This window comes from Parasteatoda tepidariorum, chromosome 8, assembly GCF_043381705.1.
Source record: "Parasteatoda tepidariorum isolate YZ-2023 chromosome 8, CAS_Ptep_4.0, whole genome shotgun sequence".
NCBI classification, from domain to species: domain Eukaryota; kingdom Metazoa; phylum Arthropoda; class Arachnida; order Araneae; family Theridiidae; genus Parasteatoda; species Parasteatoda tepidariorum.
Window position 1 is genome coordinate 54,963,225 of NC_092211.1, and position 72,089 is coordinate 55,035,313.

At 28.6% G+C, this 72,089-nt stretch overlaps 2 protein-coding genes and 1 long non-coding RNA gene across 3 annotated transcripts in view; all 3 read right to left on the reverse strand.

Moving 5' to 3' along the window:
• Positions 1 to 2,697: 2,697 nt before the first annotated feature.
• Positions 2,698 to 9,746, reverse strand: LOC122269352 (uncharacterized). Its single transcript, XR_006225138.2, has 4 exons — positions 9,643 to 9,746; positions 7,353 to 7,390; positions 4,755 to 4,806; positions 2,698 to 2,765 (listed from the first exon to the last, which is right to left on the reverse strand). It is a non-coding gene; the product is annotated as an uncharacterized lncRNA (long non-coding RNA).
• A 3,416-nt stretch (positions 9,747 to 13,162) lies between these two features.
• On the reverse strand, positions 13,163 to 35,368 carry LOC107450772 (neprilysin-21). The gene is made up of 13 exons (XM_043042560.2): positions 35,228 to 35,368; positions 33,280 to 33,392; positions 31,218 to 31,256; positions 31,030 to 31,095; positions 29,808 to 29,960; positions 27,818 to 27,898; positions 27,159 to 27,370; positions 24,604 to 24,768; positions 22,843 to 23,034; positions 20,649 to 20,785; positions 17,262 to 17,502; positions 14,184 to 14,282; positions 13,163 to 13,210 (listed from the first exon to the last, which is right to left on the reverse strand). The coding sequence occupies exons 2-13, from the start codon at positions 33,389 to 33,391 to the stop codon at positions 13,163 to 13,165; spliced, it is 1,545 nt and encodes a 514-aa protein (XP_042898494.1). The 5' UTR covers position 33,392; positions 35,228 to 35,368.
• Positions 35,369 to 44,503: 9,135 nt separating this feature from the next.
• LOC107450777 (homeobox protein Nkx-6.2) overlaps positions 44,504 to 72,089 on the reverse strand; it is a 39,590-nt gene continuing 12,004 nt past the window's right edge. The window contains exons 2-3 of the mRNA XM_016066675.3: positions 52,320 to 52,489; positions 44,504 to 47,991 (exon numbers count right to left, since the gene is read on the reverse strand). Coding sequence (XP_015922161.1) covers positions 47,755 to 47,991; positions 52,320 to 52,489 — 407 coding nt within the window. The 3' untranslated portion in view covers positions 44,504 to 47,754. The remainder of the gene's footprint in view (positions 47,992 to 52,319; positions 52,490 to 72,089) is intronic.

Here is a 72,089-nt window from a genome sequence, read left to right on the forward strand (position 1 = left end):
TCAGTTGTCATCGTATTGGGTAATGTGTACAATGTGCAAAAATGCTGCACAATGATGACATTACGTATATTGCCGCATATTACATATAGATTATATAGGATAAAATAAAACGTCATTAATAACGTTTAACTGATATCAGTGATCATTTTTTACATTGGAAAACTTGAAGAAAAGTATTAATTCATAGGAAGAGGGTGATTTTTAAAATTCCTTAAGTTCGCTGAAAGTTAATTGATAGCGCCGGTTGTCAATAACTGCTAAATAATGGATACAGCCCTAAGTGGTTAGCCAATGGACAACTAGTCAAATTTTCCTTTTGTGACATAGCTAAGTTAACCGATCATAAGGCCAAAGCGTCCCCATAAAGTTCTCTTTTTTTGTTACAAATATAAACAAAATCGACTGTGAACAACTCCTCTTAGAAGAAAGAAGGCCTCAGCATGGATCAATTTAGTAGTCCGATGTAACAAACATAAATAGCGCAGTGGATGAAAAATAAGAAAGATGTCACTACGATCGGGCAACTAAGCTGAGCAATGGTGGTAAACACGAAAGATGTCATTACGTTTGGACTACTAAAGGATCAAATTTCTTGTTTATGGTGACCCGTGCTGAGGCCTTCTCTTTCCTAGTAGGTATTACTCTGANAATTAAGAAAATTAATAAATAATTTAAATTAAGAAAATTAATAAATAATTTAAATTAAGAAAATTAATAAATAATTTAAATTAAGAAAATTAATAAATAATTTAAATTAAGAAAATTAATAAATAATTTAAATTAAGAAAATTAATAAATAATTTAAATTAAGAAAATTAATAAATAATTTAAATTAAGAAAATTAATAAATAATTTAAATTAAGAAAATTAATAAATAATTTAAATTAAGAAAATTAATAAATAATTTAAATTAAGAAAATTAATAAATAATTTAAATTAAGAAAATTAATAAATAATTTAAATTAAGAAAATTAATAAATAATTTAAATTAAGAAAATTAATAAATAATTTAAATTAAGAAAATTAATAAATAATTTAAATTAAGAAAATTAATAAATAATTTAAATTAAGAAAATTAATAAATAATTTAAATTAAGAAAATTAATAAATAATTTAAATTAAGAAAATTAATAAATAATTTAAATTAAGAAAATTAATAAATAATTTAAATTAAGAAAATTAATAAATAATTTAAATTAAGAAAATTAATAAATAATTTAAATTAAGAAAATTAATAAATAATTTAAATTAAGAAAATTAATAAATAATTTAAATTAAGAAAATTAATAAATAATTTAAATTAAGAAAATTAATAAATAATTTAAATTAAGAAAATTAATAAATAATTTAAATTAAGAAAATTAATAAATAATTTAAATTAAGAAAATTAATAAATAATTTAAATTAAGAAAATTAATAAATAATTTAAATTAAGAAAATTAATAAATAATTTAAATTAAGAAAATTAATAAATAATTTAAATTAAGAAAATTAATAAATAATTTAAATTAAGAAAATTAATAAATAATTTAAATTAAGAAAATTAATAAATAATTTAAATTAAGAAAATTAATAAATAATTTAAATTAAGAAAATTAATAAATAATTTAAATTAAGAAAATTAATAAATAATTTAAATTAAGAAAATTAATAAATAATTTAAATTAAGAAAATTAATAAATAATTTAAATTAAGAAAATTAATAAATAATTTAAATTAAGAAAATTAATAAATAATTTAAATTAAGAAAATTAATAAATAATTTAAATTAAGAAAATTAATAAATAATTTAAATTAAGAAAATTAATAAATAATTTAAATTAAGAAAATTAATAAATAATTTAAATTAAGAAAATTAATAAATAATTTAAATTAAGAAAATTAATAAATAATTTAAATTAAGAAAATTAATAAATAATTTAAATTAAGAAAATTAATAAATAATTTAAATTAAGAAAATTAATAAATAATTTAAATTAGAGAAATTAAAAAATTATCAATGGAAAAAATTTCCAGTTTTTCTTTAAAATTCCCTGATTTTTCCAGGTGTTTATCCAAATTTCCCTGATATTTCCAGGTTTTTTCCAGTATAAAAAAATTCCCTAAATTCCCTGATAATTCCAGGTTTTCAAGGTTTTCCAGGTGGGTGGCCACCCTGTCCTTAAGAGACTTTATTAAGAGATATTTAATAAAGATATTTTAAAATTTTTTTTCTCAACATATAACGTGTCGAATAATTGTGAGTTTTGTGCAATCTCTTTTTCTTTTTTTTCTCACGGAAAGTAGGAGTTTTAAATTTTTGGACTTTTAAATTAAAACCATGAAAAATTAAAAAAATTTTTTTTCCCAACTCCTCTAAACTTTTAAGTTTGTTTTAAAATATGAATCATTTTAAAAAGAAATTACACCCAATTCATCGTTAGATAGATTTTAAATGGCATTTGTCACCTAAAGTTCTCCATTCGCTTTTTTGATCAATCCTTTTAGACCTGGTTTTTAATGTTTTAATAAATTACTATAAAATTCGCCATTATTTTTTGAAATAGACGATTAAGATTTATTGTTTTGGGATCAATATTACTATTGCAATATAAAAAGAATGCGATAGTGAGATTGGTCATATGAGATGGGGTGTTAATGGTCTTAAGACGTACAATATGTTTCAAAAAGCATAGGATGTTGAATATTACTTACCGAGTACCATAGATATTCCATGCCCAATTTCATGCAAAATTATATATCCTACGGAACCTAAATTCAGCACGCTGATAAAAAAGAGATAAATTTTAAGTGTGAAATATTTTTTTAAGATTTTTAGGATCAACTACACAATAAAAAACATTAAACTTAACAACTTTAGATTATTTTCTGTACGAAAAAATAATAGCTAAATTACTGTCCAGCTTTCACGCGAATTCCTTCCTAGTGCAAATCTACGGTTTTCATCTACTATGGAACGAATAAAATCGTTTCCCATTGGAAATAATAGAAAAAAAATATATAAAATTCTCCCTACCTACATGAAAAAGAAGAGATTGACACCACAGCCTTATCCTCGTAGCCATGGTAACAGTCGGCACGCGAATCGGGTGCCTGAAGGAGTTCTCGGCATAGCTATGTAGTACTTGGAAGTTCGTTAATATATGGCTGCTTGTTTTACTTCCTTTTTATATGGTATACTTGTAAACATCGTAAGTTTGAATAGCTGAATTCTTCCTGAGAATACTTATTTAACTTAGGAAAGACTTGTTTGATACGTTCCCGTTATATGGTGGTATAGTTTTGATTATCATGCGAGACTATTCCTTGTTAACATATGATTGTTAACATTGTTTTGAGTTGAAGGTTCCAAGTGACATTTTACTGGATTGAAGAAAATTAGCATTAAAGTTTTTATGTTATCCTTTTTCTTTCTTCGTAATTTCACAAAAAAATTGTGTTTTTTGTACATTTATAATAGTTTAACATATTTGTGAAGGTATAGCACAAAGATAACATATTTGTGGAGGTATGGCTCATTTGTAAAGGTATAACGCACTGAAGGTAGCACAATTGTGAAGGTGTAGCTGTTTTGATTAGAAAACATTTCGAATGTTTCTTCAAGAATGCATCAGCATGCATTATGATTTTTATTCCATACGTACAAAAGAGATATTTTAAGAATTTAACTTTTTATGGGAAAAAAAGCAGGATGTGAGAGGAAATAAAGATTTTGTTTGGCTCTTTTGTCCGTAAGTTGTCAATTAGTAAATTCTATAAGCCTTAAAACTCTCAGTTGAACTATTCGTGTCTCAGAGTACGAAATCTTGGTGTCTTAATATGCTGCCAAAAAAAAAAAATTCTATGAATTTGAGTATTATGTTTTTAGCCAAATTCTCTTAAAATCTTCCTCCAACCAATTCTGAATTTTTTGAAAGAGGACTAGGTCCATTAAAAAAACGAAAGTGATTAAAAATCAAAGCAAATTTAAAATGGTAAAGAAAGCTTAAAATTTCTAATTATTTATGTGAATTATATACCCAATAAATAAATCTTATGAAAGTTTTTTTAAATATTTCAGGGAAATGCAAAATAATTCTTTTAAGTTCCCCTTATTCGCTTGCCATATTTAATTCAATTAAACCCCATACTCCTAGTCCGAACCTGAGGTTAAAAAAAATCTTGTTTTGTGGTATAAGTGAGTGGTTACTTTTAACGCAACAAAATAATAAATTCAAAAATATAGAAAAAAAATCAAAATGGAAAATGAATCTTGCATCAATTAATTTTAACTAACAATCAATGAAGTAAACCAATCACATAAGAATTGATTGATATTATGTTTACAGAAGTTTATAGGGACTTTAACTTTACAAGTTTGGAGTAATGAAACGTATAAATTTATGAGGAAAATATCTTAAATATAAGTAAAGATTTATAAACAAGCGTTTTTTTTAAACACACTCAGTATCAAAATATATCTAAAACTTTACTAAAATATAGTTAACTTTTGGTATACAAATTAACAAAAACTTACAATATTGCTAAAATCAGCGCTCGAAATTTACTCAGTAAAATAGCTTTAAAAAAACCCCGAAAAAGGCAATTGGTCATTTGATCTTATAACAAATAAATTTTCTGCATTAATCAAAACCCACGTCATAATACATAAAAATCCATCATCTGGTCAAATGGCTTTTAAAATTTAAAGTTTTTGTTTCGCGAACTATAAATTTAATAATGAAATTACGGAAATGATAGAAAGAATTTCTTACCTTGGTCTATTAAAGTGATAGGCTGGTGGATTAAGAATTCCATATCTAAGAACTGAATACATAGATTGTAAATAATAAGAACTCATTAAATAGTTGTTGTTTTGATTATTTTTATTATTATTTAACTATTGTTATTCATTGAATAACTTTTGTGAACAAAGAATCTTTTAATTTACAGCAAAGATTTAACATCAAATAGCTTTATACTTAAGAGGAACATATAAAATTTTGCTTTTGCTGCTGATGACAAAAGATTAAAGAACAAAGGATTAAAAAAAAGAATAGATTTTAATCTGGTATTTGTCATGTTACGTAACTCGTTACTATTTCTGTAATCTGGCCATTTACTACTATGTGACAACACTTTGCCACTTGTTAGACAATATTAAGGCAGAGGAGTGAGCTTCTTCCTGTTTTGAAGTGGCGCCATCTGTAGCCTAGAATTTGTCTACTGATGCACACATACGACATAACCCGTTTCACAGGGAGGACACATTCACGCACTATCCATCCATCCATCTGCAGATCATTATTTTGACCCGATCCCGAGCACGATCATTCTCCGATCCAGTACCCCTAAAGGTATTGATTTGTTGTGAGAACTTGAAGGACGTCGTGACCCCGATAGATTCAGCGTTAACCATCCACCATTTTGCACACGGGGAATCTTTGAACGATCAAACAGTAGACCCATTGAACATGGGCCTACCGCCCGTTCAAACAGGCAATCCAGGTCATAAAACATCAAAAGCCAAAAAATTCAAAAAGCAACAGATTTCTTTCAAATCTAGCCAAATTTTCTGTTCATTTCCGAATGTTCATTGTTCTAAAAAATCATCTGCTTTTAAATATATATCAAGAATGATAACTTTTCCTACATCTTTTTATCAACGAAGTTCTCGTTACATTGTCAACTAATTTGATAGATATCATCATTACCAACATCGCATTCTGTATCCGTTTTCCCAACAGACAAGATCTACAAGCCTCAGCAGTGCAGCCGGAGACATGACCACGAACCAAAACATGCCTACACTGCTTGCCTACTGACCATCAAAACCAACTGTACTCCGTTGCGAGTTAAGAAAAGACGATTGCGGTATAGGATTTAAGTAATCATCCGCGACAGCATATAGTTTCATTTTATTTCGTTATCAAATTATACAAATTCGCGTTCAAAGCAATATAAAAGGCTTTTAAAAATTAAACACGTCAAACAGAAATTTAATTCGTGCTATCTTTTATGATATATATCATAGAACTATTAAAAAAGGTTATAGTTTTGCAGTCTTACTGGCGACGCATTTGGTTAAATAAGGGGAACATTCGTTATTGAAAAAGAAACAACTATATGACATTACAAGAGCACTGGGTTTGATTGGACTGTTAAAAATGGCGCGACTTATGCTGACGTGCCATTAGCAAATCAGAATTTCACTTTCCTTTCGCTATAGAAGAAAATCGTCTGTAAGAAGCAATATTTATATTCCTTCATCACTTTCTTTAATTGCGAACAGAAGGGAATATTTTTATTACAACTCTTAGATTTCATTTTTATTAATTCTTATTACTTGCTCATTGTTTATTCATCAAGTTTAGTTTTCCTCATTTCGCACAATTTAAAAAAGCAAGCAAAAAGAAAGCTGTGCAACGTCGTATCGAGAGTTAGCGATGTTGATATTCGTTCGCACTAGGAGCTTGGCCTACATTTGGCAGGCACTCAGATGCAAACTGGCTCTCTCTATAGGAATAATGTTTTTTTTTTTTAAAAACTTGCAACAGAGTATAGTTGGATTCTAAATACATCAAACACTCTTCGATAATGAATTCAATGCTTGAAACATTTAGATTCTCACCAAAAACACTAGTTTTGAATGATGTAAAGTCATAATGAAGACAATAAAGATTTAGATGTAACTAGGAGGCTTCGCCCCCTGCTCGCTGGCGCTCGCCAACCCTCGGAACTGCTTTCGCAGTTCATTTCGGATTGCTTTGCAATCCGATGCTCGCTTTACTCGCTCTTTGGATACGTTCTTAACGTTTAGCTTTTGTATACTTTTTGGAACACAGAAGTTCCGAAAACTTTTCACTGTAGAAAATTCTAAACCTGTGCATTTCAATATTAATTTGAAATTGCAAACAGTTCACATATTTTTCTTAATCACACTATTCTAAATTTCAGTTGTTGAGAAAAGTAACTGTTGTAAGTTTTGTTTTAAAGTCTTTCCTACCAGAGAGCTAAAACCATGTGTTGTAAAACAATATACGAAATAGTACTAAACGCCGGATGTAAAGCATCGGCTTCGATGAAGATAATTTTGTGAGAATATTTTTGATAATTCGGTGAGAATTCACCCGATTAGCCATATGATGCTCACTACGTGCTCTTGCTCGCCGAAGCCTATCAATTAAAATGTATTAGCGCTTTATATAATATAGATTAGCCATATGATGCTCACTACGTGCTCTTGCGCGCCGAAGCCTATCAATTAAAAATAAAAACTGTTGCCAACGCGAGAAAAGAAATATCATCGGTTTTATTGATACATACGTACGTATTAGCGTTTTATATAATAAGATAGATATGATTTTACTTACCAATATGTCGTCCAAAAACAGCATTTACAACAAACATGCTGAAAGATAACGTTATAGTGATCAGTAAAAATTTTCAGATAAAATCTTGCCCGAAATAAAATAAATTTCTCTCAATATTATACTAAATTATACGCATATCCTTAAGAAAATTTTTACGCTTAACCTATAAAATAACTTATCCTCCAGATGACCCACTAGTGCTTAAGAAAATGGTGTAATATTTATTAAAAATGTATTACAGTGAAGCCTCTCGGGAGCGACTACTTTCTGTTCCGCAGTAAAATGGTCGTTAATGAAGGTTGCTCGTTCTTAGGGGTTATTTCCCTTAACCTCAAAACCTTACTGATGGTTCATGATTTTTCGCATACGATTTAAATTTTCGTTCCTGTCATTTTCTTTGCGCGGAAGTGACACTTGTGTTGACCTCATGTAATCCGGATCGATGAATGACATTTAGCTACAATAAAGATGATCCCTACTGATATGTAAAAACAAATTTACCAATTATAAAAGGGATAGAACAATTTTAAATGAATAAACAATTAAGCTTTTTTGTTTACGTTTTCATATAATTTTATATCATAAAAATTAGTTAGCTTTAAAAGATGAGAATTTGTTTGTTTAAGTGATTAGTTTTCTCTGAAATATTTTTTTTCTCATTTAACTTTCAACTCTAAAAATAAATCATTAATAGCATCGTCATTAGTGCACTCTGATTGCATCATGAGATTGTAGATCTCTTTCAAAGATCGTTAAAAAAAGCTCTCCAAATAAGAACCTCACAAATATTTTGAATATAATTTACTCTATTTATTTGTTTTGTTATTTTTTTATTTTGATATTTGGTGCTGAGGTTTGCCCGGTCGCTGGATGAGGTTTTGTTAGTCTCTCCTAAACATAAAGTCAATGTAAAAATTCCTTGCCCCCAAAAGGGATTGTAAGAAGAAAGAAGAGGAGGTCGCTACACAAAGGTGGTCTTTCTTGGAGGTTTCACAGCACATGATTTGTATAACTTTAATTTTAGCAAGGTTTTTGAAATTATGAATTACTCTTTGTAAAGGCACGTGAAGTATTTTTCCAACTGTAATAATTTTTAAATACTTATAAGAAGCTATTTTAATACCTATGATTTGAACAGCAATCTGATGGTAACTTCAAAGAAAAAATTAATAAAAGGCTTTGTTTGCATAAAAGTAGTTACAGTAAGGGTACGTGGGATCAGGAAAAGAGTCCAACACACAGGAGTTATTTTTTCTTGTATATTATGCGATCGTGCATTGGACCATTTCTCGTTGAAGTTGCACAGGCAGAATTTATAAATTTAGTAATTTATAAGAACAGAAGTGGCCGGGATAGAATGGTTGGCAAGGGGTTCAAATCTAGCCGGCTGAAGGCTCCCCGTGTAGTAAATGGTGACTGGTACACGTTAAATATTTTGGGACAAAAAGTCCTCCATTATCTCTTAACAAATTGTACCATTTGGGGTACTGGATTCGAGATTGATTGTTCTCTGGTTCAGGTCAAAATTACGACATGTGGATGGATGTATGAATGGATCCGCGCAATAAACGGGAGTGACGTTTTAGTGTGGAAGGAGTCGAAATCTTGGTCATAGATGGCGCCACTATATAACAAGAACAATCGCACTCCCTTGCTTTAATGCCCTACGACAACGACAACATAGGAACAGAAGTACAAGCTAAAGACCACTTCTTTAGAGATGATAAAATTTTGTAAATCTCACTGAAAAAATGGTCTTTAAAATTGAATTAATTTTAAGTGATAAACTAAATGAACTATTCCTTATAAAACAGTCTTTCCTAAAATTATTTAAATATTATATTAATAGAAAAAAAAATGGTCCTATGAAGGGTTTAGGACAATCATTAAAGAATACCTTGTTTTTGAATACTAAATGGTATTTAAAATAGGACATCATGGGGCAACTCTGTTTCGGTCAGACACAAAGAAAATCGTCAAACTGTTATTGACGGTATTTCTATGTATTTATGTCAATTTACGATTCTTTTTTCCAATTATTTTTAATTGTCAGCTTCGGATATTTTATTTTCTCTTTTTTCTTGTGCAAGAAGTTGAAAATTATATTTTCAATTAATTTTTTTAAAAGTCTTTTTAAAATAAATTTTTTTAAATATCTTTTTTGTAAATTAATTTTAAAAGATTTTGAATCAAATTTGACTAATTTTTATAAAAAATTCAGTTTAAAGTATAAATGATTTTTTTTCTTGGAAAAATAATTTAAACTTTGTTTTTAATGTGAAGAACTTACCTATCGTCATTAAATCTGTAAAAATTGGATGATAAAGTATGCTTCAGCTTGACCTTCTGGTATTCTAAAATGTTCCAGAAAAAATTGTCTTTGGAGGGTTCGAACTAAAAGTATATAATTTCTTTTAAAAGTTGCAAGCATAGATTAAATAATCATAGAGAGTTTTGAATCAAATGGATTAGACCTTACAGTATGAAGCTTAAAATGAAACAATAAGAAATTCTGAATTTAAAAAGGAATTCCACATTTTAACTAACAATCCAGTTTTTACGTAAACGCATAACTAAAGAAAATAATTGCTGATACTATACGTTTCTTAATCATCATCTAAAGACGGTGATTACATTTGCTGTTAAATAATATACTAAAATAATATATTAAAGTAATATATTAAAATAATATATTAAAGTAATATATTAAAATAATATATTAAAATAACATATTAAAATAATATATTAAAGCGATATATAAGTATAAATTTTCTGAAAACTTATCAAAATAAAATTTACTAAGAACTGCTCATAGAACTCTCAAATTTATGATTAGGGGTTATTTTTGCCAAAGAGAATAAAAAAGCAGTACACGAAGATTCAAATTACTCCGATTTCAAATTATATATAACTTGGCGAAAAAAATTGTTCGAACGGGTATGTATTTCCTCAATGAAAAGTGAACATACGCGATAGCACTTGAAACACAGAAGTGACAGCAGCATCATTCTCCAAGTTTATAAATAAGGTGAGAAAAGTGCACAACAGATTGCGTAAGATTTACAAATCAGTTCACATGAGAGTATTTAAAATGAATGTAATGTTGAGATAAAAAGGAAAAATCAGTGTTTTTGTGTGGCAGAGAGTAATGCGAGCGGCTGAGAGTAAAGTGAGAGTAATGCGAACATTTTTCATCAAATGGTGTTGATTATGACGAGCACTGTCTGAAACAAACGACAATGAACAAATCATGTAAAAGTTTTCGTTATTTCCGCAGATCAATAACAAATCTGAATAGTCCCAGAGCAAGCCAAGATATCCAGTTAATCTATCGTTTCTGTTAATGAACTTATTCTGCATCTTTTTTTGCACAACTTTACATAACTTTACAACTTTATATCTATCCGATTTGCAAATGCTCTCACGCGAACAGGTTAATCAGTTTGCATGCAGTTTGCATCTTTTTTTGCACAACTTTACATAACCTTACAACTTTATATCTATCCGATTTGCAAATGCTCTCACGCGAACAGGTTAATCAGTTTGCATGCAGTTTGCATCAGTTTGCATCTTTTTTTTGCACAACTTTATATAACTTTACAACTTTATATCTATCCGATTTGCAAATGCTCTCACGCGAACAGGTTAATCAGTTTGCATGCAGTTTGCATAATTTTGCATCTTTTTTGCGCAACTTTACATAACTTTACAACTTTATATCTATCCGATTTGCAAATGCTCTCACGCGAACAGGTTAATCAGTTTGCATGCAACCTATGGTGCATTCCTTTTACCTTCCTTTATGATCTTAAATCTTTTATGGTTCTATGCATTTCGGACGCTATTGCAAGTGTCCATTCTTTATTTCAGCAACCCTTATAATTCAAATAGACATGTTGTTTTTTTAAAAATTAAACCTTTTAGAACATGGAAATTTTGGCGAGATCTTTTTCCACTTTCATGAAATTCCTTAACTTCAATAAATAATTAAAAGGCGCAGCAAGGAAAATTTAATTTTTTTCTTTCTATTATTGGATTTATGAAGTCCACTGCGTAAACCAGTTGTTTTATTCGTAAATTTAATTAGGTGATAAACACCAATTTAAGATTCTGGACTTAAATTAGGATTGCACAAAGCCCTATCATTCTTAACTTATGCATATTTTTCAGGTTTTATTTTTTACTCTAAAAGCGTTTTAAATCCAGATAGTGCTTATGAACTGCATTAGGCGCTAGAAAGAGACAAATGAGTATTAATAGGAACTGGCATCCAAACTTATTTTCATGATTTAAAATTCACTCTAGGTCTGATAGAACTCAATAGTGGTTTGTCAGATGTTAAAAATTCCTTCTCTTAATTTATAACATTAACTTAAAGCTATTAATGTAGAATATAAGAAATGTATTGACTAATATTTTAAAATATCTATGCAAAAATCGGTGATTATAGAACAACTGTATGAGGATATACTGTAAGTTTTTTAGCGCAATTGTTAATTCGAATTCTTTTAAATTTAAATATTTTTTTAATTGAAAGGAAAAAAAAAGCTAAATTATGTTACTTTGTAGCTTTGGTGGAAAATAAACTTGATATTTATTTATTACTTAAGGTTAAAAAAAATTAAAAAGAAAATTGTTTTTAGATTATTGACTTTATTTTTAACGAGTCGTAATACGAGGGTTGTAAATTAAATAGTGGCAACTTAACCTTGAAACTCACAAAAGGGCGTTTCTCAAAAAGTATTTATCTTGTTGGTTTAATTTCTATATCACGTAAAGCTGGCTTATTTTTTTGAAAGTATTTATCTTGTTGGTTTAATTTCTATATCACGTAAAGCTGGCTTATTTTTTTGAAAGTATTTATCTTGTTGGTTTAATTTCTATATCACGTAAAGCTGGNTCAAAATAGTACTGGAATTACTGATGTTTGAACCCTTACTAATTTAACATTAAAAGTAGTTACCAGGAATCAATAAAAATTAATAGTTTTTTGTATTAAACTGCTCACTTTAGTTCTTTAAAAAAAAACTACTACGGCTACGATAGTTTCTTTACTCGTAACACATTATATCTTACCAGTTTCATATTTTTTGGGAGGGTTTAAGGGACAAAACCTCCACCAAAATTAAACATTTCCTGGTTGACAAATTATTGTACGGTAAGTAGGATGTAAATATAAAAAAGTTTAAAGTTATGTTTAAAATATAAATAAATGTTTAAATATACATATGTAACACACATGTATCTGACGCCACTGTATCTGACATGTAACTATGCAACTGTATCTGACTGCTGGGCATATTTATAAAAACTTTAACTTATCATTTTAAATTGTTTAGTTTCATATTCTTTTATTTTAGGCAAAAATCAACATCCAGTCACTAGACCCAGCATCTCTTCAAATGAATATAGAAATTTTAAAACATTTAATAGAATCATGCACAAACAAGGAAGAAGTACCACTCTCATCTCAGTCTCTCACCAATGTAAGTTTATGATATGTAGTTGTTTCTCTCTAATGTTATTAATACAATCTTTCTTTAACACAGCTACTAAGTCTATGGAATTTTCAATAGACTGCTAGATTTTTTTCAGTTTTCTCCAATTTTTTTGATGTAATCAAGATTATCCTGGTTTTTTGTTAAAATAAACTTCTTAAAGGAAGTTCCTGCAAAAAATATTTGCCCAAATGAAAGCTTACTTATTATATTACTTGCTTGGGAATTTAAATTTGCAATGCAATAATGATTTTATTGATAGAATAACAAATATTTTTTGTATTGAAATAAAATTTAGTGGGACAAATTAATTTATATAAGAGCAGTGTTGTGTATCTCCATTTTGTCAAGTATTTTATGCTGAAGAGGAGATGCAAAAAATTTTTAAAAAGAATTTTACCTGAATTCAATATTCGCTTTCAATTTATGAGGATGTCGCAAAACTTGATCCACCACTTATAATGACCACCTTCTTAATACCCACTTATAATGACCACCTAATTAATTGTACAATTTATTTAAAACAATATATATATATATATATATATTCCTTTGATTTTGCAACTTAGCCGCCTGAATTAATTAAAATATCTTAGGTAGTTGTCTTCTTAACTTATGCAAAATTTAGTATCTATATTAATTTCTAGTGTTAGTATCTTTGTATCTTTTAATTTTATTGTTACTGATACACTTGTACATGAGTAAGTATAATTAATATTTAAAGTCCACTTTCAATCAATATCATTAATTATCAAGGAATAGGGACAATAATTATCAGATTAGAAAAGAATCCTAGAAAAGGCCAGGACCCACTCCGAGCTGTCGCGTCAGTAATAATGGATTATATCTCTTAAAACAAAACCTTAGCTGCATGACAGTAGATTGGTCTCCTACCAGCATAAAGATGATGAGTTAGTTGGGTTAACAAGTCTTAGTTTGAAAACTATCAATACCGGGACGGGTTGTTTACGAAGTATAAGTAAAGTATCTAAAAATCCGATCATTGAAGGAAAAGTTATGCAAAAAGGAAAGTTTGTTATTTTGAGATTGTAATAATTTTTAGACAAAAAAAAATTGTTTTGGAGCATACAATGACTGTTAATAAGCAGAGAAAAACGAAGAAAATTAAGAAAAATAATAAGTTTTATTAAATTTACTTATATTATTTTAACTTATTTTTTGAGTTCTATATACTTACAGCTTATGCGCAATAAATAAAACTTATTATTTATCTCACTTTTTTTCGTTTTCTCTCTTCTTTTAATCCCTTTTGAGCTATATTTTAACTTTAATCTTTTTAATGTGGAAATTTAAAATGGTGTATTTTGTTTACCAGTTCATGAAATGCTCGTTTTGTTGAATTATCAATCCATTCTTGCTCTACAGTATAATTTCCTGCTTTAATTAGGAAGTTTTTAAACATATCATTTATCTGAAATAAGGAAGAAAATGTATTCTTAAAACTAATATCAGTAAAGTAAATTTAAAAAACAACATTTCAAAGTAAGAAAAAAATTTTTTTTTTTCACTTGAGTATAATTTCAATAATTTATGTAGTTTCAAAAATGCTCTAATAACTAGCCAAATTATTATAATAATTTTTCTCCTCTATTTTAATGATGTTGCAGAATTAAAATTTCCTAATTTTTCAAACATGCTTAATTTATATTCTTCTGTTTTATGACCTTTCATTAATATTTGGTACGACCATTTTTGCCTGAATTAAGGCAGTGATTTGACGTGTTATGAAATGTATTTTATTTATACTCTCCATGTTTTGTATTATTACAAAAATAAAATAAAACAAAATCTTCAATCAGAATTTACTGGTTTTTTCTTCAGAACAAAATTCATTTTATCAAACAGTAATCAATACTTAACCACCTCAATATAATATTTTGACTAAATCTTTATTGTTCAAACACTTTTATAAAATTCTGGTTCTATTATAAAGTTTCAGATATTTTCTGAGCGTGTAGCATATCCTTTAACAATAAGTCACGAATTTTATTTCGTAGGAGATATTGTTCACAAATTCAAATGAGAGAACAGTACTTATAGTCTTTGTAATAGCATGATAAGGTGTAACCACGTATTTAATTAAAACAAAGTAAATAAATAAATACATTCATATATGAATGAATGCATTCATTCATCTGTATGAAATAGACTAATTTTTAATCAATCCCCACATTACAACTATTATTTTTAACTGAATTTGATGCATAGATGTGTGTCAAATTAAGTAATGCAACATTCAAGACTAAGAAATAAAAGTTGCAATTGTGTGTTTGAGCAAATTATAAGGAACAGTTAAGTACCTAATAAATGGTTTGAGAATTAATGGTCTATTAATAAGTACATCCTCTATTAATAGTGCTATAAATATACACTTTTCCATGATTCGTAAATTAAACGCAAATTTTGGGGAAATAGGTAAAATCAATGCGCTTTATACGTAAATTTTACGTAATATGGAAAAAATGAAAAAAAAAAGCTTTGGTATATTTTGCGTAATATTAACGGAATGGATTTTATCAACTACCATTCGGTAAGATTGTTTTCGTATATTTTGCGAACGATTAACGAAATAATATTTACTATTTAGATGTAGTAAAAACGATTCTGTGTACTTAACGTTATATTGACGAAGCAAATTTATCATTTAAATTTCTGTTTGAATTTATTTACGCAAATTTCTGCTTTTTAGATAATCACTTTTCTGTATAATTTGGCGTTCCAACTTATGTACATTTTGACATATTATTGACGTATAATTATTTATAATTTGATGTTTCAGTTCTACGCAAGTTTAAGGAATGCTTTGTAAAATTTAACCGGAACTATACGTATTTTTGAAGTAAAATTGATGGTTTTCTGCTACTGAGCTTACTAATAGTGTAATAAATATGAAATATTATTAAGCATGATAGTTATGTTATGAACTCTAACTATTTATTGGAGGTGAAATGTTTGGAAGTCGCAGGTTAAATGCTGGAAGAGCCACAAAGTAGTGAAAGCGCTGAGTGGCTTTTAATTAGGTTCTGGAGTTCGATCTCCGGTAGCAGCTTGAAGCTTTCTCATCTTCAGATTGAGAATTCTGGAATGTTTGGTAAGTAAGTTGGCTATTGCGTAATGCTGATTGCATTGCCATCATCTTACCGATGGACTCAAATGGACTCAGGCCCACAGCGGGATGTTTCAGGAATTACATTCTTAAATGCTGGAAACAAATTGTTTTCAAAATATTGGATAGAAAGAAAAATAAGAATGAAATTGTGCATTAATACAGCATACTCTTCGATAGCTCAAAGTTGAAGAGACGATAAAAAAAAATTCGAGATAGCGATTTTTGAGAAAACAAGTTCAGAACGAAATATGTTCTGAAGAGTTAAAAAATATATTCGAAAATATTATTCTAAAAAGTAGTCATGAAACATAAGAATAACTACAATTAAATAGGTATGTATTTCTAATTTTATTTTTAAAAGTAAGACAAGAACAATTATGCATTCATTAGAAAATAATTGTTTTAGAATGAACTTACATTATGACTGTTCCGAAAAACTTCATCTTTTATTTCGAAAAAAATTCAACATAGCAAAGTTTTGAGAAGAAACCCTTCGACATAGGAATTCAAATTAACATTAGGTAGATACATAATGCCAAGGGAAAAAATATTTTTTTGACAAAACAAGGTTTATAAAACAAAGGTATGTTTCTTGATGGTCCCATCAAATCATTTTGATGGTTTATGTCTGTTTCAGTGTGATTCATGATGGTTCAACATCATTGGATGGTTACCATCATTTAGCATTTCCCATTAGCATTTATGGTTTCTTATATACCAACAAACTTCCAGCAATCCAAGATGAAAAATGCTACTTTAATACTACTATGGTTAACCATCAGAAGAAGTTTGAGTCTCATGGACCAATAATCCATGATGATCCATGATGGTCCATAATGGTTCCAACTTTACATTTCCATGATGATTTAATGGGAATTTTTGTTGATTCTCAGCAATATACCATCAAAACAATTTGGTTTTTTTCTAACTGGTGGTTCATGATCGTTCTAGCATTTAATTTCTAAGAAACTATGATGGAAATTTCTGATGGTTTGACATGAACAAACCATCAAAACACGTTGCTATTCTTATGTTGAATTATCATAAATCAGTCCGAATTCCTTAATTGAGGTGATGGTTACTTATGTTGGTTACCATCAAAAAATACAATGGTTCATGATGGATTTATTGATGGTTTCTATCAAGATTATGTTGGTCCTTCAATGCAAAACCATCAAAAATTTTGATTTGGGTTTTGATAAATTGAAGTTCGAGACATCGAGAGTATACTGTAGCTCCTTTTTCCAACTTAAAAGAATTAGTAAAAAATGAATTACTCACGTCTTCTCTTACTTCAAGAGGCATGATGTCCGAAATATATAGCAAGGCCAATGGTTCGGACATGGCTACAGCCATCCAGGATGCGCAATGTTCTCTCTTATTTTGAGGATGACGGGCAAAAAAATGGCTGTAACCTAGGCTACCATCTTTAATAACATGATATTTCATCGAACGGAAATATACGTTCATTTCCTTCATGTGTCTAATGAAGAATCGTAGAGCTAAGAAGTTCGCTATAGATCTAAAGATGATGATGAAGGTTTAAGTATTTTTCAATAAAATTTAAAAGATACTGTAAAATATGTACAAAATAAATGAAAAATATGATCTATGTTTAAAGAGGGAAATTATTTTATACTTAAACACTTCTTGAAGAATAGAGAATTTTATCAAAATTGCTTTTAAGTTGTGTAAGAATAAGTTATTGTTAATAACATATTTTTTTATGTTAACAATAATGATAAAAATGGAACAGCATGAATGGAAAATGGAGTTAGGTTAAGTTTTTCTATGCTTAACCCTTTGGCATATCATTTCTTGATATAGAAATGATTGTGGGGGCGGAGTTATCGACAATGCCAACCTTCATCTATCAAAAGGTACCTCGTGATTGAATCAAGTTAGCATGTCTTATATACCAGTGAATTGATGTTTAATTTTCGTAGTGGTAGTTACGCCACAATACTCCCCCACCAGAATTTTATCAGGGATAGAATTCGATGAACGGATCTCACTAGTTGCTGTACTTGTGAAAGACCGGGAGAGCCGGAATTAAGATCACCGGGTTTTTGAGTGCTGAATGTGAGAGGTGTATTAACTTCGCAGTCGTAGTCGCTCCTGTGTTGCCATTAGCAGTCGAGTGTATGCAGGCAGACGTTGTGTTTAATCGAGACGAGACTGAGCAGCAACAGCGTGGGAGGTGGATAATGTCGCAGTCACAAGTAGCAAGTCAACTGTTCAATGTGGATCATCCAACGAAGTAGGCGTTACCGTCAAGTTATTTAGCGAAGTGGGAGTAACTGCGTGTTCAAATCGCGTCCGGGTCACCACTTATCTTTGGCGAGAAATCGGTTGCGTTTATTATAAGTCTGCATTTTTAGTTAAGTCTGCCGCCAAAGATAACAAAAAGGAGAAATTCTAAATTTAAACATAACTTTAATAAAAGCTTAACAACAAAATTAAAAACATTCAAGAATAATCGAGTAAGTAATAACTGAAGAAAAACGTAAAGCAGATTACGAAAAGAGAAAAGTAAAGAAAAGAACAAGGTATCACGATGGTTTCGATGGTAACGAAGTCTTACGATGATCACATTTTATTTCTTGAACCTCAGTTCAGTTCAAAGAGATTACGAAAAATACTTTGAGCGTATGTTGAAATTTTCAGGTTCGCCAGAGCATGAACTTCTCGAATCAAGTACGATGATCACACCACATAATCTTTGATTGCACTGTAGACAATATCTCGCAACGGAATGTTGACAGAGATGCCAACTGCTTCTAACATGCCAAAATAATTTTAAAAAAATGGTAAATAACTACAAACTAGATTTTGCCTATATTTGACTATTTTTGCTTGCTTTTTAAAAGGCATAGCATGATATAACTACTATAAAGTGGTGAATTATATAAGCCTACGAATAGGGGTGGATAAAAATCTACTAAATTGAATTTATTAAACCAAGACTCACAATTGATAAACTACCACTTTAAAATATTTTGTTGTTGTTCGAAGCAAGTTGGCATCTCTATGTTGAAGACGTGTGAGACACGTCAATTATTGTTTTGACATAAGAAACAAATTACGTCCCTCAGACGTCTTCGTATGTCAAGGGGTTAAATACTAAAAGTGAAAACGTGAATGAAATTCATAGTTTGGTTAACTTTTCATCTACTAAGCCTTGACGCAGATCTCTCGTCTCTCTTATATATTTTGTGGTGTATCTTTTATATATTTTCTTTCACTCTTCAATTACAAGCAGAAATTTATTTTGGTAGCTTTTAATTATTAAAAAACAGCTTAACAAATACTAAAAAAAATCAGTAAGATTATTGGGATTATATTTCTACTAAAATATAAAATACAAAAAAAGTAATTTGAATTCTTTTTTCATTCATATTTAAAAATGTATCAAATTGATTTTGTACATTAAAGAAATTTTGATGATGAATAACTGTTTCGCTTAGATCTAAATAACTGCAAATAAATGCAATTATTGTTTGGAATTGAGCCGTATTTGAACATTTTACCATTAACACAGAAAAAGATACCGGTGTTTCGCTTTATATTTCATAACCATAAATTATTAAAATGCTTTATGCAATATTTTTTTCATTTATTTTGATCGAAATTAATAAATGAAAAAAAAGGAAATGCAAAAAAATGGGAAAAAGATATTTAAAAAAAATGTCTTATGATTTCTTTGATTATCGTATTATTAAAAATGAAGTCATTTTCAAATTTTTTTTTTTTTAACTTATGGAAGTGTCTCACTCAAAAGTTTGAAGTGGTTATATAATTAGCAAAATAATATAATCATTATTTACTGTTATTCTAATAAAAACGCTTTTAGATTTGATTTTAATCCATAAATAATGTCCATAATTCGTTTTCAAATAGTGAAAATATAATATTTTTACCTCAATAAGAAAGCGAGATAAGACTTAATTTAATTTTTTCCCCGTATTAAACATGAAATGTTGGGAAGTTCCTGCTTCATGACAAGTTTTAATTTTGTTTTTCAACTTTAGAACAATACATTTCAAAACCTTTTTCTTTTTCGTTAATTTATTTCCCAAAATTTTTAAAACATTTTAAAATTTCATTTTATAACTCACTTAAATGATAGAGAGACAAAATATATCAGCTTAATTTAGGAATCGTTAAAAAAAAATTAAAATTTCTTAAGTTTTTCAATATTTAAAAATACTTAAGAAAAACAAAGCGGAAGTCTTTGTTCAAAATAACTTTTATTAATTTTAAGGTAAAACTTGTTTATTACATTTAAAATTAGAGTGTTAATTTTTAAAATTTGTAAGTTTTAAAATTTTGTATGGATTTTAAATCGTACTCGTCCTAAATAAAATTATTTAATTCAGTGTTTTTGATAAATATTGTATTGTACATGGTAAACATGGGAAGATTAGGAAGTTTTTCTCACATTTTATGTGACAAAATACTTAAATTTGAAATTAAATTAACAACTGCTTTGTTCCAAATCAGCATTAATTTATAATTACATCAACGATAAATTAATAATTACAATATAATAATTTATTTATCAATATGCAAATAAAATTTTTACAAAACCCGATAATTATAAAATACAATAAAATCCATAATCGTAAAAAATATATATATATTTTTTGCATTGTACAATCGACTTACCTATGTGTATAATTCTTTAAGATCGAATAAAGTCCAAAAACTTCGTCTGCTTCTTGAACTAACACGAACTTTTTTGTAAACTCATTTTCTAATCCAGTATGAGTTATAAAGAATTTTAAAATGTTGCAAATAAATGTCTGAAAAAGAGTAAAATGCGTAAAACGCAAAGTTATCCATTTTATTACAAAAGAACTTGCAACAGTAAAATGAAAACAGCAAATGGAAAATGTTGCTAACGCTTAATATTGTTTTACTGTTGTTAATCTAGTTTCTCCAACTATGCTCTTTGAGTGTTTTTGCCGTCAAACATTTTGTAACTTAAAAGCAAAACAAAAAACGCCAACAATACTTTAATTCTGGGATTTTAAATTTTAAGGGCTCTGTGTGAATGGTTAAAAAAATCGAGAGAAAGGAAATACTGGAATAATTTTTTTCTTCTTCTATGCAACTTTTTTAGAATATTAAGATAAAAAAAAGTGTTTTTCACTATTACCTTAACGTTTTTTCTCTAAAGATTAACGAATTTAATCGTTTTTTTTTTTAGTTTCCTTATTTATGATACAGAATGGTTGCAATTGAAGTGATCCTATTCAGTCCCTTCCAGAATCCAGTTTCACTTATTGAATTTTGATGATATTCTGTTTATTTATAATATAGACTATGCGAAAACGATATCTGCAATAGAAATGGTTCTAATTTTGATAACTAGGGGGAATGGTGGCTCCGTCAGATTCATCTAAATCATTAAAATTTATTCAGTTGCAGAATGTGCTTAACGTGTACTCCATTGACATAATTGACGTGGTAAAATCTCATAATAGCAAGTTCAATGGTAGAGTGAAGAAACTCTCGAGAGAATTCAACAACATAGTGTGCAGGTTTCCAACTCGGGAAAGTCTTAATTCCTCCTTCTTAAATATTTTGATGATCCCCACCAGCAGAAATCATTGGGATTTTAGTCAGATGACCGAGAGGAGGCGAGGCATCCGGAAAATCTCTGGATCCGGAATCGCTAAAGTTAGTACGAAGCAGTTTTATAAATTAGAGCCCAAAGTAGGGAATTGTTCCCCCTTTCATCAAGACAATGGCATGAAAACATTGCAGTTCATGTAAAGCCCTGCTGTCGAAAGAATTCACTGAACCACGCACTTGAGACAGAGTAGTTGTAGGAAATTGAGAAGTTAGAATTTTGAAGGAAAATGATCCGAGGATAAAATCAGCCTTAAATCCACACAATACAGTCACGTAATCAAAATGCAGTGGTTGTAGGCACAGGACATCAGGAGGTGAAACAACACGCATGTGGCACTTTTGATTATTCACAGCTCCACCCAAAATAAAGTGAGGATCATCTGACCATAGAATTCGCCAAGCATCATCAACCTTCATTCTCGCCAAAAATCAGCATGCAAATATTCAGAGCATGTTTTGAGCTCTTTAGGTAGCAGAATTTGCATCACGTGGATATTATACGGACACCACTTTAAAGTGGATCGCAGATTCTTCGTACTGCTGACCACGGAATCGGTAACTCGCGTGCCTCCAATCCACCACTTGCTGAAGAATGACTGGAACTGGACGCTCTTCGACACGAGTAAGCTGGTAACTGGACGCTCTTCGATATGAGTAAGCTGGTGACTGGACGCTCTTCGATATGAGTAAGCTGGTGACTGGACGCTCTTCGACACGAGTAAGCTGGTAACTGGACGCTCTTCGATATGAGTTTTTCGCAATACCTTTAAACGAAGATATCCACGGAGGGCAGCTCAGCAATTAATAAAGCTATTAAGCAACTAATGAAGCCAAGAAATTAATAAAACAGCTTTACCAGTAAAGCTTCTTTCCTCAGTAAGGTCATAAGTAGCGATGGCAAAGTCACGTGGAATAATTTTCTGGCTTTAACTGCAAACTTCAAGTCTCTTTATATATTTGAACAAATTACGTAAAGAAGTTTTGAAAAATCCCCATCTGGTAGTCAAAATTTGAACTATTTTTTTATTGCAGAAATTTTTGCCCTAAGTCCATCCCTATACGCCAAATTTCGTAAAGTTTTAATAAGTAGAACGTAGACTCAAATTATAACTCAAATAGTAGTATCAAAAGTAGTCTAACACAATAGATCTCCATACTTGCTAACAAACGTGAAATTTGATAACTTAACATAATATATTAACGCATGAACATTTCTACTTACGACGTTATCGCTTTCTGTCTCTGCACACCCCCACAGTTTAGGCTCGTAATTGCGTCCGTAATCTGTAAGGTTTTTTTCAGCCTCCTTAACTTTATTTACAGCAATTTGAGAAGCTGTAGTATCATTCACTGCACTTTCAGTCGTACTTGCATTTTTATTTTCAACACCGTAGACATCGAAGAACAATTTATTCTAAAAATAGAATTTTTAAATATTGTAAAGCTGCTATTGACTCAATTAAAAAAAAAGATTTTTTTAAATCAAAAATTTACATTTTTAAATTTGTTATTGCTAAATTAAAGAACAAATTTTCAAATTATTTTTCATAAATCATCATTTTATAAATTATCTTTTATAAATCACAAACCGAACAAAATTAGGAAAAGTAGACACTGAATTTCAAGATGAACAAAGATGAGTTGGCCCAGTGTCCAAATAAGACCTTCATATTATTCTAAACTGAATATACTTGCTCACAACGCATTTACTTCATTTTTAACTTTCCGACCACCACCTAATAATATTTTAATTTCTGTCGGCGCCTAGCACCTAGTTTTAACTGATAGACGCAAGCGTTGCCGGTTTAGATTCACGGATTGATGCCATATTTTTACAAATTATATGTGCGTTTTTTTATAGTCTTTCTCTACGTGATCTGAATATTATATTTTAATTGATGGAATTACTTAAAATCTTTCTCTAACCACCAATCTGTACTTTGTTTAGAGAATCTCATATTTATGAGCTGGTTCCTTTTATTTATTTTCCTGATCATCATTTAATTATTTGGTTGTTGAAGCACACTGAGAGGATTTAATCCTAGACTACGCCCCACATGGGTCTCATGAGATGCATTCAGAGAGGATTGCTAAGTTTCAATCTTTAGTTTTTTGCATTGATTTATCGAAGAAATACTAATAAAATTATAATCAAGGACAGCGAGTCGAGAGCGTTCGTCTCCTAATGAGGTGACACAGGTTTGAGTCCCTGCAATGGCTGGTCGATACGAATCCCACATCCGCAGAAATTAAAATATAATCAGGTGTTGGTTGAAATTCATTGTGAGCAAGTATATTCAGTTTAAAATAATGTGAAGGTCTTATTTGAACGTTGGGACAACTCATTTTCGCTCATTTTGAAATTCAATGTCAGCTTTTCCTTATTTTTTTTTTCTTTTTTTGATTTATGGTTCTGTTTGTGCAATAGAAATAAGCTGGAGGTGTTTTAGTTTTAAAATATAGCTGGAATGACTTATATGAAAAAAGAAAGTAAGGCTTTTATCTCAATAATGGAGTTGACGCATTATTTAAATAAGGTCTTGATATAAAGCAAAGAATGTATTTTTATCGTTTCAATTTAAATTACTAAATAATTAGATAACAAAAAAATTTAGCATCGTAAAAATAAAAAATAAAAATATTACAGTTCCTTCAGATATATAGTTTCATTCAGATAATGCAAAATGGGATTGAAAAAAAAATTATCAATTTATTGTACTACTTGTAAGTTTCATGCATTACAAAGCAGAATATCGTTTCCTTAAGTGCAAATAGTTAATTAAATCTAGCAACAGTAACGTTTAGTCTTATCGCCTTTTCCCACAACTAGGATTTGTACATTTTTCTAGTTTATACTTGAAAATATCTGTTTCTAGACTATTTTTATCTAGCCAATCCCGCATATTTTATGAACAATAATGTTTTTTAACTCTTAATTGTTTTTAAAATTTGATTTCGTTGATATAAAAAAAAATATAGAAACCGCTAGCGAGGCATCATAAATATCCTTCTCAATGGTTTTGAAGCTTTCCCATTCTTCACTGATTTTATTTTCATTCATTTTATGGTAACGCAATGTTTTCTTGACAATATCTTCATAACCATCAATATATGAGCTATTACTTTCGCTGTTACCTTTAACACTGACCTAAAATTAAAAATTTCAATATTATTTCAAATACAACAAAACCCGGCTCTTGAAAAAAAGAGAGAGCTAAAAACAACACTGGTAGAAATTTCGCTGCAATAACAGTTAAATAGCAATTTATTTAATTGTTATTAACAGTTAAACAACCATAAAAACATAGTTAAACCGTAAAAAAGACAATACTAAAACTATAAATTGTGAAGGAAATAAACGTTTTTTTAATTGTTTTTACCTCATACGGTTTAATAATCAGAATTCTTTCCGCGCCAATTAGGCCCAGCTTACGAAGCCATTTTGTTTTGCGCAGCTATGTATATACTGTAGCTGGAAGGGTTAATCGGGCAATCTCATGACCGGCTGACCATGGATTTGAATCCCAGCGTTGATGACACAATATTTCTTCCATTCTTTCAATACAAGTTCCCAGTATCCTACACTCTTCAGTGACTATTAGAATACGAAAATATCATTCCCGCATAAATGGCGCAACACCCACAGAGCTCCAATAGCCGTTCAATCTTTGTTTTTATGGTTTAGTAACGATGCTAGTTGTAAATGGTTACAAAACCGAATAGTTTTGTATTCACGGTCGTTTAACCGTACCAGTTGTAAACGGTTTCAAAACCATGAAGGCAAAGAAATGTTCTTAGCCATAAACTTCAAGGTTAATCGGATGGGCAGATTGCTACCGGTTATTTCACCTTAAAATCAAAATGAAAATTCGAACAGTGTATAAAAGCAGTGTCTAGGTTTACACAGCCTATGTGGAAACAGCTGGTAATAAACCCCAATTGTGCAAGTTGTTAAAATAATGTTTTATCCATTATGTATTTAAAGTATTTTTGTTGTTTTATATGTAAAATGTATTATATGTAAAAAAAAACTATGTGTAAAATAGTTAAGGCATTAATAGTAAATCAATGCCTGCTTAGGTTATGTCTTTTTTTCAACTATCGGCTTTCTCAATCGTGGTTGATAATGCATAGCTCTTGCATCTCCATGAATGAATAGCAAGCTAGGTAACGTCTTGAATTTTTAACAGATTTAGTTAAAAACGTGACAACAAGCAAACAATATTCCGCAATAATTTCTCCAAATATACATTTTTAACCTTTGTCAAACATGAAGTTAAAAAAGTACGCACAATATAGTTTTCAAATCAATATTTAAGTTAGGTAAAAAAGAAAAACTTTATTAAAGCTTAACAAATTATTAACAAAGAAGATAGGGACCTTCCTACAGTGTGTCCTGTTTAAATAAAGCCACATTGATTTTGTGCTATAACTGGACACAAATAAATTCAATGGGAATCAAAGATATATATTAAGTAAGTTAACATCTAAACAAGTATTTATATAAAGTAACTAGCTTCTTGCTTCACTTGAACAGGGAGAAATCGAATGGGTAAAAAAAAAAGGAAGGATAAAATTGTCCCACCGAAATTAAGCCACTTTTGAAAATATCTGCCATATTCTTATATGATTTAAAATATGTGATGTTGCATGCCATGTACCAAGCCCAGGAGGACAGTAGCATTAATGTTGTGTCAAGTTTCAATAATGGCAGTTTTTAATTCTACCACAGACGGAGGCTGTTTTTTTTCTTGAAGGGAACAACATACAGCATTACTGAGAATTAGCCTTTCATGTTTTATTGTTGCTTGATATCAGGAGGGGGATGATTGCTTGAGCTTGAGATTATGACATGTACCCTATTATCCAAAAACCATTGCATCAAAGATTTGGCAACGTAAATGTAGGCATTCTCTTGCTGGAAAATCCAACTTGGCTACACAGTTAAGAAAAATGTTCAAATGCCGGTAAATGAGCTACTAGCACTTTTTGATGAGTGGTAATCCTCATGCGTTTAGGAAGAGAGGTTAGTTTATCAACATAGCCGAAGCCTTCCTATAGCCTTTATGAGCCTTCACATTTCTGTTTATTCGGAGAAAATTTTCTGCTTATTTCTCTCATGTACTGTTTCAATTCACATATCCGACAAGAAATTTGCGATATAAAAAAATTTAGCAGTGGAAAACGTTGAAAGCTGCCCACTAGCAAAGGAGAGTAGACAATAAAAGAATTAACATGACGCAGACTGTCTGTGCTATTACAATGATATGAGAAAAGAAGATTTCCTCTCTGTTACAGAGCAAGGTGGAGGCACAGTATGTGATTTCATCCATGGTGGTGGACTTAATCTAGCCTCTCTCTCAGGTCGCATGAAGGCTACCGATTACCAAAACGTTCTAGAAGCTGATCTGCTAGAATTTGTAAGTAGAATTGTTGTACCAAGTCGTATTTTCCAGCTGGAAATACATATATATTATTATTGTTTATATTATAATATTAGTATGCAATATTTTATGAGATATGATCATTTCTACACACGTGCAATAAACTGAGAGAATCAGGACTTTCCGATTTTCTTTGCGCTTGAAAAATGAGGAAAGCGTATTCGTCATGTGCTTCCAAAATAGCCAACGTTTCTTCTAATGTTGGCGAGTTGAAATAGAAATCGTCAGGTAAATGAGGCCAATCTCCTAGCCCAAGACGATTCAAAAACTCCGATATCGTTTGCATTGCATTGATTTCAGATGCAGCTGAAATGTATAAAGAGAATTTAATACCAAATGAGCACGAACACTTTATTAAAAAAGCACATTTAATTTGCAGAATTAAATAAATGATATAGAAAATCATTTTGTGAATATATTTAATTTTTTAACTGGAAAATTAATTTTTTTTAAATTTAAAAAGTAATTTTTGTTTTATTTTTTAATAAAAAATATTTTTAAATATTTTTAAAAAAATAATTTTTTAAATACAGTAGAATATAATTTCTGTTTTTTAAAAAAAAAAATCTGTTTTTTTTATTAAAGTTAATATCGAAGTGTTTTGCGTTTTTTCAGGTATATGCATGTGTAATGAAATGATGTAAGATACAATGACATTAAAAAAAAGATGTGTTTGATATGAAGATTTGTTGTAATTTAGGTTTGTAATATTTGATTGAAGTGAAAGTTCTTATAAAAAAATCTTAACTTAACTGAAACTCATGCAGGATTCGAACACTGTTTTCATCTTCTCCGCGGAACTATTTGCAGAACCATTCACATTCTGTAACATATCTGAAATAGTCAATAAAATAGTTCTTAAAGTCTTCTGAAATAGTTAATAAACTAGGCACAAATTAGGCAACTTACCTGCCCCTAGGAGAAAATATGCCATTAAAATTTCAGTTCATTTACTTCTAAATTAAAAAACTTACAGGCTGACGAATAAAAGTGGTGCAACAGTTAGGCTGTTCGCTTTCTGCGGAAGAGGTTCGAGGTTCATTCCCAACCAGGAGAATAAAATTTTGTCTCTACGCAATTTATTTTTTCTAAAAAGATAAGTAACTATTTACTATGCTTTATTCAATTTTTGAATTGTTGTTTTTTTAATTAATTTTTTTTAAAAGCTGTTTTAAAACAAAAAAAAATAGATATTTCCTTTTAATAAAAATATATGGATAGTTCAAAAAAACAATTACAACATTTTTATTTAAATTATAAATTACATTTTTTAAATATTCCATATATTTTAATTAAAAAATTAAATATCTATTTGTTTTTTAAAAAAATTCATTTAATTTAAAATATAAAAATTTATAAATTGAACAAAAAATATTAAATGACTATCAACCTTTTCAGAAAAGAAAATCAAAGATAAAATTTAATCATCCTAGCTGGGATTTGAACACTTGACCTCTCTGTTAGAAGGCGAACAGCTAAGCAGTTTTACCAGGAATACCCAAAAACTAGAAATTTTTTTGTTAATTTAAAAGTAAATGAACTGAAACTTTAATGTAATTTTCGAGAATTCCCTTGCAATCATTGAACTTCATTAAAGCGCTGAGCAATACTTTTAAAAATTTTTACATGGCAATACTTTTTACAAAAGTAAGAAATACGTACTATTACTTGTACTTTGTTACGTTTTAATTTAAGTACTTTTACTCTTTTTTTCGTTACGTTTTTTGGAAATAGGTATAATTGTTTGTAACTAGAATGTCAAAAGAAATCATTAATTTTTTAAAAATTTTTTTAAAGACTTTCGTCGAAAAAAATTTTAATTATTTTTTCTAATAAATAAAACAAATAATTTCAATATTTTGTTTTCATTTTATACCCATTTTTGAACATTTATGCTCATCATACGATTAAAATTTAAAAATAAAACTTCTGTGCTTAGTCTTTTATTAGTGAAAAATTAACGATAAATTTAAAAATCGTCATTATTTAAAACTCAAAAATAATTTCTTCTAAGTTTCATGAAAATGAAAAATAATTATTAATTTAAGGAAGTTCAAGGGGTTATCTATGCATGAATACATTTATTTTACTTTTTTATCTATTTATTTAAACAAAAAATACAATGTTATCGAATTCATTCATCAAATTACTTTATTACTACGAATTCTTAAATTAAAACAAAATTTCTAAAGATTTGGTAGTTTTGAAATTAACATAATTTAAAACTGTTTATTGAATTTTGATTTCTTTTTTGGTTTCTGGGTATTTTCATCGTTCATTATTTCAACGAATTTCGTAACATTTTCCGACGTTTTAAATTTTATGTATTTAAAATAAAATTTACTGCATTTTAAATGAAGAAAAAGTATTTTTCTTGCATTTTTTTAATGAAATTAATGGTTACTGCGAATTTTCAATTTCCTCGAAATATACTATAAAATCGTTACTTTTTCGTTTTGTACTTGTACTTTTTTCTCGTCACTTTTACAAATCAAACTATTTTACTTTTCACTCGTTACTTTTGCTTTAAGTACTTGCACTTTTATTGGTTACTTTTTAAAAGTAACGTTCCCATGTATGGCATTGATGGAGTCTACTAAACATTGGTCTACATTAAAAATTCAAGGATATCTACTAAGCACTGGATTTTATTAAAACTCTGAGGAAGTTCTGCTACGAGTTGAGATTTTTAAAATCTTAGAGAAAGCTCATTTAATCCCTTAAAAATAGAGAAAAAAATTACCTGCAATAGTATTTTTCATCGACAGTTTCATATCAGAAATAACAGAGTGGTTTTCTGATTTTCCAACTTTCTGAATGTAACTCCCACAAGCAAAGGAATAAAAATTGTCACATGGATTTACATCTGGATTAATGGATCCAAGAAAATAGTTTGCTGAAAATAACGTTAACTTAAAATAATATATGTATTAATGTAATTGCATGAATATATATATATTGAGAGAATCAGGACTTNATGTATATATATATATATATATATACTTTTTTTTTACTTTCCTTAAAATCAATAATCATATTTCATCGATACTATACATAAATGTAGAATTTTCTATAAGAAAAGATCATTACGGGGAGCTTATTGTTTTTGTCATTAATCAGTCTATTCAATGAATTAAATTAAAGCAATATGCTCCTGATTTTATTTAGGGCTAAAATACAAAATTATAATATAACTATAGAATGAGTAGTGAATCTGAAAATTCTAGTAATTCTTGGACCAGTTTTTATTAGTTCATAAAAATCGGAACCTAGATTTACTAAAGCTAACTATGTGTTTCTTTGTGTACGCAACTTTTTACAAAGCAAGAAGATTTACCAATTTCATATTTTAAGTTGTAATTGACGAGTTTTATTCACATTTCTTGATACTCTCACTTTGTGTAAAATTTTGCACACGTTAAATACATTTTACATTTTCAATTTATTTATTAAAATATATATTAAATATTAAACATATTTAATACATATTTTTAATGACTTTGTACAAGTAAATATTTCTTTTCCTTTGTTAAAATAGAGTGGGTAATGTTTGTTAGGAATCCTACTAATAGTAAATATAAAAGTTACCAATTTTACAGATTAGAATAATACTTTAATACCAATTATCGAAGTCTTTTTTTTTCTAAGGCTAAAGATTTTGAAAATTAAAAACAATATGTTACGTTCCTATCAGCCAGTTTTTAAATTTTTTTTAAAAATTTAAATTTCTTAAAGTTACAAAATATTTGAATTAGTGTGAATTACACCGGATGGAATTTATAATATAAATAATTTTAAACTAAATTGTTATAACTGTTTAATTTTTTCTTATCTAAGTTATATTCACTTAAAGTGTGCGAATATGACACTCACGAACGTTAAAATTGCTTAATTTAGTTTTTGAATTGTTTTAGTTCTGTACTGTGAGTCAGTGTTTTGTATCAAAAGAGTTTAAAAATAGTTACCATTTTGAATACATTCTTTAGTCAAACATTTTTCGGGACACTGACTTTGCGCCAACACGCTAGAAACTGTAAAAATTCAAATCACATTTCCTATTAATTTAAACTTTAAAAAAAATTTAGTTATATGAGTTATTTAAAACTGCTAGAATATAAAAATAAAGAAGCTTATGATTTAATATTTACTTTACCTGTTTGGCTGTAGGCTTCATTTGAAAGCTTATTTCTACCTAGAGTTAAAAAAAATAGCTCATCAACATTGTTATAATATTTATAGTGACAATTCTAAAAAACAACGACGTATGGTAATTTTCCAAATTTATTTAAAATGCTTTTAGAGCTAAAATAATAATCGTATAATTCAATTTCAAACATACTTCTAATTTCAGTTGGCAGATAAGCGTTTTTAAAGATTTAGATAAATGCCATTCTATTTTTAAAAAGAAAAAAATAATAATTTCTTGATTTATTAATGTAAGTTTGGTATACCTGTCCGATAAAACAATCACCTGATGCAGTTTTCTTGACAGCTTATTTGCCCGGCAGGTTAGTTTGCCTTATAACTCATTTCTTCGATAGGTTCGTTTTCCAGACAACTTATTTGTCCGATCGAAAAAAAAAACATTCATAGACATTGAAGATCTTTATACTAAATAAATGCTAATATAATTTAAATTATATCTTGAAAAATTAGTTAATTAAGTATTTTATACGTTAACGAAATCTAAAATGAAAAAAAAAATTTTTTTTTGAAACCTACGTAGCGCGAGTCTCAATAAAATTATTTTTAGAAATAATTTCGTGTTTTGAATTTGGTAATTAGTTAGTGGCTGATAATTAACGTTTTTCACTTAAAAATAGTAACTAAAAATTTATATAAATCTCTCGTCAATCAATTAACAGATGACAATTCTACAATTTAAATTTTTTTTTTGAACCGTGGTGGCTAAGGGGATAGAGTGTTTGTTCCCCTATCTGATAGCCCAGGTTCGAATCCCAGCGGTGGCTGGTTGATACAAATTCAGCTCAAAGATATCACGAACCACAGTGCTAACGTAAAATATCCTCAGTGGTTGACAGATCATGGGTTATAATCCTCTTGCCGGCATAAAATAAAATTCTTAGTCATTCAGTTGACGGTGGAAACAACAATTAACAAAGTTTGGCGAAAGCAATTATCAAAAAGCTTTATATATCCTGCAATGTATGTTTTCTTAAATTGTAATAATCACTGGTAGATCAACCCCTCAATTTACTTCCTACATATAAAAATAATTTTAAACACTGCTAATAAAGCTACATCTATCATCGAATTTAAGTATCACATTACGGTGACGTCACTTGAAGTGACGTGAAGAGCAGAAAGTTCATGCATTTTCTTCGCCACAGTGTCTGGCATTTGAGTTATCGGACAAATGATCGGATCATATTATTATAGAAGTACATATTCAAAAGTAAATCAATAGATATGCACAGGAAACTGATATTTGCTCAAAAAGTAGTTTTTAATCTAACATTCATTCATTTGTTTCACTCTAAGCAACGTAATTAACGCTGTTTTTCTAAGTTCTGTCACCAAGGAAAATAAAAAGAACCATAGTTTAAGTGCCTTACACATAAAGCAATGCGATGGTTTCAAATTATATTTATAATCTTGCCTTGAAGAATTATCTGAGCTTTAGAACAGACAAACCTAAATATTTAAAATATTATTAAATTTTTTAAAAAATCGTCAAGTTGGCGACATTTTCCCACCTAGATGAAAATTTTTAAAATCACTGACTTAATCTCAGTTTTGGCAAACTTTTATGAGCCCAAATAATACAGCATTGGAGTAAATTTTAATTATTAAAAAAATAGATCACAAACGCTTCATTTTCACAAAGCTATGGTTCTTCTCCATATTGACGTTTTGCGTCATTTTCAAAATAAACGTAGACAGCCACTGGCTTTAGATAGGCTAAACTTGACCTAACACTCATTAGTAAAAGTTGCTAACTCACAGTAGTTATAAAAATAGCATATTATTCGCAAAAAAACACCTTTTCTCATATTACGACGGAAATTTCGAAAAACAGCCTTAAAAGAAAGTCAGTCATTTTTGGATTTTAAAATTCAGTTATGATTTTTCTGTATTTTATGTTGGGAAAAATTTAGGAACTAAAATTTTCTTTCAGGTATGTAAAAACTAATCATAAATTTTGCCATTAAATTAACATATCATAAATAATATTTATTCATGTGTTTACTTACCTTGATATATGAAACTGGAGTACAGAAATATTGAGCATACTATTATTGTCATAAAAATCATACTCTTCCAAAGTCGTCTCTGAATAGTTCTTTCATTCTGAAACCGTGGCATGCTGTAATCGAAACATTGTAATTTTTCAGTACTTTATTTTTGTAAATAACTTAATTGAATATTTTATAACAATGGCGCTTTTAATCCCTGCTTTTATTTTTTTTCGGATGTTACATTTTATGTATAAACATTTTATTCGGCGCTGGTGTTGAACGAGGAAATTAAGTTGAATTGTTCAACCTCTCTATTTGTAAAAGGTATATTTAGTATGTATTTGTGAACAATCTAAATTGAACATGAAAAAAATCCATATTAAATTTAGTTTCTGCTAATTTGCAGCGACTTTAAAATGTGAAACATATTGACCGGTGCAAATGTGAAACATATTAACCGTACAAATTGAACCATCTTAAACTCGAATGCAAGATACACTCTCAGAAAAATTGATTTTACTCTGAACTGTCATATCGGTACTTCGAGTCATATTATGATGAAAATTGGCCTGCTACTTCAAAAGGTATTAAACTATTTTTCGTTCAAGATGTAACACGGTGAAAAGTATTAAAGTTTATGAAATACGTTAATAAATACTGTTCAATTTTTCTATCGAACAAATTTGATGCTACTTCAATATGGTGCTAATTCAACAAATAATAAACGCTTAAATTAAATCATCCTGAAACATATGCAAGATACGCAAATTGGTTTCAACTTTAATGAAGCATTAAATTTAACTATGTTTCCCTCCGACGGTAATAAACACTTCGAAATCTGCACTAAGTGTTCTGCTGCCCAGGCCTCCCCAGACCACATTTTATCTTGTCTGGGACTTACCAGGCAGGACCTGGTTCAAGCTCCCCTGTTAGTGCTAGACTTTCTTAAAGTGAACGAGCTCATGGACCTGATCTAGCTCTGCTGGTCATGGGGATGAGAACAACAACAACAACATGTTTCCCTCCACGATGAACCACGATTTAAAAAGTACGTTAATATTGTTCTACTTATCGCCGCAATATCGCACAAATTTAAAGCTACTTTAATGCGGTGCTGATACGAACCATATTAAATGTTGAAATTAAATCATCCTGAAAGCAGATGCAAGATACACTTCAACGTTGAACTATAATAGTATCGGTACTTTGAGCCTTTAGCAAATTGGCCACAACTTTAATGTAGTGTTTAAGTGGACCATATTTCCGTTAAAGTTCAATCATAGTGTAGTGTGAAAAAGATGAAGAGTTGTATTAATATTATTAATATTATTAATTCATCACCATATTACGGTAACTGAACATTTGAGCGAAACTATGGTTTTACTTGATCGAATTTCTAACTGGAGCTGTTAATTAAGTGGTTCGATTTTAAACTTTTTAATATTGAAAGAAAATTTCTCAATATTATTGTTCAAAGCGGGATTTAAGTTCAGTTTTGGAATGATATTTTTTAGAGTATGATTGTTGAAAAAACATTGTTTTTATGTTGAAAGTTTCCAAGAAATTATTTAAAATAATCAAACAATTTTCAAAAACATGTAACTTACTATTTAAACTAAACCACTCAGATTCGGATCATTAAAAATTCTATATTTTTTAAGCTCTTTAATCTAACTAATCTTAATCAATTTGAACGAATAAACCTTTGCAATTTCTCTAAAATTTCAAGAATAAAGGAAATCAAATTATTTTACTACGATAAAATTATTTATTATTATTATTCTTTTTTTAAAAAAAATATTTTATCAATATTTTTGTTAAATATAGTAAATAAATTGAGTGAAACTTTGCATGTCGTGCGTACGTCTCTGGCAAACTTCGAATATTTTGAAATTATTATTTAGCAAGAACAAAATGGTAAAACTGATTCGTAACATATAAAAATACAAAAAATGTTTCTTACATTGATTTTCAAGATATTCAACCAAATATTTTTCATTCAACAAAAGTTTCTATCAACATTTTCATCTTAAAAAAATATAGACAAGCTTATCAGTGTGTAAGAAGTAAATTGAATCAAAACAAAACATATTACGCTTTCCTTTTGAAACATTCCACCTGCTTGATTGAAAACTAATATGTTAATTTTTTAAGCATGCGGAATCCAATATCAGAGCTCGAATATCAGAAGAATTTTTTTTTATATAATGTTTTGGAACATTCGACGTCCGTGATTTTCACCAATTCAGTCCGCTAATTTCAACCGATTATAATGCTAGCAATAAAATAAATTAATAAATAAAAAAAATTGACTAAGCCAGTCCAACTGAAAGTACAAAGTATCATTCGTCCCTTAAGGTCTTTTTAGTAATTTAGATTAATTAGTGGATGTTACTACGAGGCATGTATTTATTAGAGGGACAATTTAAATTTATTTAGGTTTGAGGTCAAGATTTGATTTTGCCCACAAGCCGGAACTGTAAAATAACAGGCATCACAAAGTATATTCTCTCTCACTCTCTTCTTAATTTAATTCTATAATTTTTTTCAAGTTTATTTTAAAATCTATTATTGCGTTTAATTTTTGAAAGTACTAGCCAAATGCAAATCTTAAAATTTTTTTAAAACAGTTTTTGATAATTAAAAGAAATGGAAGCACTGACATACTTGGAAGCATCATCAGCTTCCAATTTTACTTCTTTTAATTATTATTTTTCTCTCTGTTGGCACTGTTAGTGCTTTCACAAGACAGTTTTTAGTTTTGACATTTTTGGTTTGACTTCGTTCTTGTATGAGGTAGTAACTTTTTGTATTTCATCTTTAAATGTGTTTTCTTCGTATATTCTTCCAGGTGTGACACTAGCAGGTTGGCGCTTTCGCATCTTGGAATGCTATTTCTTATAATATACTTTATCTTTATCACAAATTTTCACTATTTTTGTTTTTATTTCTTGAATTGTATTCTCTCTGTTTATAATATATATAGCTCTCGTTTGCAAATACGCATATTTTCGGTTTATAACCTATCTGTAGATTAGGCTATATAGTATAGATTCTGGTTTAAAATAAGATTTATATGAAGATTCCCGGAGAACTTCACCGACATGTGAACAATGAAAAAATTTCGAGTTACCGAATTAGAGTCATGAAACAGAATAATAACTAGCAATAAATATGTATAGCTGATTACAATTTGAACTACAACAATGATAATTTTATTTTTAAGAATTAGACAAGAATAAATATGCATTAAATAGAAAAAAAAATTACTTTACATTAAACTTACATTGTGATTTTTCCGAAAAAATTCGTTTTCTGTACATCTGAGTATACTGTATATCTGAATTTCAATAAAATAGTCAAAACAGCTCTTTAAGCGCAATAAAAGTCATAAACCTTTTCTTCCTCTCAGCATTCATTACACGTTCATTCATAATGTTCAAATTTATCGAGATTCCACAAATATCTTCTCGCAAAAGAATTATTGACTATTCAAAATCATCAAAAGGTAAGAAATATTTCCAGAAATAACATGCAAAAAGAGTGCATCACTTGCTTCTTTTTAGACTAAAAAAATGTTTGAATGGTATATAAGGGGCATAATAATCCTCCCTTGAAAAGCCTACCGGCCATTGAATTCGTCCACATTTTGCACAACAAGTGGTCCCTGACTTTTCTTCTGTCATAAGAAGTCCTTCAGAGCCGATTGAGTTTCTCAATCTTTTGTCGCGCATCGTGTCAACAGTCCAGGAATCTGACTTTTTGATTCAGTCAGAGAAATATCGGCTTAAAAAGTTTTGAATATCAAAGGGGGTGCCTAAAAGGGGTTGGATAGGTTTGGTTATGAGCACAGCTGCATGGATGCCACAGGTGCGCGAAGAAAGGGCTTTTCTGACCGTTCGAATTCTGATATCGATTTGGCGGGATAAATCAGAAATTTGAAAAATATCAAAAGTCATCTTTTATATTAGGTTGGTGAAAAGGATTTTTTAAAATAAAAAAAAAGATTAAAGTTGCCGCAACGTAATTCACGTAAGCTTCAACGGGCAATATTCACTTACGTGCTTCGCGTAAGCTTCTACGAATAGAAGTATTTAATTCCTATATTAAAATATGAAAGGAAAATCGCACTTTCAGAAAAAAATTATCTAATTTGATTATGTAATAAAATTTCAAATTTTTTTTTGGTTGGGAATTACAATATAAAACTTTGTATCGTTACATCTGTTTGAAATATATATCATTTAAATGATGTATCTATTTCTGTTTCATCTATCGATCTATCTTCCATTTATATATCTATATATCTAATAATCATCTATCGCTTAAAATATAGAAATCATGCATAACAAATAATGGTTTAAATGATACAGTAACTAAAAATACTCGCTTGATTTCCATTTCACACAAATGAACATTATGTTTAGACAATGAAAATTTTCCAAAAATGTGTAATAATTTAAATGACATTTTTCAAATTCAAATTATGGAAGGGATTTTTAATATCACTATTCGAAATTATGCCGTTAGTGAAACATTTCTGGTTCCAGTTAAACAGCTGAAACAATTTTTTTTTTTTTGCAATAAGAAGAAATAAGTCAAAATTTTTTTTTTTAGTTAAGCCTCCTAAAGTAATTTGGCTAAACAGCTGAAACAACTGGCTTTGTAACTAAATTAATTAATTGTTTAACTAAAATAATATACTGTTTAGTTAAAATAATTAACTTTTCGGTTAAAACAATTGAATGCATTGTTGCATTGTTGAAACAATTGTAATCTGACTTTGTGTTTAATGAATAATTTCTTCAGTATTCAAACAAAAAAACAAATCAATGTATACGGAGAAAAAAAAAACTGGTAAAGTTCCCGCACTCGTATGATAATTAAAATTTAGTTAAAAATAACCATAACTCTTGTAATAAAATCATAATACACGGTATTTAAATCCTACATCTTGTAGTTTTTCCGTTCTTACGGTAACAATTTTCTGAAAGGTAATTACCGGATTATATTGGTTTTCAAAATTAAAGTTCTTATTACCACACATTTAGTAAAAGTATGAAACTAAAGAGCAAATTTCTTTTATCATGTTCTAAGGTACAATATTAAAATTACCAGATTTGACCACAGTTGCTACCAAAAATTATTGTACTAAACCATATTTTATTGTTAATTTTCCAAAAATCATCACATAAGAGCTTAGGAAAATAATTATCTTGATTTTGGTGTTCCTAAAGAACCAGAAGCACGGTAAATTATACCATATTCTGGTAGTTTTGATCATACTTTTTTTTTCCTCAGTGTAGTTTTCGTATGTTTATTATGATTCAAAAATATAAAATAACTAAATAGCTACAGTTTCTTAATTAATACTATTGCTGTTGTAAATAACATTTTCAAAAACATAAAAACTAAAAAGTTATTCAATAAGACTGCATTTAAAGCTGTAATAATCAGAAATAAAATATAATTTCTTGCATTTAGGTTGCAATGATTTTACTTTTGATACACTGATTAATGCACATGCTCTACATTGCAGTAAGAAATTATTATCATAACTTGTATTTGCATTTATATTTAATTACTTGTACATAACTTGTATTTATATTATTAGGTATTATTAATTTATAACATGTAAAACTTGTATTCATAGCATGAATCACTATCTAACATGAATTTATTCAGTTAAATATGAAATACTTTTTCTGTAAATACTGATAGCAGATGCTCAAATGGTTTTAGTAATTAAGAACTATTTTTTAAATATTATTTCAATTTGTTTGCATAATTTTAAGTATTTAAATTATATTTAATTTAGTTGTTCCTGAATCAGGAGAACAAAAATCAATAAGTTGGTAGTTAATTCAAACTGATTTCTTTTTGTCTTGTTCAGGATTATAACTTTACTTTCTAGAATAGAAAAATAAATTGTTTTATTATTTTTTTATTTATTAAGAATTAGAAAATGCATTTTCTGATTAAGAAAAATCAATTACAAAATTTATTATTGAGAAAAATATATCTGATTTTTCTTATAAGGTATCAAAAACTAAATTTGATCTAAGAAGAAAAATGTTTCTATGCCAACACGCTCCCTCATCCACGCTTTCCCTGGCGCAACGCAGTCTCGTTCAATCTAAAATACCCCAAATATGGAATCCAGAAAGGGGGTGCAAAGTCAAAATGGGACCCTATGTTCGATTTAGGCAAGGTGGGGCTCGGACCACTCGAGCAAATCGTTTTAACACTTTCCGCTTGGGCTGCCACTCTGAAGGATATTAGCACAGGATTTAGGTTGGGCCCATATTATACCACCCTCGCTACCCCCACCCTGTGAAAATAAAGGGACTTCCATCTCGGAACGTTTTATTAGTATCCCGAGAGGAGAATCGAACAAAATAATTAAATTGTTCCATCTCAGCCAATTTAATATTCTATATACGGCATTTAATTGAATTTTAAAAAATTATGTTTGTCTAAGATTATTTAACATTAACAAGCACAATTTTACGACAACACAAGTTCAATTTATATTATGTTTTGTACACAATACAGACTTCTAGAAGAAAATTCTGTAAAAAGTTACCAGAGATGTAGGTTAGAGACATATCTAGTAAAAAAAACTAAGTAGATAAATAAAAAAAAAGCATGAAAATTTTTCTAATTAAACCAAAATGTACAGATATCTGATAGTTAAAAATAATAATTATTTACAGTATTTAAACCATTTATTTTGTGATTTTTTCCCTTTTGTTGTTGCAATGGGTTTATCAGAGATTCTGGTTTTTAAAATTTTCTTATCTTATAAATTTAACCATAAAAAAGTAATTGGTTTTCATGCCATGCTTTCAAGAATATTACGATAAAATTACCAAAATGATTTTCCGCACTATTTTATCAATTATTTGGTACATTTTGATGTCTATGCCTTTTTATCGTCAGTTATGAAAATAACTGATGATAAATGAATGGTAATAAATCTCATAACCTGCTCGTCCTTCTCTGGTTTATTGAAAAAAGCTGTTTATTTAAATGGTTGATAGGAGTTTGATGACGGTTAAATTAATATTTTGCTAACGTATTCCGTAGTAATAACAGAGAGAAAATGGGCTTGGATGATGCCTTCAAGAGTTTTAAAAATATTAAACTTGGATAAATCAAGCTGCCTTGTTGTAGGCCTTTTGTATGGGGGTAGTGGAACTTATTTATTCACATTCATCATCATCTTCATAGTTGGCCAGACAGCCCAATGTGAGCCAATGCCTTCCTCTGAAGATTTCTCCATGCGACTTCCGATTTATCTTTTATCTCCAATTCTTCTTATTAATTGCGAGAAAATCAGAATCCACTGAGTCAGCCCATCTCAACCGCTGCCTTCTCCGCTTTCTTTTTTCAGTGGATCTAAAAAGCAGTATCTTTTTTATTGTGTTGTCGTCACTCATTCGAATCACGTGGACTATCCAATTCATTCTATTTATTTTTATGTATTTAATAATATCAAGTTGTTTATAAATCTTGTACAGTTCAAAGTTAAATCTCCTTCTCCAGTTATTGTTTTCATTTACACCAACAAGTATGCCCCGCAAAATCTTTCTCTCAAATATTGCGATACAATTTACATCCAGTTTTGTCATGTTCCAAGCTTCAGAGGCGTGTGTCAAGACTGGCAGGACAAGAGTTTTGTAGATTAAGAACTTTGTTTTTCTAGAAAGAAACCTAGATTTAATAAATCTTCTCAGCCCATAGACAGCCCTATTCGCCAGATAGAGTCGATTTTTTATTTCAGCAGTAATTCTGTTTTCAATGGTAATAAATTCACATTCATAAGAGGGTTTTATAAGTAAATGCAAAGAATGGCTTGGAAATTAAATAATAGTACAAGTTTGAGAAAGACAGTACGAATATACATCCAGTGTTATAGCGGGATTCGAACCCACCCGCTTCCGAGCAGTTTAGCGGAATAACGACACTGCATGGAGAGATTGCGTCCTCCGATTTAATGCAAGTAAAACAAAACTTTATTCAGATCTCCACGGCAGGGGATGATTGTCCTAACGCCAAAGGCTCTGAATTGTAGTTGGTTCAATAACTCTGGCTGAATTCTGAATTTGATCAATTTCACAAGAGACGAGTCCTTCTTTGCATTAAGCACACGAGTATTCAAAGAACTATCATATGTATTTAGAGGAAATTTATTTATTGTTTCACATCCAGGGTTACAGTTGGATTCGAACCTGGTACCTCTATTCTACGTAGCATTTTTGTGGAATGGCAAAATTTGCTCGGATAAATAGACTTATCGACTTTATTTTTGTATTATTTGATTGGGCGAGAAAAAACGCGATTCACTAGTACGGATAAAAACTGGTATTAATCAAATATTGAACTTTTTATACTTCATCATACATGTTTAATTACTTATAAATTCTGAACTATTAGTCCAATCGACCTGGTTTTGGCATCAGATCATTCTATATAGTTCTAAATACCACATAGGAGGCAATACCTCACTTGTCTAAATATCAAAGTATTTCCCCTTTTAACTTTTTCTACCTCCTAATAAATTCAAGATGGAGGATAAAGTTTATTTTAGGGTGAAAGGACAAACTTTAGGTATCTCTATCAGACACAAACCACCATGTTTTAATTAATTTCCAATTTTTCTTCAGCTATTTCAGCATTCAACTATTTAGGAGCTGACCTAAGGGTGTATTTGGGACTTAAAGGCATGGGAATGTCTCTACAAATTTCGAATTTAGAGTTTATTCTGTTACTATCAATTGGTAGGCTATCAAGCCCGACTGGTTAATGGGTTTAAATAGTTGTAGGCGCCTTACAAAATCTCTAAATTTCAATCTACGCATGCTAGCGAGAAACTGTATCCAATTAAATGCATTCCGACTATATCATTTATGTAGCATCAGTATTGAATTTCTTAATGAGAGTGAAGAAACAGTAAAAATACAAACACCATAATATGCAATGATCGGATTTACGCAAACTCATTAACGGAAAGGATTGCAGATTCAGATCTGGTAATTACGTTAAACTCCATGCTTGACAACAGTTAGAAATCAAATACATACAAAGAATTACCAGTAAAATTTACGCCCTAGTGATAAACATTTTAACAGTAACATTAAAAATAGTTTATTACAATAAATTGAGTCGTAATTTTTTACACCTTTTAAGTATACTGATATTTGAAATAAAATGTGTGAGTTAAGAGAATGTAATAAAATAATCTCTTAAAACTTAAGTTGGATGTTTCTAAAAAACAAATTTGAAAAAAATGTTTGATTTGATTTAAATAATCAGACTTAAATTTTATTGGATAAAGGGTCAAAACACAACTACATTATTACATATCTTTCAAATAATTAAAATGTTCACACAAAACAAAGATTTAATAATGTATCTTGTTCAAAATGCTTAATCAAATTTGTATTTTATTCAAAGTGATCAAAAATAAAAATAAAAAATCTGAATATTAAAAATTTTGTGAATAATTTTTTTAAAATTTTTATAAACTTAATTTTTTTGAAACTAATTTTTTATAAAATAATAATAATAATAATAACACATAGATTGAGCTTATTTAGGCTTATCTGGTCTAAGTATTGATAAGGAAATTTGTTTAGAAAATAAACTAAAATAATTTGTCGTGAAGTTGACGGGCAAGTCGAGGCATGTTAAAATAATTTGTTTAAATCTCCGTATTCTAAACTACACGTTTCTCAATAATAAAAAGAAAAAACGAAAAAAAAGTTTATTATGCAATTTTTATTTTTTTTTTCATTGATACGTTACAGTTATATAAAGACTGATCTACGTACTTTCGAATGAGTTAAATGCAGTTACTTTTAATTTTTCATAATAAATTTTATTTATTACAAGCATTAAGTGCAGTAGTTTTTGTATAGAATTATTGTAACCAAAGAGATATTTGTGATTATTAAAATTTCGTTAATATGTATAAAAAAAAAGATAAATTTAGTGATTTGAGCCCAGTATTACTCACTATAGACAATCCCTGAAAGAAAGAGCTAATTATCCAGAATATCGTTAAAATGATCTTAGAAGCGATATACTATCGAAGTACTCCATCAACTTTTCACGATTTTTTTTTGCGTATTAATCAATATATAGAGAAAACAAGGGAAAAATTACAGAACAATGAAAAGAGGGAAAAAAAAGAAAAATAATAAAAAAAATAAAAATAACAAGAAACCGGAAAAAAATTCCGAAAAAAAGGACAAAAAATTTTAAAAAAATCCGGAAAATAAAAGATATAATCTTTTTATCAGCTCACACGATTATATCCGCAAAAAAGAGAGTGCTTTCTAATATTGTATCAATATAGCCGAAGCAAAATATATTAATACAATAGTGTGAGGCGCACTCAAAAAGTTTTAGAAAAAAATTACTACAAATAATCCTTTGTTTTCTCTATATTTTGAACTTATTTTATGAGTTCTATTTACTTGTAGCTTATGCGCAATAAATAAAACTTATTGTTTTTCTAAATTTTCTTCATGTTTTTTTTTTTTGCATTTATTTATTATGCTACATATATATGTATACATAAATATTTATCAGGGATATTGATAGTCTTATATAAAGGCCATTATATATACTAATAATGGCCTTTATATAAGACTATCAATATACTTCGGATACATTGACTTAAATCTTTTATTTTTCATGGAATTTTTTTTAAAGTTAAATAAAATGTGCTTATTTATTTTAAGTACTTCTAAAAATGTTTTATCATTTCATAAAAACCCAATTATTTTAAATGATCTTTATTTTAAAGTTTTTGGAAAGATTTGGGAAAAGTAAAACAAAAAATTTGAAATAATATGTCTTTTTTATGGTATAGTTTTTTTTAAAAATTAAAAAACTAGGAACAAAAAGATGTAAGCCACAGTTATAAGGTAAAGGTAAAAGTTATAAGGTAACATTATTTGCATCAAACTATTCCTGAGTATTGTCTCTAGACAGTTATTTTACAAGTTTCTGGAATTTTCTTGACTTTGAATACTATCACTTCATAATACACAGAAAATGTTTTTCACCTACATTAGAATTGAGGTCTTTTTGTTTTTTAACAAAAACCACCCACCGGAAAAATTTCAAAATATGGCTTATTATTACACTGTGGCAATCTCAAGTCTTTCAATTGTTCTGAAAAAAAATGTGAATAAATTTTATGTGTGAAATGAATAGTTTGCAACACTTCATCTAATTTACATCTTTAATAAAAATTTCAATTGTGACAATTTCAGATGTCAGATTTTTCTCGTATTTTTGGCATATATATGTACATCTATTTACTAATACAATATCTATAAGTAAAATTAAATATCACAGAAATAAACTTGTTTTCTTAAAAGTATAACTGAATTTTACGGTCCTAATCATAAAATATTCATATTTTGCTGCATGAAATAAAAAGCAATTGTGAAACTAGAATTAAATTTCCCCACAAAAGAGAGAAAATTTTAAATTAATTCAAAAGGACCGTAAAATACGATTATACTTCTTTCATGATATAATAAAACACAAACTTTTAAATACACATGGTTTGGAAAACAAGAAAACAAAATAAAATTTATACAAATTTCTTCATTATTTTTTAAGGAAATCAGGATATTTTCTTCAGTCCTTGGAAACAATAATTGATCTAATTCTCATTTGCATAATTGTTCATTTTCATCTGTTCAATTGAAATATGTGAATTGTCAAGTCTCTTAATGTTCATAACAATTCACCAGCCGAACTCATATGCTCAGCATATGATGCATTTAAATCTTATTTTTCAAAGATTTCTACGTTGTTCTCTGTATTTTGTTTTCAACACTGAAAATCCTTCTTATTTTGTTATTTACATTTCGATTTATTCTATTGCACTTAGGAGCATGTTGTACTCGAAATCACCACTGTAACCTTTTCCTATTTGCAGAAAAGAGATTCTATTAAGTTTTAAGAATTTCCTATTTGATTTGTAGAAAATAAGAAATTTTATGTAGTTTAAAGGATTTCCTATTTGATTTGAAGAAAATAAGAAATTTTATGTAGTTTAAAGGATTTCCTATTTGATTTGTAGAAAATAAGAAATTTTATGTAGTTTAAAGGATTTCCTATTTGATTTGTAGAAAATAAGAAATTTTATGTAGTTTAAAGGATTTCCTATTTGATTTGTAGAAAATAAGAAATTTTATGTAGTTTAAAGGATTTCCCATTTGATTTGTAGAAAGTAAGAAATTTTATGTAGTTTAAGGGATTTCCTATTTTCTTTATAGAAAATAAGAAATTTTATGTAGTTTAAAGGATTTCCTATTTGTAGAAAGTAAAATATTTCATATAGTTTTAGGATTTCCTATTTGTTGAAAGCAAGATATTTTATGCAATTCTTAGGTATTTCCTATTTGTAGAAAGTAAGAGAGTTAAAAGTAGTTTTAATGAATTCCTATTTGTAGAAAGTAAACGATTTTATATAGTTTTAAGGATTTCCTATTTGTTGAAAGCAGGAAATTTTATTTAATTCTTAGAGATTTCCTATTTATAGAAAGTAAGAGAGTTCAAGTAGTTTTAAGGATTTCTTATTTGTAGAAAGTAAAAGATTTTATGTAGTTGTAAGGATTTCCTATTTGTTGAAAGCAAGATATTTTATGTAATTCTTAGGTATTTCCTATTAGTAGAAAGTAAGAGAGTTAAAAGTAGTTTTAAGGAATTCCTATTTGTAGAAAGTAAATGATTTTATTTAGTTTTAACAATTTGTTAGTTTGAAAAAGTAAATGATTTTATGTAGTTTTAAAGTTTATTTGTTTGCAAATGGTTTTCTAAGAAATTTTGAAGATTTCCTATTTTCTGAAATCAAAAAGTGTCCTAATGAGGTACAATTCTACATTAAATATAAAAATTGATTTCATATAAAAATCTGACGACATTATATTTTATTTAGCGTTCATGAGGTAAAAAATATGTGCTTATTTTTTTAAACATTCTTGCAAAAAAAATATTTATGGGATATTAATATGGGATATGGGATATTAATATTTATGGAATGCTGCATATGATAATAAAAGAACATTATCATATGGATCAAGATGATTAATATCTCAGTAAGATCATATTTAGAAAGATATAATTCACATCTTTCTCAAATGATAAAAGAAATTTCGCTAAACAAATGAACAACTTTGAGTATTTTACTCGCATTTTTTACTTGCTACGGAGTATAGCTATTTTAGTTTGTCTTATAATGTTTGCGCTTTCCATTTTTAAAATTTTTTCTTTTATCAGTTTTAGGCATTAAACAAAAAATATTTTTTAGTGTATAAGTGATTATAACTAATAATTGTTCAGTTATGGTATTAAGGAAAATGATAAAACAATACATTGTTTTATTATTATCCCTAATGCCATAACTAAACAACTGTTAGTGTGCTTTTGATCAATCCACAATTTATAAATAAAATAATGAATGATTCTATTTCAGTTATATTTGTGCGTTCATATGCCATTAACTATCCGAGATGTTATGAAACTATCAGGTTGATTCGATAAACAGGCGGTGAGAAATTGTAGTGAGATATGACGTCTCACGCATACGATACTTGAAAAGAATTCATGTTTGTGATTTATTACGACTAGAGTTCTTATATCTAAGCGTAGTTTAAAGCGCTACGACATACAGTGAATAAATATGATGTAACTATAAGCGTTACGTACAAAATTCGCCTTTAAAAACTAAGATGGCTATTTTTTACACTTAAGTTATTTGTTATTTTGTTCTGTTAATTTTCGATTAAAAAGTTCAATTTCTTGCTAACAAGCCATTTTTAATAGAAAATTTTGAAAAACGTTTTACATTCCAAGAGCTGAATCAGTTATAATTAGTTTATAGAACCGTAGCTGAAGAAGAAAAAAAAACGATACAGCTATCATGATTAAATACAGCTATAGTTTGTCTAAAATAAGAACTCCCCCAGACGCTCGTCTGGACCTGTGGCGGTGACTATGGTAACAAGATATGACTATTTCAAGTAGGGGTGTGGGATCACTGTTTTTGGGTGATTTCGGTTCGGGTCGGCATTAGAAAGGGAATCTCTTTCTTCTGTCTAGTCCTAGAGTGTAGCTACCCTCCCTAAAATGCACCATTCCTGTTTCCATAGCCCCAGGCGGCCTCAGACTTTGTGGCGGAAGGAGTTTGTTAGCTTAGACAAACTATAAGCCGGATTCAGCTTCTGAGACGGTGTAAGAAAGTGAGATCTGTACAGTTTAAAGCTGCTTGTCGTAACTCTGTTTAGATATAGGAACTCTAATTATGACAGCATCTATCACTGAAATTTCTCATCACTTAGAGCAACTTGTTTTGCAGATCAAGATGTGAATGAAATCGAGTACAAGGCCGTGTTGATAGCATAAATGGCGAATTCTTCCGGAAACCATGGCCTACTAGGTTCACTCGATTGTTGGAAAGAACTAGGTAGACGGCATACTATCCGAAGATTCGTCGTGTTGCCGATGATGGTTATGATGATGATGTGAGAGTTCGTTTTCTCTTTTCAGTCGTTTGTTGTCCCGACAGTCTAGTTCGTCTTGATCAGAACAATCATCGTTGCGCATTTGTTCTGCTTCCGAGTCGTGTTTTTTCTTTGCTGTTGCCATTTCTGCGGCGTGTTTTTTTCTCCATTTCGTCCGCCGATTCTGAAACCAAACCTGAAAATAGCAAGATAAAAAAATTTAGTTGTTTGGTAAAAATAATATGTTTTTTTCCAATGGCAGAAATTGACAAACTCTTAACAAGAGGAATATTCAAATGAAATAGATAAGAGAAAAAGTCAATGACTCATTAGCAGATGCCTAGCACTCCAATATCTTTTCACTTCTAAGTCTCCGTGTACAGCCGAACATCCCATCAAGTGCTGTTCGGTGTAAAAATAATATTGTTATTGGAGAATAAAAAACTGGAGTTGTTGTTGTTACTTATGCCACTTGCCAATACCAGCAACCCTGCTTGAGAAATCAAACGAATTTTTAAGGCAGAGGTTGCGTTTTTTGTTTTTCCAGTGGCACCATCTACGGCCAAGAATAAGACTTTAAACCACACATAAGTCACAACCCGTTTTACAGGGATCACGACAGATCGTAATTTTTAACCTGAACCAGAGAACTATCAATCTCCAATTCAGTACCACCAGAGGTATTTAATTTTTTTTATGGGAACTTGGAGGACTTTGGTCCCCGACAGATTTAACGTGCATTAGTCACAATTTAATACACGGGGGTTCTTCGTCCGGCGGGATTTGAACTCACGCTCTCACGAACACGAGTCCAACGTCCTATTATTATTATATGAATTAATCAAAAATATTTAAAAATTACTTTTTGTTTCCAACTGTCTTACTATATGTAGGTAGGTATATAGTAATATAAAATAATAAAACACAAAAGTAACATATTAGCAAACAAAAACAGGATATTTTAAAATACTTATGGAATTGATAGTTGTAGAATAATATTACTTTTTAAGAAAATTTTAAAATGTATATTGAAATAGTTTAATAATCAGGATTATCCAAACATTGCATGATATGATTGTTTGTAACACGTTAATTGAACACTGAAATAGTTCACTGATATTGAAATAGTATAATAATCAGGATTATCCAAACATTGAATGATATGATTGTTTGTAACACGTTAATTGAACACTGAAATAGTTCACTGATATTTAAATAGTATAATAATTAGGATTATCCAAACATTGCATGATATGATTGTTTATAACACGTTAAATGAACACACTCTTGCAAAAAACAAATTTATGTATGGTTTGATTAAAGTAACCATATCAAATGGGTTTTTTTTCAATAGGCTACCTTTATTGCGTTGATGGATACGAGAAAATTTTCAAAGAAATATAAAGATTTGAAAAACTATGTGTTTTTTTTACTAAACTGAATTATAAAAATCTACTTTTCTCTATTGGATGAATTAATGCAGATAGTTAATAGAATAAAAAGCAAATATAGATAGTTATAGAAAATTATAGATAATAATAAAAAGAGAACAGAATCGGAAAAAAGCAGGATAATTTTAACGAACATAAACTTAATTATTAGCTTAATAACTTTTTGAGCAAATGAACACGATGTGTATTAAAATAGTTAAATAATCAGACCTAATCCAAAAGTCATACGATACGATTGCTTACGTCAGCATTTTCGCAACTCACGCTTATCAAAATAGAACACAAAAAAAAACTGAAATTCGTTCATGCTTTGAATAAAATTACCCCACCAAATGCTATCCATGCAATAAGCTACCGTTATTGCGTTGCCACATTCGCAAATGTAATTCCAGAAATCAAAAAGTAAAATCGTTTTGAATTGAAATTCAGTATGACGTAGTAGAGACGAATAAATATTCTGAAGAATTTTGTTACTCACGTGGGGATTCCTTATAGAATTCATTTCGTTCATTTCTTCATATTATATCAGAAAGTCATGAATTCCTATTTCATTTCAATGCATTCATAAAATGGGCTACTAAGAACGATGCTGCGCATGCGTATTAGATTTATTTTCCCTAAATAGAAAAATGGTGCTCGAACCATTATGGGAAAAACAATCTGCATAAATTGAACCATATCGCCCACGAAAAGGTTAATCTATAGCGCGGAACAGAGAAGTCTCGAATGTTATTTGTAGTGAAGCGGTTTGAATAATCTTAAATAAAGCTTTCTGTAGTTTCGTAAAGCTTACGCTTTTAACTCTCTTTAAAAATACTGCTTTTTTGCTTTCCTTTAAAAACAAATATTTTTTGACGATATTTACGATATAAATTTCGCAAAAGTTTTGAATTTTTTGTTCTGACTTGTTTTGTTCTCCATTAGTCTAAACATTTTATAACAACTTTGAGCTCCTGTTGTTTAACTTGCGTAAAGAAAATGCCTTTTCAATTTTTAAATCTAATTTTTTTTATAAGAAATGTATTACACAATCGTAGCTAGTAATCAATGGTACGCGTTCATCTAACTGATATTCCAATAAATTAAAATTGTAATTCGTTTTTAAATGCTAATATTTCATGATTTTGCAAAATTGCAAAGTTTCATTTTTTGATAATGATGCATCATGTCGAATCCCTCCATACTTAGGAAATAAACTTGAAAATTGTGTTTTTATGTTTTGTGGTATGATGATCTATTATTCCAGCCTAGTGTATCTCGCAAAAATATATAAATAAATGCAAATTTTAAAAAAAATGTGAATTACCTTTTCTTGTGCTCACACTATATTGAAATTTATTAAATTAAAATTTAAATTTTGTGTCAAAAACGGTCGGTTTAGTAACATTAAACTAATTATTATCATTCAATTATTTGTGAAATTTGTTGATGTGTATGTGTTAAACTGTAAACTGTGTTTTGTAAACTGTAGTTGAGTTAAACTGTAAACTGTAACCTAATTTTTAAACCGTAAAGAATATATTAACATGATTTCTTAAATAATTTTTGCTTTCGCCATCGTCGACGTTGATTTTGTTAGAATTTTCATCAACGATGATATCAGTTGCGAAGATAGAATAAAAATCATCAAAATTTAAACCTTGGAAAAAAAATTTAAAACAATTATTGAAAATGTCCAAAATGGCCAAAAAATAGATTTTTATGATTTTAATTCTTGACAGTCAATGATCATCGAATTTACGTGAATTTATTAAAGTTTTTTTTTCTCACTTAAATCTTATTTTATGACAGATCATGTGAATATTTTTAACAAGGAATACGAAACTACCTATTAATAGTGATGATTACTGAAAACACTTTATTTTTACCCAATTAACAATCTTGAATGTTAATTTAAAAAAGTCCGTTTTTTATTTTACGAAAATGATGCAAAGAAAGTTTTCTCAATCGCACAAGAAAAAAGAAAAAATACAACATCTTTTTAGTTGCGACATTAAAATTTTTTGATTGACTATTTCTCATAAAAGTTTAAATTGGTTTATTGAAAGTTCATCTTAAAAATCACAATAAGAAAGATAGTGAGCGTAAAAAATGTTTGTTAAATATAAAGCAAATCACAATATTTTCAACAAAAAAAAGTAAGTTATATTTATTAACTCTGGTTTAAAATTCATTTAGCGAAGACTTTTTGTTTTGTGGTAAGTTCAGATAAGTTCTAAACTTTCAGCATTGTAAAAAATGATGAAAAATGTATTGAAAGCGCGCTCATTAATCATTTTTTCGTGCATATATACACTGTCATAATTTTCATTAAAAAATTATGGTGAAATAATCGGCAGCAGTCTGATCATTTGATTAACCGTAAAGTTTACGTTAAAGAACATTTTATACATATACGGTTTACAAGTAAATCATGAGTAAAAAACTTAACGGTTTTTAACCATTTACAACTAGAATGGTTTTGAAACCGTAAAAAAGAAATTTAACTGAACATAGGAGCTAGGCTTTTCGGTATGGTAAAATGCTCTGGAGAGTGCAGGACACTGTAGGCACTACAGGACACAACCGCCTTCGTGTGTTGAAGGGAATGGAAATAATATTGTAGTGTCAAAGCTGGAACTAGAACACCCGCCCCTCTCGGCTATAATACGTACCCAGGTGAAAGGAACTAAGTGACTTCATTAGCTGGGCCTATTTAGCTCAGTAAAATTCTGGTTGTTTAACCGTATTAAGTGACAGCAATTAATAAGTGGTTTTTTCACAGTTAATAATTTGATTACCATCTTATTTAAGATTATTGATAAAATAACAATAAAATGAATTGTTATTTAACCATTTTTTCCGAGAAATTTCTAACAGTGTAGAACACATATTATAGGCATGCATATTATAGAAACAATTTATTGTTGTATATATATATATATATATACAGGGTTTCTCAGTTAAGCGTTTCAGAACTTCTAAGAGGGGTAGGGGGTATCCTGNAGCTCCGCTTTACATATATATATATATATATATATACAACAATAAATTGTCTCAAGACAACAGATGGAATAACAAAAATAAAACTTACTTTTACTTGACTTTCTGACATTCCTAAACCATAAGCCAGCTTTGCTCTTTCAGGGCCTGCCAGATATTTAGTTTGTTCGAATGTTTTTTCTAGAACGTAGATTTGGTGCCCAGAGAAAGTTGGTCTCGTGTGTTTCTTCTTTCCATCTTTATCTACAGCATTCTGAACTGCTGCGGAAAAAAGAACAAAAATTAATTAGGCTTTTGTTTAAAAATTTTAAATAGGAACAATATTTTAAATAATTTTCTTCTGCGTCACCTATAAATAGAGACGTGTTTGGCGACACTTTAGTTTGTTTGTAACTCTTAGGAATTCAGAAGTTTTTCATATCAGGGCAATTTACTTTAAATATCTTTTAAGGAATATTAAAAGAAATTTAAAAATCAGCAAGCATTGTAAAAACATCAAACAAATAAAAGTTTTCATGAATATTTTTTTACGCATAAAATTATACTGAACGCAACATAGAAATCATTTTAGAAGGATTTGGTTTAAGTACCTATACATACAAAAATACGAAATAATTTAAATTTAACTTTTTGTTATACTTTTTTATTTTTCTGACAATTGTAAATAGATATATTAAACAGTTTATAATGCTTTATGATAAAATTGAATTTCAATAAAAACAACATTTAAAATCACAAATCTGTACACAAATGCGTAAAATCATAAATGTTACCACTTGTGAATTTAAAAACTTTTTTTTCAATTGGAATTTAAAATAGGAAAACAATATTACGAAAAAAAACGTGATTACCGATTTGCCGAATTTAGAAATATAAGTGTATAAATTATTTTTATTTCTATTTTGAATCTTTGATGATGATTCAGTTTTACTGATTCACTCATTTACCATTACGACAATTCATTCATTTATTCACCCAATAAGTGATTCATTGATTAGCTGAAATGTTGATCCTTGACGAAAACTATAAAATGAAAATATTTTGAGTCCATGTTTCCCTTTTTCTGATCAATATATGTCTATAAACTTATCATAGCTAAAGCCTATACAATCTTTTTTTCAGATTAACAATGGCTCATGAATCTAGAATAATTGAATGAACATATCAGCTTTTCCTCGAAAAATATATGTTTTTAAACATCTATATTTTAAGTCCTTTTTTTCAGGCTAACATTGATTTATAAAATTAGAGTAGTTAAAAACTATATCCTCCTTCCCAAGATAAATATTGGTTTATGAACATAGAATAATTAAAACACATATTCACTTTCCCTAGACAAATATATGTTTATAAACTTAGTATAACTAAAGCATATCATCTTTTGCCAGACTAACATTGATTTATTAACTTAGAATATGAAGAACTATATCCTCCTTCCCAAGATAAATATGTTTATAAGCCTAGAATAGCTATAATCCATGTGATCTTTTTTTCAGAATAAATTGGCTTTATAAGCATGTGTCAATTAAAATACATATCAAACATACGTAAGCACATATCACACATACACATCATGTTAATTAAAACACATATTCTCTTTCACCAGATTAATATATGTTTATAAAATTAGTATATAGCTAAAGTCTATATTTTTTCTTAGACAAACTTAGAATAATTAATGCCCATTCCATCTTTTCTTATACTAGCATTGATTTAGTAACCTAAAATAACTGAAGTTCATATACTCTTCCTCCAGTCTAACATTGTCATATGAATCTAGAATAACTAAAGTTCATATCATTTTTTTCCAGACTCACATTAAGTTAGAAACCTAGAATAACTAAAGTTTATATCATGTTTTCACTGACTAATAAGAGGAAACAAGCATACGAAAAAAAAATATGTTAAAAAATTAAACTTTATTTTCTTACTTGTTTAATAATGGCTTAAACTAAAGTTTTAATACAAAGTTTTAGTACCATATAATTACATTTTAAACACCTCTTATTGTTGGTAGTCATTCGCGTTTTAGCGAAACACAGTTTTTTGTTCTTCTAAAACAATTTTTCGTTAAATAAAAATTTATTTTATAGTTTTGTTAGTAAAGCAACTTAACCTACGATAATAAAATTTATGTTTTTTTCTTTCAAGGAAAAAAAAAACCATACGACTGAAATAGATAGCGAAATTTAAAATAAAACTTTAATTTGTTTGTTCAAAACTTTATCTTCCATCTCTTCCATAAGAAATAACGTAACTTAGAACTCTTAATTTTCTTCACACAAAGTATAATTTCATTCCAAAACCGAGCAAAGAAAAACAGAACTCTCAAAAACTTATTATCGCGAAAATGATGCCCAAACTCTGAAATTGACTGCCAGTGTATAGCTTAATTCTGCAATTACCAAATCTTTTAATTTAACAATAAGATCATTTTAACGCCCCGCTACTGCTTTTATGTCCGCTTTTCCTGCTTTAATAAGTTAGGACTGCGCAAAAACTTATCGTTTCTTCCCAACAGATGGCGCTTCTTACTCTCATTATTCCAGAACCTTAGCAGAAAATGAAGAAATCTCGCTATCAAGACTAGAGCCGTAGCTATCAAGAAACATGATTATTAAAGGAAGGAAAGGATATTAGAAAGGCAGGAGGCGGCAAGTTTAGTCGCTCCTTTTATCTAGGAAGACAAATTGCCTTCTGGATTGCGGATAAAATGTGCCACTTCATCTTCCTCCCTCCCCCCTTTTTCCACTAGAACCCTGATATTATTCAAGCTGACTGCTAATTAGGGAGATAAATTTTTCATTGCGCCTTAAACGCACCCGTCACGATATTTAATTCCTATAAAAGGGGTTCCCTAAGAGAAAGAGCTGATTGGCCGATAAAGAACTTACAGAGGGAAAGGAAGAGATTTTTGTCTTCCATTTGGAAAGTGGTGATATAAATGTTTATTTAGTGACAAGTTTTGTGCTTATTTGATTGCTGAATTTACTCTCAAAAGTTGAGCAATAAAACGAACCTAAAAATCAACTAGTACGTTCGTAATTTTTTCCCCTGTCAACAGTTTTAATTTTTGTTTTCAGCGAACATATTTAAATTTTAAAATTCAACCTTGTTCTACTCTGTATTTAGGGTCCTTCAATCACATTAGATATTTTCCATATTACTTTGCGTTATTTTTTACCTATTATCAACTTTTTTTACATATTACTTTATTTTTTACCTATTTATTAACTTATATAGATCTAATATAGATCTATAATATATTTTATAACAGTCACTGAATAGCCGACCGAATTTTTAGTTTACGGCTACCATTGCTTATCTCCATAGCCTTGTAATTTTGAACCCAATCCAGATGACAAGGGAACTCCTGGATCAATTATTGGGAGAAATTTGCCTTCATGGAGAACTTTTTGATAGAACTAACCCGCATTTGAGCTATATGGAAAGGAAAACCACGAAAATCTGCCATAGTTAGCCTGACTGCAAGGGGAATCTAACCCATGATCCGTCTACCACTGAGAATATTTAACGTCAGCAATGTGGCCGGGCGAAATTCGAATCAACCAGCCATCGCCGGGATTCGAACCCGGTTCACCTCATTGGGAGGTGAGTGCTCTATTCCCTGAGCCACCACTGCTCGATCTCTAATATAGACACCCGGTGGCTGATTGGTAGCGCTTCGCGTTCTCGCTCCACAGGTCATGAGTTCGATCCTCGGACCTGGGTTCAATCCTTTGTTTTACATAATATGTAAAGTATAAAATTAGGAAGTAAAAAAATTTTGAAGAACTACATTTTCTATATTAACTATTAGTAGCAATAAAATATTTTGCTTGCAATTAGATTTTTCACTTCCTTTTATAGTTTGACGAAAGTGTTATACTTAGCGCTTAAAATAATTAACTCTCATTAAACACAAATATTGGTCCCTATTAATTGTAATATTAAGATAATATTAAATATTATTTGTTTATAAATACTTAGTACAATGCAAGTTTGGTTACAATACAAGGTAATGCTTATAAATGATCGACACATAAAAGTTTATTTACAAAGACACAATAGGAACCAAGAGACTTGAATAAAAAGAATATATTTTCCTTCATCTGGTAAAATATTATTAAAATAGGTTGTTCATAGACTTTTGAAAGTGGCAAAAAACTGTACAATAACAGTAGCAGTTTAACAGTAGCAAGTTCTTCTGAAGCTTTATTAAAGATATTACCATTATAATTTTGCAATAATTTTTTTCCTTATTTTCTTATTTGAAATTAAGTGTCATGTATGCGTACAAAAAATTATAAAAATCTCTGTGTTCAATTAAACTTAGCATCAAACTAGTGAGATGATTTGATCTCCTTTTATTCAACGTAGAAAAATACGGAAAAAAATAAATAAATGTATTTCACAATCACGTTCAATTTTTGTACATTTTTTTTTCTCCACATTTTTTGGTTTCAAATACTGCAGACAATTGCTATCACGGATTTATTTTAAAACAACGGCTAACTTAGATTGAAATGATGTAAATACGATGTAAAATATTTCGGATCAAATTACGGCAAAAATTACCAGCATTTAGAGTGCCAGTACTTTTTACCGTGAAATTCATTTTTACTGGAGCATGTTACGAAAAAAAATCTGATGTACAATGGTTTTTTCAATAATAATTACCGTAAAATCACTGAATCATTCGAATTAAATAAATATTACTGCAAAAACTACGGTATCATATTTTACGGTAAAAGTGGATTATACGTTAAAATGGATTTTACGGGTGATTCAACTAAAGAGCTACCGTTATTTGATCCGCATTTTTCAAAAGTGTATTCGGCATATAATTTATTACTGAATTTGTTGGAAATAAACTATACGTTAAATAAGCTATTCATTAAATTCTCTTTCCCTTAAAATGAATATTTGCTTCTTCAGCCAGAGTAAAATAAAAACAAAATTTCTTATAGTATTCTTTGCCGAAAAGTATGTACAATATGAAAGTATAAGTTTAATCATGATTAGCTACTGACACTTCCGGTGAATTTCTTTTTAAATCGAAACACGTATTAGAGTTAGTTATTGCAGAGACAAAAATTTATAGATTTAAACATATTTAAACTTATAGATTATTTTTACGGCAACTTTTGATTTTTTAAGGTCTTGCTTGTAAATCATTTTTAACTTACTGCCATAATTTGTTTTGCACTCGGATTCTTTTTAATTGCAACTCTTAATAATTAAGTATTATTAATAATTTATTATGTTATGACGTGTTAGAAATGCTTGCTGCACAGAGAAAAAATAATTCTGGTCAAATTACCGTACTGTATGGGAATGACATTTCTGGTTTAAAAAAAATAATAAAAAAGAACTTAAAAGTAAATTTAACCAAATAGATGGTGTTTCTGTCATGCTCTAAGATCTCATTATTAAATTACAGTCACATTTACTAAATTTCATCACTTACTCTAACACTATATTTTATTGCTAATTTAAACAAAACCGTGACCAAAGTTCTTCGGTAAAAATTATCGAGCTTTTTGGTGTTCCCACATTGCCAGAAATACGATAAATATAGCCATATAAGAAATACCATAGTTTTGACCATACTTTTTTCCCCAGTGCATAAAGTATTTCGAATGCTATAAATGTTGTAATATTTCTGTTCTAAGTTGTATAAAGACATTGTTTAATTATCATGAAACAAGGCCATAGTAGATAAGGACCTTAAAGTTTTATAACTTTTTTAAATTTTATAAGCATTAATTGCTCAAACATAAAAATAGCCTGTTTTTGTCTGATAAATAAACGTCGTTATGCGAAAAATCACTGAAAAATGCCTATTTATGTAAATGTTTAGATAAAATAAACAATCCACGCACCTATTTCATCTAAATATACATATTTAGTGACTATGATAACGGCGGCAATTGTGAAAATATATCATCGCTTTCCGCAATCTCAGGTGACAGTTTTGCCAAAGTGAAATATTGCCAGATATAGCCTTCAAATAAGATATTCAGCATCAAATACATTACATAATGCGCAAAAGCCCTTTCTGAGTTTATGAGAACAAATAGTGTGAATGATTGATACGGAAGTTAGGTAAAACAAATCGGGGTTTAGGGTTCTGGCAACGTTAGGTAAAGCGCATCCATCAATCAGTGTTAAGCCTTATCCTGCTCTTATTTTCTTCTGACAGGAGGCAGCTAAATGAAAGAAAGTGGTTGGATTTCTAGCGAAGAAAGGGTATTATTCAGTGTTGCCTTCTTTGGAAAAGCTGTTTATTTCTAAGAAAAATTGTTTGGTGCTCGAATGTGGAAAATCTTTCAAGCTTATTGTTGGTTTCTTTCACGCTATTTTGAGAGATGGTTTTAAGTATTATTTTTGGAGTTTTAATTTTAAAGTTATTCCAAATCATTTGAAAATCATAAATTATTTTGGATAGTTTTTATTTTTTAATGTGAAATGAAATATTGTTATAAGTGTTTGTATTAATTACACTAAGGAACAAATTTTTTGTTGCATTTATACATATACTTGATCTTGCCTAATTTGGATGTGAAGATTTCAAAACTGAAATTAGTTTTGCTCCTAAACCTACAGTTTTTTTAAAAACGACATCTTTAGTTTATTTTTTTGCCAAAATGTACAAGTTTTGAAGTATTTCTTATAAATGTTGTTGAACAGAATTCCTTGGAATTCTATTGTTTTTTGGAACATCTATTTAAATACCACTCATAATGAATTGAATAGAATTAAAAGAATATGTAGTAAGATTTATTTATCCAAAACACAATTTACGACTACTAATGATCAACTCCGTAGCCTTGTAATTTTAAACCTAATCCAGAAGACAATAAGGGAATTCCTGGAGTTTCAAGTTTTGGAAGAAATTTGCCTTTATAGAGGTCTTTTTGATGAAACTAACCCGCATTAGCGTTTCAGCCACGAAAACCTACCTCGGTTAACCTGACAGCAAGGGGACTCTAACTCATGAACCGTCAACCACTGAGGATATTTTATGTCAGCACTGTGGTCGGTGCAAGCCAGATGCGGAATTCGTTTCGACAAACCATCCCTGGGATTCGAAACCAGTTCCCCACATTAGAAGGCGAATGCTCTATCCCCTGAGCCACCACGACTCAAAAGCGTTCTCATAAGTATTGAGACAATCTTCGAAGGGAATTTCCCTTATTTCGATCTTTTTAGAACCACGCGAGGAAACAGTTCATAATAGGGACTCAACACAAGTGGCGTTTGATGGCATTCCTGGGAGCTGGTTCCTATGCAGTTTAAATCCTGATGATGTGCTCTAACTCTCCAAGAAGTTTGTAGCAACATTTATGCGGCCCACCTGTTATATATTGCCTTTTTAAACTTGTACATTTCGGAAAAAAAAGAAGAAAAAAAAACAGATTAAAAATGTTCCTTTGAAAAAAACTGTAGCTTGGAAAAAGAAATGTGATGTGAAATCAGTGGCGTGAAAATATTCAATGTCCACTAAAAAATTTCATGCAACAGAAAACAAATAAAACACGCAACTGAAAACAAATAAAAATTTGTATAAAAATCAGTCTGCTTTTATACGAATTTCAAAACAATTTTTATTCAGAATAATTTTAATGAATATCAGTCATACAGAAAAAAAATAAAACATGCAGCAGAGACAAATAAAACACGCAACAGAAAACAAATAAAGCATGCAGCAGAGACAAAAAAACATGCAACAGAGACAAATAAAACATGCAACAGGAAACAAACAAAAATTAGTTCTTCAGTGAATGATTTGAAATAAATTTAACTAATTGCCATTTTTTTAATAAGCTATTAAATAACTAATTTGTAACAGATTAAAAAATAAAAATTCGAGACAAATTCAACACTTTTAATCGAATAACTAGTAAGAATTTTAAGCGTTAACAGAGGGCCATTTTAAATTTCAACAATCAAGAATCCAAGTACTATCAATGAAAATTTGGTAAACTGTTACACTTGACTTTTCAATAAAAGCAGCTAAAATTAATTCATTCGGGGAAAAAATTTAAAAAGGAATGAAAATTTTGTTTTTTTATATACAAATTTCAAAATCTTAATAAAAAACTTATATAATCCAGTTTTAATATAATCCTATACTTAATCATATAAATTTATACTTTTATTATTGACTTTTATCTTACGAATAAGAAGACTGTGCTAAGTATTCCAAGTCTAGAAATAAGAACAGAACTAACAAGACAGATATTGTTCTGTTCAACAAATAAAGAGGAAATCTTCAAATAAAAATATCAAATGAGAACAAATAAACATGGAGAAACAGTAGCCTGTATATTATTATTTTTTTTTACCACCCTTCCTATAAGAAGTTCATTCTCTACCAACCCGCATGATATACTGCCCGGGTATGTGACTATCCCCCGCAATCCATGAACTTTTACCCCAAAGAGTTTCCTGACTCTATTTACTAGGGTGGACAGAAAATGCACGTGTGCCCTGTTTGTTCAGGTGTTATGATCCCCTCTCTTTAAGGGGTCAGTTTATTGCTCCTACACAAATCTCAAGAATAGGATTTTTATAATGCTTTCCCATTCACGCTATAAACTTCGTGTAATTTTTTTTTTTTTTTTAATGTGCTGGTATTTAATCGAAATTTTGGAGAGAGAAAAATATCAGATAAAAAGAGAGCGGAATGAATAATGTTTTTAATTTAAAATCTGTAATATATATATATATAAACAGTCCGACTACTATTTAATGAACTTCCATTTTGCGAATTCGTCTATTTTTCGATTTTTTTTCTTCAAGGAACCAAGAACATTTTGGTCATTCCTTCGTAAAATAACTTCTAAATAGTGAAGTAAATTTTCCATTTAATGAACTTTTCTTTGATGAGATCCACTTTCCCTATTTCCCGAAATATTTCGGAACATTTCAGACTTGTTGACGCATTTTATGGGAGAAATGGCCTTGAATTGACATTCGAAGCCATTTAACTTTTAGAGAAAACTGAAAAATCCTTTTCCCTTTTTGTTTGCATTTCAAACGAAAAACTCAGACAAAATTATCGGATTTTATCAGAAACAATTGAACTTAAGAACGCATCTGTTAATGTAGTTTAAAATTACTTTTATAATAATTACAGCCATAATTTTATGCATAAATTAAACTTTTTTTTTTAGTTAAAAACGTATGTAGTATGATAGTGTAACACTGGATAATGTTTTACTGTATTCTTGCTTTCCTTGCAGATTTCTTTTACGATTAAGATTTATAAAATAAATAGTGGATACTAGTTTACAAGATAAACGTGTATCAATTGCTTTTTCAATTGTGTCTAGTGTTTATGAATTTAAAACGTGTTTTGTGTCGTTTAAGTATTTCAAAAGGTGATTTTCTACTTAACGAATTTTCCATATAACGAACTTTTTTTCGGGATTTAGCGACTTCGTTAAATAGAGGTTCGACTGTGTATATATATATATATATATATTTTCTAACAACAAAAAATTAGTACAGCTTAGTTTAAACTTTGAATTGTTTGAAAAAGCCACTATTTTCACTTTGGATCTGAAAGTAAAAATACCTAATAACAATTGTTTCATATTTTGTGATAGGGCTAAAAATATCAAAGCTTCTTCTTGACTAGCAGGCCATGTAAGTCTACAATATGCTCTAACAACTTTTGAGTATGCATATTAGCGAAAATATATAAATATACTTGTTATAAATCAATCAAAAACGAATAAATTAATATTGTATCTACATTACATTTTTAATTATAAATCAGAAGCATTATTAACAAAAAATTAAAAGGTATTAATAGCAATGCATTCAGCATGGTTTAGTATTATTCATTAGCTGTTTTGCATGAATACATATTGAGAGAATGAATCAATATAAAGATTGATAGAATCAATGGAATGTTGAACATTATTATTAACAAAGAAATATTATCAGGAGTCATAAGTAGGGATTATTGACAAATACATGCTTATTCAACATGCATATTTTTTACAATGTGAAATTGCAGAAATAAAATGAATTGAAATATTAAATTGCAGGTGATGGATCAAAGTTTAAAGGTTTTTCATCATTATAGTTCATTTGATTAAAATAACCTTCGGCATGAGTAGATAAGCTGCATTGCATTGGGATTTCAATTTGATTCATCACAATGGTTTTTCTATTACAGGATATATTGAGTCAAAAGCACTTGGGCATATAAGAGTAAAAATTCCGTTCAGAGTTTTATAAAAACTGGGCATGTCGGATAATATAATTTTCAAGTCCTGTTTTGTGACACCTTTCTTATATGAGAAAAAGGTTTAATTATTAAGAATCCTACCACTGCAAATCCTATTTTCTACAAATTGTTGTAGATAAAACCAAATATGAACAACTTTTTTCCAACTCTAAATTTAATTATGAAAACAAGGTTTTAAAAGCAACTTTTAATAAGGATTTATACAAACATAAAATTTAGAGAAATTCAATTGCTTGTTATTTATTTATTCCAGGAGTAATGAAAANTGTATATATATATATATATACTTAAAAAATTAATTGATTAATCTTCTTGATTAATCTATTGAGATTCAATTTCTTGAATCTCAAATAAAAGAACTGGGGAAAAAACCGAAAAAAGCACTGAAAAATGACGAACCACTTTAGCATAGAAATGAATGCAACTACAAATCGGATTGAATGTAATTATAAATTGTTCGAGTGGAATCAGGCATTTTTTTAGAAATCAATTATTAAACAAGGTTTTATTTGATGTTTTATGATTCTTTTAATTGTATATCTTCTACGATAATATTACTATCTATATACAATTATGCAAAGCTGAATACGATAACAAAAATTATGAAGTGTTCTATTATATAAATTTTTTGAAAAATAATCACTGGCTGAAAAAATATTATTTGTATACGATAATTATGCAATTTGTAAACGATATGTAATAGAATTAAGACAATTTTAGAGCCTTTTGATAGTTTTAATCAGCAGCGCATAAAAATAGAAAGTGTGATTCCGTGAACTACAAATTAATAATTATTTGTAAACTGTTAAAAGTAAAAATCCAACTACACTTGATTATATATTTAATTATGTTAAATTCGGGTTTGGAGGCCCGAATTGTATTGATCGCTAGATTCATGCAATTTTTAAAGTGGAGTTCTTTTTTTCATGAATTTTCTTTCTTTCTTTTTTGTGTTCAATATCTAGGCATTTTTAAAGAGCTGTTCTTTCTTGTTTACTAAAATAGCAATAGGGCTTAAATCTGTCTTGACGCTATGAACTTGTCCGATCCAAAAATATATCAATGTTTATGAATTAACGTTATCACATGAAAAACAGAACGATTTTATTCAAATTTCAATATTCATTTGTTGTACTTAATTAGCTTTATTCAGCTTTTTTTTAATATTCTTAATAACGCATTTAAAAAAAAAATAATGTGTGTAACACTTTTAGTGCGTAAATGGTTGAAAAATTTTTATAATACATTACAATGTTAAAAATGTTTCGAAAAAATGGCTAAATAAAAATTTATTTAATTGTTATTTTACCATTTTCAAACAAAACGGTCAAATAACTGTAAATAAGATGGTATTCAAATTGTTAACTGTGAGAATAAACGTTTATTAAAATTATAGCCGAGAGAGGTAGTCTGTCCCAACGTGGACTGCTCATTATTTCCACCGTTTTCTTTAACACCCGAGAAGTTTCCAGTGTCTTGCACTCTCCGATTTGTGACCCTGGGCTGTTAGAATTCAATACTCTCATTCACGTATAGATGCAGCCCCGTAAAGCTGCTAAACTATCTCTAATGTCTAGTGAAAAAAACATTTACGGTTTTAGAACCATTCTAATTGTAAATGGTTAAAAAGTATAGTTTTGCATTTACGGCTTTTTAACCATACTAGTTGCAAACTGTTTCAAAATCGTAAAAGTAAAAAATGTTCTTTACTTTAAACTTTATGGTTAATTCGATGGACATAGTGCTGCTGGTTATTTGACCATCATTTTAGAATGAAAATTCTAACGGTATATTTATTCAATTTTACATGCAATTTCATATACTTATGACATCGTTTTTTTTAATTTTTTAAAACTCGTGATTTGAATTTCATTTATTGTCATTGACGATTAAGTTCTTAAAATGCATCTTTAATGATTTAAGTACATTCATACATTTTTTATAGTTTAGAAACATCTTTTGAGCAAAAGAGATCTTTTTTATAAGTAATTACAATATCTCATTAATTGTTACATTCAGGAAAATGAAAGTTACGAAGTTATTTCAGATATATCTAGCATTTTATTTAATTTATTCTTAAAATAAATAAATAAAATAAAACAAACTTTAATCATTTTTAAATACTTAGGTAGAAAAAGTAAGCAAAAATTTCAAAAGCAAAAAGGAAATGTAAGAATTTAAAAATGATTAATTATAAAAGTGAAAATTGTGATTGTATTGTTGCGATCCCTGGATACCCATTAGTTAAATGTTATTTTTTCTTTATGATAGACTTTCATAAACACCACAATATTTCAAGTCATGGGTTATAAATATTTCATGTTTGTTCTCTTTCATTAATTGGAGTGAATTGGTCTTCAATCCCAGCCAATATACGCTTCGTAAGAATTTTTTGAAAAAAAATCTTTTCCTTCTTCAGTACTCGTATTATATTAAAATCACCGGCAAATACAGTAATTCTGAAAAGAAGTTTTGTCTTTTTTTTTTAAAATATATATTGGATCAGTTGTGCTGTTTTCTTAATTTTTTATTAATGCTTATGTTAGTCTGATTTCTTTGTGACTCCCACAACGTTTTATTCGAAATTAAGGTGGTGAAGTTGATCTAGTCTAAAAGTGTGAGGACGTAAAAAATCAAGAACAACACGCATTTTCCCTTTGAGTAAAAGGTATTTTTTTTTAACAGAGATTTTATTTTCTTCAAAACATCCTTTAACTAGCTTGTAACAGAAATTATTAGAAAAGCTGCGTAATTGCTTTCAGTTTATCTATTAGTGACATAAATTCAAATTGAAATACGGATAATGATAGCATTAAATTCTACTTTAAAACTTTTAGCTGGATAACTTTTCGCCTTTTTATTTTTATTCATTTATTTATTTATTTCATAAATCTTGAGGCTTGCGGAAGATATGCAAGCATCTTAAACAATCTATAGCTTTTTAATTTTTATAGTAATAAGTTTTGGTGGTTTTAGAGTTAAATATATAGAAACAGTTTTAACCTCCCTATGGAAGATATTTGAAATGTAGAGATTAATTACCTAGTAAAACAATAATTCGATGTCGCAAAAATGAAAATTTTCGGAATTTTTTTTAAATTGATATTTATTTAGAACAATTCGACTTATTTTTTAGGAATTTAATATTTTATCGTAGTAAAATATTTTAGTACAGTACAAACATTTAACTGTCTTAGATTATTAATAAATGAAACATACAATTTTTAATCCAAATTATTATATTTCCCTTTTATTTAAGTAATTTAAAGGGTAACTTTCTTAATATTGTATAGTTATTTGATGTAATAGTATTGGCACCCAACTCTTTTCTGAAAAATAAATTTCGACACTTAAATACAAATCTAAACTAAGAGGGAGTACTGCGATTAAAAAAGAAAGCTAACACCTGGTCTTTTAATCATACTCTTAATACTAATACTTCTTGGAATTATAATTTTATTCACCCCAATTTTTAAAAAAAAAATTCATATAATATTAAATATTATTGCTGGAATAAAAGAATTACGATTTTTTCTACTCGGTTTACAAAGAAATAGATAGAAAATTCATTCCAAGAACAAACTAAATGTTATTCCTTTGGCGATATTTATTTACTTTCGAAGAGGGTATAAAATCTGAAATCATTACTCTTTCTCTGTATATGTAGCCTTATTTGTGTAACTATTTGGCTTCATGCCATGGTGTCAATAAAGATAACTCACTTACAAAACTCAATATTTTTGATGACATTACGCTTTGAAAAAGTGCAGCAAGAAGCTCATCATGAACATTCTACTTCGAAAATTAATAAAATGATGAAAAGTCTTACAACAATTATCTGGAACATAACAATATTACTTAGCAACCATTCGATTCGTAGCGCAATTCTTTATATGCACTGTGGTAAAAAGAGTGGTTAAAATCACCAGAATATGGAAAAATTTACCGTATAGGTATGGGGTTCTGTTAAATTAAAAGCTTGATCATTTTTGCTGAAGTGCTTGGGTAAAGATTTTTTTTTTGATTAACAAAATATGGTTTCATAATCTGTGACAAAATTATGATACCTTAGAGCTAAATCTGTTATTTTAGCCGGCTAAGTTTACTTTTCTGTTTTGTATTTTTCACTAAGTGTGGGGTAATAAGAACTATTATTTTGAAAACCTGAATTTCCGGTAAACCGTTACCATATGAAAATTATTAAATGAATGACTTAAATAGCATATATTTTAATTTTATTAACCAAAATTATGGGCAGGAAGGGGTCCAGAAGTGTCATTACCATACTGTGGAGTGCAAGAATTTTACCAGAATTTCTTTCTCCATGTGATCTATTATGATATACACAAAATTAATTTACAATGTAATAAGGAAGGGTCTAGCTGATGTACTTGAAATATACATTCTCAAGATATATATTCAACATTAAACCAAAGTATCGTTATCTTGATCATTATTAAAGTGCAAACTTACTGCAACTTCCAGGTGTTAAATTGAACCATACTTTCGTTCAAGGAAAACCATAATACTGTGTACTCAAGCTTAAGAATTGCGACAGCTATGTATAACTAGGCAACCATATTAAGTTTGAATAAATTCAAAATTGTGAATTGTTATGCTTACAAACAACAATATCATGGTCCAACGCTATCCAAAACATCTAACGATGTAGGCGTGATTTTAAATTGTTTTGCTATTATCTCTTTACCTATTCAACAATCAAACTTTCAACTTATAAACTTTTTAACTTAATACATACTATGTCACATTCTGAGTATATTTTTGGTTCTGTTTCATACTTTTAATGATTTTTTTCTTGTGTCAAACTAAGTAACATTAACTCTCTTTTTCTGCTTCTGAATCCTGATTTTCAAATAGTCTAATTTCATATGTTTTTTTTTTTAAATTTTTTTTGTATGTTTATGCAAATATTTCATAAATATCCATGTAACATTTTCTATATTCCATTAGATAACGTATTCTTTTGTCATTTTACAACAAAATATTAAGTGATTTTAGAAAAAAGGAATCTTCTAGAACTCATATCGGGTAGAACGATTTCGGTTTCAGTTAGTTCAGTGAGTTTAAAATTTAAACTGCTATTCGCATTTATCTATTCGAAGTTCTAAAGTTTTTTTTCAGGTATAAAACTGTAGTAAGCTATTGAAACTTAGAAGTTTTAATAGCTTTATATAGTAAACTACATAAAGCTATTAAAACCTACAATTATGACAAAATAGTATTAACATAATAACATAGTTCTAATTTATCTTAAATCAAACTTTAATTTCGTTATTTCGGTTTTGCTTTCTTTGCATTCTTGTACGTTTAAAGTTTTTTCGATTTCGGGTATTTTCAAGTTGCTTCATTTCTGTATTCGATTTAAAATATTTATTGTGTAAATAGCTCTTTTTTTGATTATTGTCTCTAATATTTCTATAAGTAAATGGCAACGAAACTAAGACTCAACAGCTGCATTTCAGGAATTTTAGAAAAATTATTATAAACTTGTTTATAATTCGGCAAAAAAGAATACTTCTTTTCAACTTGCTAAAAACAGTAAATTAAATAAATATAAGGAAATAAGTAAACTAATTAAAAAAATACTAATTAATAAATCAAATTAATAATTAATATAGCTAATATTTACATAAAATTAATAATTATATAATAATTATTAATTTTATAGTTAATAAATAATAATTCATAAATATTAATTTTTTAATTAATAATTTATAAATATTAATTTTATAATTAATAATTGTATAATTAATAATAATTACTAATATTGAATAATAATTACTAATATTGAAATTAATAATTAATAAATTGAAGAAAATAAGTAAATTAAATTGGAAAAAAAATTTATCTTCGCTGTTTTTAAAAATTGACTGCTTCATATATTAAATATTTAATGGCAAACATTTAAATCCTTTTTTTATTTAATGTTCATAATGTTGTTAATTGTCCTATTCATAATGTAGTTAATTACAGCTCAAAATAAAAAAAAGAAACTTTTTAAAATTACATCATGTTTTTGAAGCTGTCCCTCTTTAAATTTGCTTGTACTATGATAAAAATGACCTTTACTTTATTGCTGATAAGAGTTAGCTCCCTTAAATGGGATGTTTAAGAACTACTCAGGGTCTTATAAAATGTAAAGCAATATAGGGATGGTCCCCATTTCTAGTGCAGCTGTTGCCTTTAGAAAAGGATTACCACTCGGTGACCAGGACTAAAGAGCAGCGTTGCGCTCACTGTTTTACAAGCATCCATCTTTAACTCGGATGTAGCTTTCCTTTCAATGCAGGAAAACTTTTAAACGTTACGTTTAATGTCCGACGGTATTTTTTCTAAATTTAAAGTTTACTTTCAAGATCAGTATTTTAATGCCGCGTAAATGAATCTTCCGATAAAAGAATTTGATTAACGATATGCAAAATGGGAAGATTTTATTTGAATAAGTTTTCAATTATTTGTATGAATGAAATTGATGGAGAGAGAAAAAAATTAGGCAGGTTGAGTTTTTATTGTTTGTATGAATAAGGATGATGCAAGCTGAAATTAGTCAAAATAAGTTTTCGATTATTTGTGTGAATGATTTGGGCAAAAGTTTGGTGATTAAGTTATTTGTATGAAATTTATAGATGCAAACTGGAACAATGAGTCTGGGTAAAATTTTATTATTTATAAGAACGGCGTGAATAATGTATTCAAAATTAGTCAAAACAAGTTTTCTATTGCTTGCCTGAATGAGAAAGTGTATGAACGTGTTTTTTAAAGGTAGTATGAACGATAAGAATATAAATTACTGAAAATTACTTTTTATTATTTATATAAAATGGATTATGGAGTCTGAAATTAATCAAGATAAATTTTCGATTATTTAAATGAGCAGTATGAGGGAAAATTAGTCATGATAAGTCGTATGTTATTTGAAGGAACGGTGCGGATGATGAGAAAAAAAAACTAGGCGAGGTAAGTTTATTATTTTTATCAAGGATATGGAAAACGGACTGTTCCAATATTACGTAACAAAACAAACAACTATGCCTAAAAAACAACTAAANATAGATTTATTCTATATATATATATATATATATATATATAGATAAGATTTAAAAAAAACAGATGAAAAAATAAAGAAAAGATATAATCTCATCATCAGTTCGCACAAATATATCCGCAAAAAAGAATTTTTTCTTATATTATATTAATGTAGCCAAAGCAAAGTATATCAATGCACTAGTGTGAAGAGCACCAAAAAATGTATGTTAATGACATTTATTGTAAAAAACACAGCACAATTCCGGTCAATAACAGTATTTAACCCATTAATTTGGTAAATTTTTAGTTCATATGGTAAAGGTTTACCGGATATTCCAGTTTTTCAGAATTATAGTTCTTATTACCACATTTCATTTAAAAAACTTAACCGAATAGATGATTTTTATGCCATGCTCTAAGGCATCATGATGAAATTATGAAATTCACCAAATTTTATCACATATTATTGAAACCTATTTTATGGTTAATTTTACCGAACTTATCATCAAAGCGCTTGGGTAAAAATTACCGTATTCTTTGGTGTTCCCACAGGGAAAGAAGCATGGTAAATGTTACTATATTCTGGTAGCTTTGTCCATACTTTTTTTCTCAGTACACCTTTATAGTCTAAACTTATTTAGAACCAAGCAAAACATTTCATATAATTTTTTTTACTTCAAAAACAAAATTGTAAAACATCTGTTTTTTAAACTTGATTAAAATTACTTGAAAATTATTTAAACTTACACTGATATTCTATTATATATAAAAATATTAGAAGTGTAAATTTTGTTAAATAGAAGAAGGAGATTGTAATTATACAATAATTTTTATTATTTTATCATCCAGTTTGAAAACTTTTAAAACATATAAAGATTTAAAAAATAAGGAAATATCTTGGTGTATAATAAGTTAAACATATCTTATCAATAATTAATTTTATCTTAAAATGTTAATATTTTTAAGCAGATAATTTTGTCAATATTTCTGTTTTTAAATGTTTATGTTTCAATGTTCAAATGTCTTAAAAATGCATCAGAAATTTTTTGAAATTCGAAACTTGTTAAAAACAACAGGAGACTGTATATCGATGAAATTATTTCATTCAAAAACTCTTGATCTTGAAAATTAAATATATATATGTATCATACAGTAAACAAAAACAATGTTTAAAAGTATAAATTTCGAAAAATTAACTTCATCAACTAGTAGAAGTTGAATTTCTCAAAAATATAAAATTCATGTAATTTTAACTGATGAATGATTTTGAAATAACTATATACAAAAGATAAACTATTATTTGAAAAATATTAATTGGCAGGTAGTAACTTTTTTAAATCTATCGCAACCTAATGGTAACATATTTTTTATCTCAACTAATACTAACTAAAAGTTGATTTGAATTTAAAACAGTTTTGAAATGTGGTTTCAAAATGTTATTAAATTGCAATTAATGCAATTAATTAATATAAAAATGTCATATATTTAAAACTCGATTTCTCAGGAATTATTCAACCGATTTCGCTCAAATTTTCTATTTTGCCAAGTAAAATTAAATACTTTAAAATAACGCAAAGATTTCATACCTGACAATTCAAAAAGGTTTTCGACTATTATCCTAAATAAACTCGACTGTTATGCTAAATAAAATATTAAAAAATAATAAATATTTACTAAAATATACTTTTTGCGTGGAATTATCTTTGTATAAATAAATTTTAAAGTTGTGTGCAAAGATTTCTGCATTTGCTCAAGACTTTCTTGAGATGTGGCGAAATACGCAAAAAAAAATTAACATTTGGGGGTCTAAACTTTGAATCGCTCTCCTGGCCAAACTATTAAGACCATATTTCTCAATTTGCGGCTACCCCCTACATTTTTTTGGAGGGGGGGGGACCAGAAATCTGAATCTGTTGAAAAAAAAGAGTATGTTTATTTAGAGAAAGTAAGTTTTTGAGTCTGGTTTCGCAAATTAAAATATCGCATGCACTAATTAATTAGCATATTTAAGGTCACCCCCTCAAAGGATTAAGTTAGAATCATAGAACGTGAAGATCCGATCATTAGATTAATAGTTATTCAAAATAGACAGTTTTTTTGCCACATTGTAATCGTTTAATTTCTATTAATGTTTTTTCAATCTGTCTTTTCAGTTAAGAAATAAATTCTTTAAGTAGAAACTGAATAAAAAGGCTAAAAAATATGTTATCATATATGTTTTGATAATGATAATAAAACAGAATGATATAAAAAGTCCATACATTTCATGTAGTTGAAAAGGTATGATTAGAGAAAGTGATTTCGAAAGCATACGAATGTATTTTTATTATAATATAAAAAAGGTAACAAAATTATAAGCAGTATAATAGATGTAGTTGTTTAATATATTCCTAAGTCAAGTAGTAAGATCATACATTGAACTCATTAAAACAGTGTTTTTTTTTTAATTTAGGCATGTAAAAAATTTGAAAAAACTTTGTTTACTTTTTAATTATCTTTGATAAAGAGTAATGAAGGAAAATGGGGGGCAACATCTTACTTTTCAGT

Coding starts and splice junctions, on each gene's coding strand:
- LOC107450772 (XM_043042560.2), bottom strand. CDS start 33,391: ATGCCACGGTTTCAGAATGAAAGAACTATTCAGAGACGACTTTGGAAG. Junction 31,257..33,279: donor CTCCAGTTTCATATATCAAG/GTAAGTAAACAC, acceptor TTTTAACTCTAG/GTAGAAATAAGCTTTCAAAT. Junction 17,503..20,648: donor TTAAAGAATTATACACATAG/GTAAGTCGATTG, acceptor CATCATCTTTAG/ATCTATAGCGAACTTCTTAG.